Source organism: Oryzias latipes, chromosome 12, assembly GCF_002234675.1.
Source record: "Oryzias latipes chromosome 12, ASM223467v1".
In the NCBI taxonomy this organism is placed as follows: domain Eukaryota; kingdom Metazoa; phylum Chordata; class Actinopteri; order Beloniformes; family Adrianichthyidae; genus Oryzias; species Oryzias latipes.
In genome coordinates, this window is record NC_019870.2 from 14,128,540 (window position 1) to 14,200,247 (window position 71,708).

Below are 71,708 nucleotides of genomic sequence, written 5' to 3' on the forward strand. Positions count from 1 at the left end.
GGCACGAGTTCTGACAAGGACCAGGGGCCGGAAACACTTACACCCATTTTAAAATCCGAGTATGAAGGGTGGGTTGGGTTCGAGTTGTGCAAAGTATGAGAAGCGCTTTTTTTTAAAATAATGTTTGATTTAATTTGATATTCTTTGACTCCCCCATCAGTTGTTAAATGATTTACTCTTTTTCTTTTTTTACATCTAAACTACTTGTTTGCTGTTCTCACATTTGTAGATCACTTCATTCTTTCAATACCAAACCATTTTTATTAATTATCCTTTTTTTTTTTTGCTTTGGTGCAAAGTAAGTTGTATCTTCCTTTCCTGTTTCTAGGACAAACAAAATTTCTCCTCCTGGTTGTCGTTTCTGTTCATTTCTCCTCCTCCTTTCCCTTTTTTTTCGGTTTGAAGGATCTACAGGGGGACAGTGACACCTTCTGTTGCAGTTTGGACGCTACTTGAAGCAATCTGGGAATATACAGAAAATGTGCAGCTAGTGTTACTAGCAGCACAATATCTGTGGGATAATGTGCAGGGGGGAGTGACAATCACAATATCATTGATTAAATAAAACCAATTCTTTTACAAGATAATTGCGGCTGATAGTTGAAACAATGTGAACTGTGATTCTCTTGTGCGAATTCTCCAGAATCACGTGCAGTATGCTCTACTCCCTTCCGTTCAAACTTTCCCATTAGTCAATGTGCCTGTTTTTACCGTTTTACTGTGTCCGTGTATGATTTATTTATTTACGACCTAACGCTCATGGTGCTGTTAAAATGAGACGCAGTTCTTGTCTGTTTCACTTTCAATGTGTTTTTTTATCACAATTTTTATTTTTTATTTTATTTGTTTATTTATTAATTTTTTTCCTGATTTTTTTCTACTCTCATGCCTGGCTCTACTAACACCATTGATGATTTACATGATTGTTTGAAGAAAGCTGTGACAACAAAGGAAACATTGAGTCTGCCTCCAGCTCTCTCCTCCCCACAGACTCTGAATCCCGACCAGAGGGCCCCTGGCTGTGACTTGCAGCCCATTCAACGGACTGATTGGTCACACCCGAGGTGGACGGGACCCTTCAAGGTTCTCCTCACCATGCCACCTGCAGTATGAATCGCTAAACGACCCTCCTGGATTCACGTAAGCCACTGTAAATTGCTGAGAGCCTACGAGACTGACATTTTGAGACACATCCCTGGTTGAAGTCCAACTACGGAGCCGCCGCAGTGTGACACTACTCCTGGCGAGGGAGTGTTTCCTCTAGCACTCCTCTCTTCCAGCTACAGTGAGCTTCGAACCAGCTAACATGGGTCCAGCTGTTCCTCGTGGTTTCATCTTGTACTTTTATTCCCTCTTCCTCTGGAGATCTCACTCAAATCATCAGTGAGGTCAAGGCTCTTAAATCACAAATTTCTTCTCAGATGACTGACGCCTACTGGCCTGGGTCCCCACTTTATTGGTTTACTTCTGGTGGAGTGTACTGATAAAACTAGTCACTCCCGTCCTCTGTGTGTTGTTCTTCTTTTTCCTTTTCGTCACCTGTTTGATTCCATGTGTCAAATGAATGATCGCTGTCAGGCCTCTATCGACTCTATCAGCACTTTGCCAACAATTCACCTGATTCGCATCCGCTCGTAGTTGAAACTGGTCTTTACAGATTTATTTTATTGTTTTTCTTTTGTTTGATTTGATTTTTTTATTTTCTTTATTTCTTAATTTGTTTCTTGTTCTATGTAACTTTAATTAATGAAATTGTGCCGAGGTCTGGACTGGTGATGCATGCGTATCCTTACGGATGACTGCTGAGGGGCACAGAGCTGTTGATGGGTTTTGCCCTCCCTGACTGCTCAATGAATGTTTCACACAGATGGTATAAGTTTAGCCCTGGAGGTTTTCGCATCAACACACATGTATCACTTACCACCTCTGATATGCTCATTTATTCACGTTGATTTTATGTTTTCTTTTGTATTTACATGTACCTATACACTTTTGTTTTCGATGCAGAGCCAATATGCTGCCTATACTGAAAATCTTCGTGAAATGGTGTATGGTTGATGATGAAAAGTGTTCTGCTGACTTTCCATATATAATTTTGATATGACAAACAGGGAGGTATGTGAAGAATAGTTAGAAACTGCCTTTAATTTTTATTACACTAATGGTTTAAACTTAATTCACTGAGCATGTATTGTCATCTCAAAATTATATTACATTTGAAGACAGCACAGCCAAGCTATTGTTTTCACAGTTTATTCTCATCCTCCCTTTTTTCTGTGCATGTGTGATCTGCTGAGCAGGCCTCAGACTTATCTTCACTTTAGCCTTGGAGCTTCTCTCCAGCAGTAACCTGTGGGCGTGATTTTCACACGAGGTCCATCGGACGATCTTCTGAATATGCAAATGCAGGGTTTTTATACCGACCCCATCCCTGAGCTCGTTGGTTCAGACTTTGAATGTACCTTGTTCATCTGTCTGTAACCCTGCGTACAAATCTGTGGTCTTTGTGCGGAGTAAATCTATAAAAGATAAGTTTTGTCTCTGAGTCGTTATTCATTATTTCTGTGTGTAAGAAACTGACGGGGTTACGAACTAACACAAATACAGTCCTTTCTAGAAAATCCAGTTTCTTCACAGGTGCAAAGTAAGTTGTATCTTCCTTTCCTGTTTCTAGGACAAACAAAATTTCTCCTCCTGGTTGTCATTTCTGTTCATTTCTCCTCCTCCTTTCCCCTTTTTTTCGGTTTGAAGGATCTACAGGGGGACAGTGACACCTTCTGTTGCAGTTTGGACGCTACTTGAAGCAATCTGGGAATATACAGAAAATGTGCAGCTAGTGTTACTAGCAGCACAATATCTGTGGGATAATGTGCAGGGGGGAGTGACAATCACAATATCATTGATTAAATAAAACCAATTCTGTTACAAGATAATTTTTTTACCACAAGCAAATATATATCTTATTATTAAAATTCACTTTAGAGACTGAGTCATACGAATTGTGTTGAATTAGGCATAAAGATTCTCAGACTGTCATTAGTTATACCGCTTTGAATTTTTTATGCATATTTTATTAAATACATGCACTTTCCATATACTATTTTGTATTGGAAACATTTTTGGCATCATCTTTCCTACATCAGCACAACAGAAACAAAAATCTATATCCATGACTTTTTCATCAAATGTAACAAACATGTCAAAATGTAGTTTTTTTTCACATCTCTCCCCCTTTAGAAGGCTTTTCAAGCAAGTCTTAAAATTACATTTTGAAATGAGCCTCCAGAGAGTTTCCACTGCAATTGATGAGTGAGAGTACAGCTTTCTGGTACACCCCTGTCCAAGGTCTTTTAAAAGGATGTAACGTAAAAACTAAATTAAAAAAACTAATTAAATACCCCACTGACCCAAAAACTCTCACAAAAACGGAAAGGGAGCTGGGAGTTATTGACCTGTACAATATGTAAAAACCACCTGGCGGACAACACACCTGAAAGCAGCAAAAAAGAACCTCATTAACAATGTATCAGTCCATCATTACATTGTATTATTACACTGAATTATATTGTGGGCTCAGGCGGTAAACCAGGTCGTCCAACAACCGAATGGTTGGCAGATTGATCCCAGCTGTCGCCCCCGAGCGCGGCTAGTCTGCAGCTCACCGCTCCCCCCAGGGGGATGATGGGCCAAATGAATATGTTCTAATATTGTTCCGTTTGTATAATTTTGATGTGGGAAAAAAACAGCGGGCTGAACTTTATGAAACTAAATGTGAATGGATTTGACATAAATTCTTGTTCATTTGTTCACATATTTATTTTACACTTGAAATACAAGGAATCTGGAAACTTCACTTGCACTGTTTAGTAGCAGGTATTGATCTCTGAGTCACACTGGTTGAATTTTTTGGCTGAATATATTCTGGATCTATTTTAGGGCAGGGAATTGGATTTTTTAAAATGAACTAACATCAACTAGGAATGGAATCGTCAACTACAAATTAGGACAGGAATCGTGTATGCATCCGTTTTTAAAATTGTTGCCATCCTGTTCCCATTAAGACTGATGTTATTGCTTTGGTTCCATCAACGTTCCCTTAGAAGCACTGCAAATAAATGTGGGGGGAAGAATATTGTACTGTATGATAAAAACCTGTTCTGTTCCTGTATTTGTTAGATGTGTTTCCCTTCGTTCTCATAGTGGCAGAGATTGGCACCTCCAGCCTCTCACGTGCGTTTTGCGGTGCGCTCTGCGCCGCGTGTCACTCCACCGCAGCATGGAGACGTCGTGTTTGTAAAAATCACACCGCTGCTGTCAAGGAGCCCCCTTTTTGTCCTCTCTGCTGTCCTCCTCTCTTCCTTTCCAACAATTAGTAACGCTCACCGCTCCCCCTCCAGTTATTTGATCAGAAATAATGGACGCTGCTCCCGCACTCTTGTTCCTGCTGTGCGGACTTGGCGTTTCTCTGGAGGCTGACTGGGAGCTTCAGGGCTCTCCTGTTGCTCCAACCGAGGATGCTGTCGATTACAAGGATCCCTGCAAAGCTGGTACGGTTACACCTCTGAATCCACGGGTGAATGATCTATTTAGAAATGTTAAAAAAGCTATTTAAAAAAAGATTGAAGATAAACCCTTTAAATGTAGTTCAAAATGCTGGCTGTGCTTTTTTGGCTGAAAATCAGAGATATTTTTTTTTAAATTTAGGGCTTAAATGGCAAAATTACATTTGTTTAGATTATTAGCTAATAAGTATTTATAACATGTTAAAGATCTATTATTTTTGTTACCTAATCCTTTTTTCATAATTGTTGGTATTATTTTTATTTTATCTTGTGTTTAATTTGAGAACTTTTTATTTGATTGCAGAATTTTTCAAAATGAGAGGAATCTAGATTAATGATCTTCCTTTTAAGTTTGAAAGGGTCTTTTTTTTCTTGAATGTTCATCCATGCGTAACGGGGATCCTGGGGTCAGAAAATATAAGCTAATGAATAAAAAATACAAAAAACAGTTCAGTGGCACAATAAGTGTATTTGTAAACTAATATCATAGTATTTTATTAGTAATAACCATTTTTGGGAATTTATGTTTTCTCTTTTCAGCTTTAGCTTAAGTCAATTTTTAAAAGTTATTTTGTGTAAAATTATTTTGATCTGTCTGATTTTTATTTATTAGTACATTTACAAATTAATTTATTTATTCGTTTTTATGGTTCTTTTCTTATTTTTAAAAAATAGTTAGATTTTTTGCTTAGATAATGCAAAGTTTACAAAGTACTTTCAAATATAATTGTGAGACGTTATTTTTTTTGCACCGACATATTGCATTTTGAGGCTACAAGAGCCTGGATTCAAGATAAAATATGATTTCAGACCAGAAAGAGTCGTGATATATAAATAAAATGTTCCTTCCTTTTTTAAACATACCCCATCTAACTATATCTAATTGTGGCATCCAAAACTCCAACAGCTACTCCAACAAATACTCTAAACAGGTGAACTAAAAGGTTAATTCTCTTATTTTTGACCTAACCTTACATAAAAACAATTCCCTTCATTAATCAGCAGGTTGGTTTTCTTTTCCACTTGTGACTTCTGGAACAGTGGAAATCAGCTCCTCCACTTCAAGGCAGTTGCCTGGAGACTGGAGGTCAGAGAGGCCGTGCCAGTGCAGACTCCAGCGCAATCCCTGTGGCTGCAGGGCATGGAGTGCACACTGCAGGGGTGACAGTCATTTACAGTCACTCTTTGCATGAGTGAGTTTTCTTCAAAGGCTGACACAAGGCCCACCTCGTCCTCTCATTTGTACTTTCAGAGGTCGCTTCATCTCAGGGATGAAAAATGTGCTCAAAAAGAGTTACTTCCGGCTGATAGAGATGCATGATCAAACTGGAGGCAGTCTGTGTAGGATTTACGTTTATGTGGAAGGACTACTAATATTTACAATAATTTTATTAGGTTTATGTTGTAAAAAATCTGTTCAATTTATCCTGTTGGTGCAATGTTTTTATGACCAAATGTCTGTATTCTTAAAAGTTTGTCAGATGCTGTAATTTATTACACTTTCTTGTCATATTGTTGAAGTTACACTTCTTTAATATGTAAAAATATGCAGTCCAACAAGATTTTACAAGTTAGAATATCATCAGATATTTTAATTGTTGTAAAACTAAGACACTATCCTTGTTTTTTATGCTTTTGGAGGGAAATGTTACATTTATGTCTCCAAATCTGAAAACAATCTGTTGACATGTTCTTTGGGCTGCAGGTGAAATACCTTTTTAGCAAAATGACAGTCACTGGATGATCAAGAAACCAAAATACATGTTCTTTTTATAAAAAATTTGAGATGAGCAAATCTCAGTCTTTGTGCTGATTGTGATTCTTGTCACACATCTAGTTTTATCGTCCAATGCGCAACATAGAAAGATTCTCATGTTTTTGACTCAAAATGTAGCATATAGTATTTTTTCCCCCCATGATTTTATTTTTGAAGTTGGATTTCTGTAGATTTGTTTGATTTTATGCTCTATTTCTGTCGTAAAATCCTTTGTGTTTTCAACTGGCTGCACAGCTGCCTTTCTGGGAGACATCGCTTTGGATGAAGAAGATGTGAGGATATTTCAAGACGCCATCAGCAGTCATAAAGCACAACACACTGACACAAACTCAGGTGTCTAACAGTCTTAAGTAGTATCTTCTGGTCTGAGATTTAAGAGTAAGTTCTTGAAATGTATCCGATTGACCTTGAATGTCTTCACAGCCACGACAAGTGAAGACAGTCGAAGATTTCAACACAGTAAAAGCCGGCGTCGCCGCCGCAGAGCAGCTACTTCCAGGCCTGAGCGAGTTTGGCCTAATGGCATCATCCCTTATATGATCAGCGGCAATTTCAGTGGTCAGTTCTGCTGAAAGGGTTTTTTGCAGAGATGCAGCTCAAAAGATACAAAGTGTAATTCAGGATTTCTTCCCAGGTAGCCAACGAGCTATTTTCCGCCAAGCAATGCGACACTGGGAGAAACACACATGTGTGACATTTATAGAGAGGACAACTGAGGAGAGCTACATTGTTTTCACCTACAGACCATGTGGGTGAGTTTCAAACGCAATAAAACAAACTGAAAGGAAACTAGATTGGAATTCTGTGGAAAAATGAGAGTTATGAGGGGGGGAAACAGGAAAAGATTTGATGAATTAAAAAGAAATTTCAGAATGAAAGGTAGAAAAAGTAAAAATCCTGGTTTTAGTCTTAGATTTTCTCAGACAAAAAGTAAGAAATTCCTTTTTTTGTTTTGGTTTTGGGACCTCTTTTAAGATATAAAAGTTAAATCTACAAAATCCCTGAATATCTTTAAAAAGGAGAAAATTGGTCTTTGTGTTCTGAAGAGAAATCGTTAAAAAAAACTTAGGGTTGTCTTCAGTTTAAAAGCAGGTTTTTGTCTGGATCCGACAAAGATGTAATGTGGGGGATGTTTCGTCCTGCAGGTGTTGCTCCTATGTAGGGAGGAGAGGTGGAGGTCCTCAGGCCATCTCCATCGGGAAGAACTGCGATAAGTTTGGCATCGTGGTCCATGAACTCGGCCATGTGATCGGCTTCTGGCACGAGCACACTCGGCCAGACCGTGACGAGCATGTAAGCATCGTCAGAGACAACATCCAAGCAGGTACAGCTCCTGCACGCGGGCTTTTGTCAATGCCCACCTTTGCTCATTGATGCTCCAGATGTTTCTCCACGGATGTCTGTGTACCAAAAGGGCAGGAGTATAACTTTCTGAAGATGGAGCCAGATGAGGTGGACTCACTGGGAGAGGTGTACGACTTTGACAGCATCATGCATTATGCTAGAAACACGTTTTCCAGGTTGGCAAATGATTCCTCTTTTTTTCATCTCTCTTTAACCTCCCTAAACTTGATTTTAGGATTCCTGGACTATGAAAGGATTGCCTGTCTTGTTGCTGAGCTTAGTGTTCTTAAAGAGAGCTCTTCTTTCTGTCTCAGCTGTTTCTTGTTTACAATAAAATGCATGTCCAGGCATTTATTGGTTGATGGTAATAAAACTGTCCACTCCCTCTTACATTGAAAGCAACAGGATTTTATTTATTTTTTACTTAAAATAAAGTTTGCTATAAAGATTTAATTGATGATGGTCATGATTAGACCATTGAATGTCCTCCATGTCAGCACCATTTGACCTGATATTTGGTCTTTTATTGCTATGGAGACTATTTCACACCAGTCTCCTTTAAAAATGTTGTTTTCAACCATGTTGTTGCCCCCGTCTTTTACTTTTCACTTTGGTTTTTTGCCCCATGGCCACTTTGCGGGTCTGGGTCATGGAAACGAGCCAAGCTAAATAAAGGCCTAGCAGTTCAGGCTTTGTTGAGCAGTTTGGGCTGGAGTGGCCCTTTTATCTGGCATTCAGACGAGGGCTCCAGTGAGCCGGCTGGCACCGGCGGAAGGCCCCCATTCAGAGCGCTCTGTTTGCACATGCCTGTCATTCGTGGGTTCATCACCATGGGAACTGTGCGAAAGGGGGAGCTCCAAACAAGCCAGAGATTATTGCAATCAAAGCATAGAGGTGTTAAACAGAAGGAGCAGCGAACAATGTTCACAAAATTAGTAACTGTTAAAATTAACTTTTTTAAGGTGTTTTAGAACTTATGAACCGTGAATGAACAGATCACGTTTGTGGTTTCTCTGAAACAGGGGAATCTTCTTGGACACAATCTTACCCCGTTATGATGTCAACGGAGTCAGGCCAGCTATTGGACAGAGGACCAAGCTTAGCAAAGGGGACATTTCACAAGCCTGCAAACTCTATAAATGTGCAAGTAAGATGCATCGATGTCAGCCAGCCACACCTTGATTTTTTAAGTATTCAAAGTTCTCTACATTACAGCTTGAATCGAGTAAAAAAAAAGGCAAATCATGGTGCCTAATTATTGGATTTAAATGTTTGTGTCAGGTAGTGTTTTTCTACATAACAGGATGTGGGGAGAGCCTGCAGGAGAGCACTGGAAACTTCTCTTCTCCTGGTTTCCCCATTGGTTATTCAGCATACTCTCACTGTGTTTGGAGGATCTCTGTCACTCCTGGAGAAAAGGTGACAAAAAACATCAGAAAAGCATCTATAAAAGGAGTTACTGTTAATTTTACTTTTTATAAATCAATCATGATGTGAAGAATGAAAGCAGAAATGTAAAAAAAGTCTTTCTGAGTCTTTAAAGCTTATCAAAAGCATGAAGATGTGCGAATATTATAAATCAGAGTTTACTTTTCTGTCGTTATGTAATCAAACATAAAAATTTGAAGTGAAAAATCTACAGTTGAGATCAGATTGTTGAGGCCTCGAACCAGGAGGGTAGATTTCTTTGTGCACAATATGTTTAGATGAATGAACGATGAATGATGTGATCCATTGGTTTTCCAAATGGGGGGCCAGTAAAAACCCCAATGAAGCTGGTATTAAAGGTTTACACTCCCATTTGTCATCAACTTACAGTTAAATATAAAATATTGAAATCTGAAAAATTCATCTTAGGTACAATTTCATGAAGATGGAATAAATCTATTGTGTTTAATGGGGAAAAAAAAACTAGAATGTCGGTGTCTTTACCATTGTTTAATGTAGGATTTCACATTTTATCATGTGACACGCTCCTCGTGGTTACTTTGTAACTTGCACAAACTGGTTTCATTTTTTTATTTTAGAGGAGCTTCATTCCGGAAGTCAAGTATTTCTACGAGGCATGTGCACTCATAGGGTCCTGGGGGTGTTTGAGCACCTGTCCTTTTGCCTCATATTAAAAAGTGCCTTCTTTTTTTTTGTTTATTTAGTTTTGTTTTGTTTTTTTGTAATAACATTAATACATTTCTGTTGGAGACAAAAGAAAAAAATGTGGCTAAACGCCCCCGGATGTCTGAACGGCGCATCAATTCAACACAGAACAGATCATTCAGGGACATGAAGTTAGGTACTAAGTACAAAATAAAACACTGGGGACATTTTCAAATTGAATGAACAGTATTTATGGCTAGTTTATAGCTTCCTGACACTACATTTATGTTTTCAACTAAATATTTTCTGATTAGATTTACCTTCTGTATCATTCAGTTTCACCATCTTCTGTAAAATCCTACCAAACACAACAAAAGCCTGTGCTCAGAGGATAGTATAGTTTAGCTGGCTGTTAATCTCAGCATAAACCAGTAGTCTCATTGGATACAACTGTCATTAACTGGAGGTGTACAGTTGAAGCCAAAATTCAGGAAACTGGGCTTTAATTATTCAGTAAATAAACCTAAACAAGACAAAAACTGTGGATAAACTAAAAGCAGATGACCTGACAATGAAGAACTGAAAACACTTGTACTCCCTTACGACAAGTTAGATGAAAACAGCTGTGGATGATTAACATGAACCTGGAGTGACTGATAGGACAGAACATGACCAAAAATATTACCAAAAACTGAACTGACCCGCAGAATCATCACAGCAACAGTATGATAACATTAAATATTATTTGTAATTTCATCATTCTGGGGATGAAAGTTGTGGGAAACTGAGTTTTATATTAATGGTTCATATTAATTTTGCCTGCAGCACAATGTGCCAATATAAATAGCCGCTAGTGTTTTATTGCTTTGTATTCTTCCAAGTCTATGATAAAATTAATAAACTCATATAAAGATTAGGTTGTTTACATAAAAAACAAATGTATCACTTTCACCTTCACAGGTATCATAGATGAATTGTTATCTATTAGTTTATTTTAAAATTTTGCTTCATTTTCATGTTGTTTAAAGGGAAAAAAAAGAGTTTTTGCTGCCTTTTTCCAACTTTGAGCCCCTGTCTGTCTAAAATGCTGTGTACACCCCTGGTTTCTACCTCGGTAGGCCAGCCCAGGGTTAGGATGGTTTTAATTAAGCACACAGGTGATATGCAAGTTTTACTTTTTAACATTTTCCAAGTTTTTCTGTGGTGTTTGTGTCACGGTTTTAGTTTCTTTACTTTTTTTTTCTAGCTGTCTTTTGTTTCTTCATGTTTGGAGTTCTCTTCCTGTTTTATTTTGTAGGTTTTCCTGTGTTGTCGTGTTTTCGAGTTTTACTTTTGGTCCCCATCTGCCACAATTTTTTTCACCTGTGTGTCGTCAGTCCTGTATGTATTTAAGTCCTGTCACTCCATAGTTTGTTATTATGCTGATCCCCCTGTCTCTGTGTAGTTTTGATGTTTCCCCTTCTGAGTATTTCGAGTTTGAAGCTTTCTAGCCTGCCTACAGCAGTGGTTTTTGGTTTGTAGGTTTGTTTAGTTTTTTAAGCATTAAAGATCCTGTTCCCCTGGAATCCTCTGCCTCCTCCACCTCTCTGCGCCTGGGTGCTTCCCATATTCCCCTACGTAACAGTTTGTGGTTAAGGTTTATTGTTGACTGCATCTATTTAGAATGCTGTCAGTCAAAGGCCCACCCAGGCACACCAAATGTTTCAGGTCTTCACAAATTTTAGGAAAGAACTGTTTCCAGTTGACTCCCATGTTAAAATGTTAAAAATCTCTCCAAACATCAACTTATTTAAAGACTGGTTTCAAGATCTTGGGTTATGTTTAAAACTCTTTTGTTTAGGTTGGCGGGTTGGTGGACCCCGGGGATTTATCACTTTTTTCCTTTCCGACTTATTTCTCAAATGACTAACCGATTTAGCCGGAGTAAACTTCCTTATCAGGGTTAGTCATCTGTGCGTGAAAATGTGTAAAATGGAAGTCCACACCTATGAACTCCAAGCCCATTCAAAAAAATATCTCTTTAACTCAGACTACACTAAGGCTGCCAGTAAAAATGTGTTTAAATGTAGCCATTTCTATAAAATATGAGAATTTATGGGAACTATTTTGATAGATTTCAGATAATGATCATCTTTCTCATTCTCATTCATCTTTACTCTTTTTTTTTTTTTTTTTTTCCTTGTTCAGATTGTTCTGAACTTCACTTCCATGGACCTCTTCAGGAGTCATCTGTGCTGGTACGATTATGTGGAGGTCCGAGACGGGTTCTGGAGGAAAGCTCCACTGAGAGGTTTGTTTCGTACCTGTGTTACAGACAGAGCTTTGATGAACCGGCTGATAGAAAACACTTCTCTCTCTCCGTGTGGGTTTTCGCAGGTCGTTTTTGTGGAGACGCACTGCCAGATACAATCGTGTCCACTGACAGTCGTCTGTGGGTGGAGTTCAGAAGCAGCAGCAGTTGGGTGGGAAAAGGTTTCTCAGCTGTTTATGAGGGTATGTACAATGAGAATGTGTGGATTTGAATCATCTGTTTTTAACAGCATTCTGAGTTTCAACATTAGATATTTTCTCAACCTGTTTAGGATTTTTTTACGTGAGTTTGTCATTTGCAAAATCGGAATCTTTTAGCTTTTCCGATTGCTGCTTCTATCTATCCATATAACCTACATGATTTTTCCAGATGTATTTTTTCATCTGCTCCTGGTTCACAACGATTTGAATAAAGAAATACTCAGAAATGCGGTTTCATGCCTAATCTTAATGTCTTCCATCATGAGAAAATTGTGAGTTTACTCTCCTGTGCAGCCGTGTGTGGGGGAAAGGTGGAACGGGATCACGGCCAGATTCAGTCTCCCAACTATCCAGATGACTACCAGTCCAATAAAATGTGCGTGTGGAGGATTACTGTTCCAGAAAGTTTTAATGTTGGCCTCTCCTTTCAGTCCTTTGAGGTAAAAATTTATATTTTATTTTGTCAAGACACTAAGTATTTAAACAGTTACTGTTCATTGCCATAAAACCACTGTCTTCTTTGTCAACAACCATTCTGGGACTTCAGATTGAAAAACATGACAGCTGTGCCTACGACTATGTGGAGGTGAGGGATGGCGGTTCAGGGAGTGATCCGCTGCTGGGACGATTTTGCGGCTATGACAAGCCGGGAGACCTGAAAAGCAGCTCCAACAAGCTCTGGCTCAAGTTTGTGTCTGATGGATCAGTCAATAAAGCTGGGTTTGCTGCCAGCTTTTTTAAAGGTCAGAAAGCTGTGTGTGTAGTGACCTGCCACCTGTGAAAAGGGTCTGAATAATAAAAATAAAAAAAACTCTAATTGAGATTTTTCATGCAGAGATGGATGAGTGCTCCAGGCCTGACAGAGGCCACTGCGAGCAGCGCTGTCTGAACACTCTGGGCAGCTACAGATGCGCCTGTGACCCTGGATACGAGCTGGCGGCGGACAGACGAAGCTGTCAGAGTGAGTTTAATCTTAGCATCAATGTAATATGTCATGTGCCACAAGGGGGCAGCAGAGTGCTCTCCTGTTGGCACCCCCTAATCAGGAATCAGGAATCTTCATTTTCCTTTTAACACAGTGATAAAACGAAATTAAGGTCTCTAGTCCCGGGCCAGCCATTTACAGTGAGAAGACACAAATAAGTAAATATCAATATGATATAGTATGATTCCTATTGAGTATTGCACAGTGGAGTATATATTACAAAATTGAACAGTGGAGAGTATATTACAGTATTGCACAGTCCTATAATATTGCACTTGAGAATTAGCAAGTTGTCCATGAGGGTGGGGGGGTGGGGGTGGGGGTGTTACAGTGATCTTCTCGAGTTCAGCAGTCTGACTTGCATTTTCTGGAGTTGTTGCTTTTGGATCATTTCCAAAATGTTTGGTTTGTTAATATTTGGTTAGGATTAATCATTTTTTTCAATGTGTCTGTAATGGCAATCCAACATGGAAGGAAAAGCAAAAAATTGTCACATGTGGATGATTAAAAAGCTCCAATTTGGTGTTAGTCAACAAGATATAATTTTTTGCCCCAGTTTTTTCTTTTTGTTCTACCTCCAGCAGCTGCCTGCGGTGGCTTCATCACGAGTCTGAACGGCTCCCTTAACACCCCCGGTTGGCCTGGAGATTATCCACCCAACAAGAACTGTGTCTGGCAACTGGTGGCCCCCACTCAGTATCGCATCACTCTTCTCTTTGATGGTTTTGAAACTGAAGGCAATGACGTAGGTTTTTCAGTATTGCACATTTGTTTGTTTGCTCGTCTGTTTCAGTGGTGAATCCTCGTGTCTCACTTCAGGTTTGCAAGTACGACTTTGTGGAAGTGCGAAGCGGGATGAGTCCTGACTCGCAACTTCATGGGAGGTTCTGTGGTGCAGAGAGGCCCGACGCCATCACTTCCCTGCACAACAACCTGAGGATTGAGTTCAAGTCAGACAACACTGTGTCCAAGAAGGGCTTTAAGGCACACTTTTTTTCTGGTAAGTGTGGGACTGGAACCAATGCAGAAGAGAAAATACTCTATCGCCTCCAAAAAGAGTTCTAAGGGATTTCTTTTCCTAAATAACATCTTTTTTTGGTATCCATTAACATTTTCTTTGAAAAACATTTACAGTAACTTTTTTCACCTTTGTAAACAACTTTTCTTTTCTACGTTTTGATATGTATTGACAGACTAAGAAGATTAACAATCAGATTTGACAACAGACCTAACAATACTTCCTGAATGAATGAATGAATGAATGAATGAATGAATGAATGAATGAATGAATGAATGAATGAATGAATGTTTATTTATATATAAATATATATAAAATAATGTTTATTTATATAGTACTTTATAACTCGATTAGTGGTTCGCAGTAAAAGGGAAACACAAGGAGGAATAAACAATAGATAAATGAAGAACAAAAGTTCAAAACAGCACAAAATTACAAAACGCAATTAGCAATAAAATACAAAGACAAATAAGAATGCAATAAATCAAACAAAAAACATTAAAAATTCCACCAACTATTGAGTATTAAAAGCCATTCTTAACCCTTGTGCTATCCTAGGCACTTTACCATTGGGAGTTGGGTCATCTAGACCCACTAGACAGTGCTCTGAACCTTTTTTCTTCAATGATTTGTGATCTTCACTGGTGTCCATGGATTACATGAAATCTTTCCACCTTTATCCACCTTTGTCATGGTAGGGAGAACACGTCAACGGTCATCTTGACCCCATAGGATAGCACGAAGGGTTAAAAGGTAGAGTTTAGTTGTCATTTAAATCTGTTAGGGTCTGACATCATGCGCAGTTCTGCTGCAATGTTATTTCATAACTGAGGTCCGGCAATGGAAGCAACAAGGTCACCCCAGTGTTCCTGTCGTTGGCAGGACTTAAAACTTTAGAATGGATGCAGACAATTAAAAGCTCAGTTACAAAAACTGAGGCATGATCAGGAAAAGCTTTAAAAACAAACAATAAATGTTTGAACTGAATTCTTAAATGATCAGGGAGCCAGTGAAGAGAACTGAGTACTTGAATGATGTGTGCTCGTCTTGATCTTTCAGTTAACAGTCGTGCTGCTACATTCTGGACTAACTGAAGACAGTTCAGTGAACGCTTAGTGACACCAAAGTACAAAGAGCTATAATAATCTATCTGAGAGGTTATCACGGCGTGGATGGCTGTTTTAACCCTTGTGCTATCTTAGATGACCCCACCCTTACATTGACGTGTTCTCCCTACCATGACAAAGGTGGATAAAGGTGGAAAGATTTCATGTAATCCATGGACACCAGTGAAGATCACAAATCATTGAAGAAAAAAGGTTCAGTGCACTGTCTAGTGGGTCTAGATGACCCAACTCCCACTGTTAAAGAGTCTAGGATAGCACAAGGGTTACGATCACTGGGGCTCATGGAGGGTTTAGCTTTAGCTTAAAGGCACAAGTGATAAAAGCTCATTTTGACAACATTGTCAATCAAAATTAAAACTGCTCTTTTTTCCCAAACTGAGGGGTAGACATATATCTGCAGATGATGTGCGTAACAATGAAAAGAGACATCATGCCGTGCAATGACAGAACCAAATGGCAGTAGATATAAAGAAAAAAGAGCAGGGCCAAGGATGAATCCTAGAGGTACCCCACAGGACAAAGGAGCCACAGATGAGGATGCTTCACCAACCCTTACAGAAAAAGGTCTCCCTGTTAAATAAGACTTAAAGCCACAAATGCAGAATTAATGTCCTAGTCGAGAAAGGAGGACTGACGTGTCCACCAAGTTGAAGAATGCTGTCAGGTCCAGTACTACCAGAACAACAGGCTGGTTGGCATCAGAAGATGTCATTGGGCACCTTTCAAATGACTTCTAGATAAATTACATTTTAGTTTGGATTGTAAGCTTTAAATAACATCCAACATGGAACATTTCAACCTAAAACTGATCAAACCAACCTGAGGCTTAGATATTTGGTAAAATGTCCAACTTTAGGCCTTGTTTGTTTTTTAGGCCTTCACAAATGCTAAACCTAAGGTGTTAAATGCTAAAAATCTGTTCTAAGTGAATTTGCTGTGCAATATTTTTTTTTCATTGTAGCACGGAGTTGAATCTTGAAAAATGTATTATTAAGCTTTGACTGGCATATTTTTCCACACACCAGTCTGACCTAAGCCTCTGTGCTCCTCAGATATTGACGAATGCTCCAAAGCTAACGGAGGCTGCCAGCATGAATGTGTAAACACCTTTGGAAGCTACACGTGTCAGTGTCGCAGCGGCTTCATGCTTCATGATAACAAACAGGACTGCAAGGAAGGTACCTCTCAAAGACTTGAAAACCAACCGAAGACTTTTGGTTTCACTTTCATTTTCCTTAAACAATAACACACGGAAACACTTGTGCTAAAGGCGGAAGAATGATGTCATGACAGTTTCCTTCTCTGCTGTTTTTTCCAGCGGGATGTGATCACGTTGTAAGCAGCGTGTCTGGCACAATCAGCAGCCCGAACTGGCCTGACAGATATCCCAGTAAGAAGGCCTGTACGTGGTCACTGTCCACTACCCCGGGACATCGAATCAAAATTGTACGTTTCGAGCTAAAGCTGTAGAACTTAAAAAAATAAATACACTCCAGATCAAAACCTTAAGACCAGTCAAAAAATTACAGCTGGACCTTAAAGTTCTAAATAGCGCTTCTAAAAGCAAAAAGAAGATGGAGGAGCAAGAGAACAAATATTTTTTAGTTGCCAATTTTGCCAAACAGTTAAATTAAAAGTATTGTTCATCAATTGATCAAGAGTTTAAGACCACAGCCTTAAAAGGCCAGAATTTTCACCCAAATTTACATTCAGTTGTATTTTTAATTAAGTAATCGACCTGTCACTTGATTGCAAAAGCGAAAAGCTCCATTTTTTTGAACACGTCAGGATTGTTGAATATGGCCTCTAACAATGTGCCGTCGCTGCTGAGGTTGGACGCAGTAAAATGGTAGATTTGAATTTTTTTAAGAGAGGCTGAGGGTTCCGAAACAAAAAAGTCAAGTGCCAAACCAAAAAAACTTGCACCAGCACTCAGCCGGAGGATCCAAAAGATAGATACGGGACACTCCTTGACCCAAATTAAGACCATCACTGGTGCTGACTGTTGCTCAGTAACAATCAGATGGTGTCTGCAAGACAAGGACTTCAGAAAGCGTCTTCAAATGCCACATCTCCAGCAACGCCACGTCTCCAACAACGCCACAAAACTGGACTTTACAAGGGAACATCAAAAATGGAATATTAAAAGGGGAGAGAGTTCTCTTCTCTGAGAAAAAGTTTACCGGTAGCCTTGATGGTCATGATGATTTCCAACATTACTTGCATGACAGACATTCCACCTGAAATGTTTTCTATGCTGCACAGCAGAGAAACTATCATGGACTGGGGGGCTTTTTCCTTCAACGAAACAATGGTGCTTCAGGTTGTTCAAAGGCTTCAAAACGCTATGTGGAGGCGTTGCAGGGGGCCATTGCTCATTCCTGAGGGCTCTCGTCTGTGTTTTGATAACTGCGTTTGTCAACAGGACAATGATGCAGTTCACAACACCAAGAGAATAATTTCACCCCTTTGGACCAGCCTGCATGTTCTCCTGTTCTAAAGCCCATTGAGAACATTTGGAGATGGATGGTAAGGGAAGTTTACAAAATTGGACATCAATTCTAGACAGTGGATGCCCTTAATGAAGCCGTCTTCACCACTTCCCAGAAGACTTTTAGAAACACTCACATCAAGCATGCCAAAATTAATTTTTGAGAATGGTGGAGCTACTCATTACTAAGAGTTTTCTTTGGACCCTTTCATTTCTGTTTTGAGGTTTTTGTGCCAAACCTTTGATCAGCTGATGAACAGACTATTTCAGTTAAGTTGTTTTAATTAAAAAGTCGGCTCAAAATTTTACAAGCAAATTTCTCAACTGGCCTTAAGATTTTGATCAGGAGTGCAGATATAGCCTATATTTTAACTTTTCAAAATGAATTGCAGGTTTTTAATGAGGTTGACATGGAGACTCATCTGGAGTGTGCTTATGACCATCTGGAGATCTTTGATGGAAAAGATGATCGCACTCCAACCCTTGGCCGCTTCTGTGGCACAAAAAAACCTGCTGCAGTTGTATCCAGCAGCAACAAAATGTTCCTGCGCTTTTTATCTGACAACTCGGTTCAAAAGAGGGGATTTGAAACATCATATAGGGCAGGTGAGCAAAGTCTCCACAGGATCCTCCTTTCTTTAAAAAAAGCAGGTTAACTTGCTCCAATGGGAGACTGAAAGTCAAGAGTTGTGGAAAAAGAATATGTAAGGATGGAGGGAGGATAGTTGATTTGAGAGTGAAAAGGTGGGAGCACCAAGCATGGAAAGGGGCTGCTGAGACGCTTTTACAAACATGATGGCCCATGGCATGACTAAAAACAGAGTTACCGTAATTCATTTACAGGAGAAGACACAGAGAAAGGGTTGAAGGCAAACTATAGCAAACCCTCAAAGAAAGAAGTTTGCTGTCGTGTGTATAGTGTGTGATGTTTTTCCTCTTTTATGACCTTCTGTTTTTGACCCTCTAATTTTGTGGCTGTGAATTCCCAGAATGTGGAGGAAATTTAAAGGCTGCAGTCGAGACAAAAGATCTGTACTCTCATGCACAGTTTGGAGATAACAATTACCCCGGAGGCTCTGACTGCCTCTGGGTGATCACTGCTGAGAAGGGCTACGGAGTGGAAATGATCTTCCAAGTGTTCGAGATCGAGGAAGAGGTGGACTGTGGATACGATTACGTCGAGCTGTACGACGGCACAGATGTCAAGTGTCCACGGCTGGGAAGATATTGTGGATCAGGGGTAGGAGTGGAAAGACATAGACTGCAAATGTGCCTTACAAAAATACTGGAAGCCCCTTTCTGACTGCGTCTCCTTCCTCAGGCTCCAGAAGACGTTTACTCAGCTGGAGATGCCATTGTCTTAAAGTTTCACTCTGACGACAGCATCAGTAGGAAAGGCTTTCACGCACGATACACCAGCACAAAGTTCCAGGATACTTTACATGCAAGCAAGTGACGCTCTGATCCAAAATGGAGACTCAAAGCCTAGAATTAGGTGGAACACACCCTTTTCCAGGCACAGAGTATATGCATGGGTTGCTACCACAAATACCGACCTACATTCTTCACATTTGTTAGACTGAGGGAGAGGTTGCAGAAAAATCACATCTGTATTTCTCCATTTTGTAAATGTTTAGTTCAAGAGGAACATTTCTAGTGTTCTCTTAACTAGTAATGAGGTTAATGAATAAATTCACTGTCATGATATAAAATATATAATTTGATCTAGAGTTTGCTGTGGCTTCTATTCGATAAATCCCCGGTCTTACTTTTTACTCTTTGATAGTGTGGTCTATCTAAAAAAATACATTTGATGCGGTCTGTGATGCAAATGTGCAGTGATTAGAATCAAAATTGAGCTTTGCACAATTTTTTTCTTTTGTTTGTGGAATCATAAAAGGCTTATAACTCATTATTTCCCTGCAATTATACAATCTGTTTGCTTTTAAGCAAGTATTTTAAATAACTAATAAATTAAGGCCAATGACTGCTTAAAACTAACCAAAGATAAATCTAATAACCATGTCTCCAATTATTGAGTCTTTTCCTGAAAAAAGAGATATAAAATAAGCACAAAAAACATTTACCGGTACATTCATCTAATCAACCGTCTTATGCACAAATACACAAAAGGCAAAGGAGTAATCAGAATACTTTTATAGTTTAAGGACTTCCCATTGGATGGAAATTTGTGCAAATATCTTCATCTTCAGTTTTTATTTTTAAACTACATTAACTTTCAAAACTTTTAGGCGGTCTGGACAATAATAGAAGTCACTAAGCTCCACCCACTGTGTTAGATGCTTGCATGGCAGTTTTAGACATTTGAAATGCAATTTCATTCAGAAGAAAACCAGAGTATTAGTGTGAATCTTAATGTGCTAAGTGCATAACCTCTTAAGACCCAGGCCAATACACCCACAGGGCACAGTTAAGCGGAATTAACTACTGTGGTAATATAACCCAAAGTGGATATGGACGCCATGGTTAAATATGTAATACCACTTGACAAATGAGCTTTAAAAAATGACTCCATTCTTTTTTTCCCTGTCGGTCACATCACCAACATATATATTAAATAGAAGGGAAAAAAACAAAATAGATGGCAACTCTTAAACTTTTGTAGTTTTTCTTCTAGTCAAACCTATTGGTCTTTCATTTTTATACCCTAACTCTATTTTTTGTGTGTGAAATTCCCAATACCAGAAACAACTCAAAAAGCATGCTGGTGTGTTAAGTTGTGTTAGGGATTTGCTGAAAGTGCTCTGAAAACCATTTTTATGTAGATTTTTATTGTTTGGGTCAAGCTTTGCTCAGCCAAATATGTAGCAGACTAACTATTTCTGGGAATTTTCTTTAAAAATCAGTTTGAAAATATTCTTGGCCACCTAATTCCTTTCTTTTTTGATGCACTGTGTATTTGTTGTCTTGTGTTTCACCAATTATGCAAAAGAAAAATGGTGGCTTGGACTGACATGCTTTGGAAACTCTTCACTGTTGGGATACAAGAGGAGAAAACAGTTTTATTTTCCTTTTCCTTTTATTTACATAAAAACAACAAACACAAGGCTAAAACAGTATTGTGCAAACATGAATCTTCCATTCAAAATGCATCAGGCTTTTTATCCACGAGGGAAAACAAAAAAACCCATCATGTCATCTATCATAGGAAGTAAAAAGATCAAAACGTCACAGTTCCTTTCACAGAAAAAATACCACAATCCGTTTCTCTATTTTCTTTGGCTAGTGGTGATCATGCGTGATATGTATGTCAAACAGTTATTTACATCACTCAGTGGAAAATATTTCCTCATCCACAACATTGATTGCACATTTACTCTGCGTCTGCCAAGCAGCTGTTTTTGCTCTGCTCAGACCAACAATGAGCGGCTGCCCCACATTCCACAGTTTTTTCCAGCTGACCGGTCACTGGCAGAGTGCTGTTTTGGGAGGGAACTGAATACAGCAGAAAAAGCCAAAAAGAGCATTGGATAAAATGTGAACACCGGAACAAAACATGCTTTCTTCATTAAACATCTTTCCTTAATCACTGAAATTTGAACCAGCAAACAAACACGTCACAGATTCTTTAAGGTTGTCATATTGAGATGAGTGCTGCAAGGCTTTGGACACACACTCCTTCATCACTGTCTGTCTTTAGATCTTTGGCAGGAAAACTTTTAGAGGCTCATTTTCGTGCACTTTGTCCAGGAAGCCCAGGTTGAAGTAGGGGTACAGAGTCTCTGTGAACGTCTCCCTGAAGGTGTACAGGTGTGTCATGCTCTCTGCGTTGTAGAAAGACACCAGGCCTCTCTTGTAGTCCAGGTACACTCCGATCCGGGCTAGCGGCTCCTCCAGGGACAGGACGGTTGGTGGGGACGTACCTGCCATGTACTGAACCCCATAAGACAGGGAGAGCGTCCAAAAGCCGTTGGCCGGGAGAGCTTTGATGACCCCCTTCCGGGGCACTGACTCCCGGGCCACCCCGACCGTCCAGACAGTGCTGCTGTAAACTTCAATCTCCCAGTAGTGACGGCCGTGAGTGAAGCTCTGGCTTCCCAGCAGCGACAGGGCGGCATTGAAGCGGTTGGGGTTGTCCTGCACGGCGTGGTTGAAGGTCTGGTAGCGAACACAGGTGAGGGACGAGGTCAGGCTGAGCCAGGGGTTGGCTGTGCTGGAGTTAAACGTGATGGCAGCTGGAGCTAAAAAAACAGTCAAATGTTCATAATTACAGCATCACTTTTTCCCTCTGTGCATGTAAATGAATCAGGATTCAAGCTTGTGGGTCCATACCTGGATAAATGCTTCCCTTCATGGATTTCCACACTCTGTATTGCAGAGGCCCTGCAAAGCGACCCTCACACAGACTGGGTGGTATGAATACAGGTTTCTCAAACTTCAGGGAGGGTCTCCAGGGAAAAAAAAGCAACACCGGTCAATGAGAAATACAAAATATCCAAACAAACTTCCACGATACCGCAGTAAGGAGTTTCTCACGCTCACCTCTGGAGCACAGCTTTGATCCCCTAAATAGTCATAAACAGGAAAAAGGACACACGGAGGACAGTAATTAGGTTTTTTCTTTTATCTTCGAGAGAAAAAATCATTTTCCACATTACATCAGTGTTTGAGCTCACTCTATCCCACCCTGTGGGATTTCACTGCGGCTGGGGGAAAGTCCCACACTTGCAGCCAAAGAGAATATGGCCGTATGCCTGATCTAAATCCTTATTCTCCAGATGAGTGGCTGAGATTGTTGGGCCTGCATCCTGTCTGAGCTCACTGAAAGGAAGAGTCTTTTGTTTGGAGAGTCATTCTTTAGTAGGTTTGGCTGGACTCTTTGGCTTTTCTTGATTGACCTGATCAAGGCTTAAATGTAGAAGAGGATGCAGAACTGTTTAACATGAAGCTACGACGAAAAAGTTCCAATATTTTCAGAGTGAACTGTTTTGTATAACAAAACACAACAATCATCCTCCAATAGCTTATTTCTCCTTCACAGGAGTTGGACAGCATGAACGTTGTGTAGATCAGACTCACTCGGAGCAGGGTGAATGGGTCTTGCTCTTTCAGTTTGTCCTCAATCTCCTGGACGGCCCTTTGCAGACGGGAGATCTCCACGCACAGCAGGGCTTTGTGCTCGTCCAGACGGATCAGCTCCCTTCGCTCCTCGGTCTTCAGCTTCACCTGCAGCAGCTTCTCCTCTTGGTACAGAAACTGGTGAAGGTCACTGAACTGGGCTTCGATGCGCTGCTTCAGATCCGCTGTGTGATCCTGCGATGGGTTGGAAGGGGGAAACTAAAGGCAGCCATATTTTGAACGAAAATAAGTGATGTAGTGTGTGGAGTTGCGGTTGCGTGTCATTTTGGTTTTTCGTCTTACTTTGAGCTTTTTGACCTCCTCTTCAGCTTCTCTGTCACACTGCAAAGCTGTGTTGAGTTCTGCTTTCAAGGAATCCATGGAGCTGTTCAGAGACGCCTGTTGGGACAGAAACAGCAGTGCTAGACTTTTATGACAAAAAACGAAAACAGAATCAATGTTTGCAAATTCATTATTGACAGTTGAGTATTGCAAAATGGTTTGACTTCCAGCTGAAACAAAAATGCAGATAGGTGTGAGGCTGAACCTGAACTCACCCTGTACTTTTTGTCAGCATCCTGGACACACATCATGCTGTGATTTCGGTGCTCCTGGGATAGACCACACACCAGACACACCAGCTCCTGGTCTTCCTCACAGTACAGCTTCAGCTCCTCCCTGTGCCTGCTGCAGCGTGGGCGCACCGGTGCAGGAGCCCTCTCTGCCACCCCGACATCTGCCAAACAGGCTCCAGTGCCGCTCTCCTCCAGACCGTGACAGTAACTCTCCACTATGTTGGCAACAATGCGATTGGGTCTGTAGCTCTGCCCCGGGTACATCTTCCTGCACTGAGGACAGGAGCCTGAGCCTCCCTGACTGGGACTCCTCGGTCCTTCCCAGTAACCCTCAATGCATCCTCTGCAGAAGGTGTGATCGCAGGGCAAAGAGACGGGCTGCTTGAAAAGGTCCAGACAGATGGAGCAGGTCAGATCTCTGCTGATTCTGTTTGCCGAGCTTTTGGCAACTTGCGCAGCAGTTGGAGGCTGTCTGAGTTTTTCCATAGCTGTTGACACAGTTAAGTCTCCTTCATTAGGTTTCCAGCTCTTCTTGTCTGGCCGTTTCCCTTGATTTAGTTTCTCCAGGTTTTGCAGGTAAATGGACTGGATTTTCTTCACTTCGTTCTGATTCTTGCTCATTCCTTTGCCTTTTCTGTTTCCTTTAGTTCTTGACTGTACAGTAGGATCTCTGCGCCCTTCCTCTCCTGGAGAGTGCAGCCACTCACTGTGGCCTTCGGTCTTCCTGTTGACTGTGGGGAAATGAAGGGGTGGTGCAAACTCAAGCTCCAGATCAGATAGCGAGGGGGAATCTCGTGCCCCCCCCCCCCCCCCCCCCGACGTCACACTGTCAGGAAACGAAGGCGGATCATTATTATTCCTTACTCTGTACTTTGTGTTTGTGAGGAAAAACCCCTAAACTCTTAATCTGCTTTACAGTAACTGCAAAAAAGGCAAATCCATGTGAAGTGAGCGTGTGAGCATAGATGTGCGTGGGTGTGTTGGAGACAGAGCAGCAACAAATCTGCTTGTCGTAACTCCAAACAGCTTTAGCACTGCTGTTCATAGCTGCTCTGTCTGTTCACATTTAAGTAGAGGGCAAAGGAAATAATGAAAGGTTTGCGTGGTGATGTAATGCAGGAAGAATGACCACCAAAAGCAGTTAACCAGTAAGTGCTCTTATAGCCTTATCTGCACTGCAAAACATCTGTCTGATAAAATTATTTCTAATAAAATAATCTGAGTGTGTTAAGCAAAGTTTTATTAAAAGAGCTTAAGATAGAACACAATAGAGACAAATAATGTCACTCTGTAGTTTCTACTAATGTCAACAGCTAGAATGAATAACAACAGTGACATCTGCTGTCCAAAGTGTAAAAACAATCTAATTAAACAACAATGCGGTTTTAACCCTTGTGCTATCTTAAATGACCCCACCCTTACTTTGACGTGTTCTCCCTACCATGACAAAGGTGGATAAAGGTGGAAAGATTTCATGTAATCCATGGACACCAGTGAAGATCACAAATCATTGAAGAAAAAAGGTTCAGAGCACTGTCTAGTGGGTCTAGATGACCCAACTCCCAATGTTAAAGTGCCTAGGATAGCACAAGGGTTAAAGGTTTTTGGTGTTCAATCAGTATAAAAATGAGTTTTTTTGTAAAGCGGAACATTGCATCATCTAGTCAAAAATCTTTTATCCTTTTTTAAAATTGGAGGTAAAAGTTTCAGCTATTTTAAAATCGCCATTAACTTTCATCTAAGTTTGGGGATATAAATACATTTTACTTTGTTTAAATAAACCCTTTTGCTTGAATTTAAACACTAATATACATATTATACACTAATATACATATTATTCCCAAGGCGAGGAATAATTTTCCGTAGCCAAAAGCACATTAGAAGAGAGTAATTCTATTCTGTGATGACATCTTCTAAGCAACTTAACCTGTAAAATATTTCAAGAACTTTGTATTTTACTCCTCAGCCTAGCGATACAGCTCATATTTTCTTTGCTTGATGCTCACATAAAGTCCTTCATTGGTTTTTCCCAAGGCCATTTTGATAAGTATGTTCTTATGGGGAGAAAAGAAGACATCATCTGATTTATTGTAGGTACAAAAAGAGTCTTTGGACAGTTTGACTTGTGCCAAGATGCTATAAAAAGGTCTTTACTTGGAAGTTCACTACCAGAATTATTATGAGACATAAAAATATCCATACATGTCCTGACATATTTTTTAAAGAAGTTTCTCAGTACCTGCAGCCCACTCTCTCTTTAACATCAGACACTGATGGCTGGACAATGTCTTCCTGTATTGAAAACTCTTTAGTTAGCTGATCAAGATCTTCTGATGCCTCGGAAATCCTTTGCACAGTCTATTAAAAACAAACTAACATTGCTAAGCAAAGTTTGAAAGAAACAAGTCCCAGCATCATGGAAAAACACATCTAGTGCTGACCTTGATGCATCTTTTTGCCAGTGTCTGGTCAAGATTTTCCCCCTCCGCTTGTTCCAGCCACTGGCTTGGATGGTAGGGATATCTTTGTGAACTTAACCACAAACCGTATCATCCCTCCACCAACGCTGATAGGTTTTGAAGGACCATGCCGTCATGTACAGACAGATCACATGATGCATGATGCCCAGTGGTCCTGGCATGCAGTCACACTATAAGGTGGACTTTTAGGCCATAAAGAAGAGCTTGCCTTTGGGTTTTCTTGCCCAGGAACCTTTTGAAAGTAACCAGGTCACCGTAACTTTGGAATCGGGAAAATGCATAGCTTGAGCGGCTGGTGGCACACCTGATGGCGAGGCTGCGTGGCAAAACTGCTGGCACTTTGTCCCTCTGCATCTTGAATCTCACCTTAAAGAAAGAAGGAGATGAGTTAAGAGAATACATAAACGTTCATCATGTTTTGTGCCAGGGGTTTTCTTACCTCGTCATTGATTGTTGGGGATAGGGTTATGGTTATGGGTTTAGGGCTCAGGTTTATGGGTTAGGGTTAGGGGGTTAAAGTTACAGGTTAGGTTTAGGGGTTAAAGTTACGGGTTTGGGTTAGGGGTTAAAGTTACAGGTTTGGGTTAGGGGTTAAAGTTACGGGTTTGGGTTAGGGGTTAAAGTTACAGGTTTGGGTTAGGGGTTAAAAATACGGGTTTGGGTTAGGGGTTAAAGTTATGGGTTTGGGTTAGGGGTCTAAGTTACAGGTTTGGGTTAGGGGTTAAAATTACAGGTTTGGGTTAGGGCAGCAAATTACTGTATGGCACATGCAAGCTGTCCTCAGCAGCTCCAGCTCCAAATCCTCCTCCAATGCAAATGCCTGAAAACCAAACCACATCATTATTAAAATATATGTTTCTTTAAAAAGAAAAAACAGTAGCAATGAACCTGACAATTATTGTTGTTAATTTCATCTAATCCTCATGTAAAAGCTTGTAAGTACGGTAGTTAAAATTATTTCTAATAAAATAATCTGAGTGTGTTAAGCAAAATTTTATTAAAAGAGCTTAAGATGGAACATAGAAGAGAGAAAAATAATGTAACTTTTCTACTAATCTCAACAGCTTGAGTGAAAAAAACAACAGTGACATCTGCTGTCCAAAGTGTAAAAACTAAAGAATTTGACACAACAATGTCATTTTTAGGTGCTTTTGTGTTCAAATAAGTATAAAAATGAATTTTGTTGTAAATTGGAACCTCACATCATCTTATCGAAAAGCTTTTTTCCTCTTCAAAATTGGATTTAAAATTCAGCAGAGTTTGAGTTCTTTTAGAATCGCCATTAACTTTCAACAGAAATACGTGGATACCTGTTGATTTTCTTGCTCAGGAACTGTTTGGATGTAACCAGGTGTAACCAGTATGCACAGTTGAGAGGACAGGAAAATGCCCAGCCAGGTGTAAAATTGACTGAGGCAGTTTCTTGCTGTTCCTGAAAGAAAAAATAAAGATAGTTTGAAAAAGGGCGGGCTGTATACACTCATTACTAGTAATAATGTAACTTAAAACATATCATATTTTCTCTTCTTGCGTTTACAAATACGTGGAAAAGAAACATAAAAATGTAAACCTTATGGAAATCATTTAAAGATGCTAGATGATGTGTGTGATAATTTTTGTTTTAAACTTTTAGTGGTTCCAGGCATTTTTAAGCTTGTTTGCTTGATTTCCATCTTTTTAGTACTACCCCAGCTTCTTTTTTTCCATATATTTTTTATCATAGTTCACAATGACTATAATAAACTTTAAACTGTCCCAAAAAATTAAATGACGAGTGGCAAATGTTGTCATTTTTTAATGGAAAATTCATTTATTAAATAAGCCCCTCATCGTAAAATCCACAAAAACAAGTAAAAGAGAAATTACTTAAGTACAAAAAAGCTAAGGAAGAGAGAACCGGCCCTTTCCTCCTGTTGGGGGGGGTGTCAGCATAAACACAAACACCCCAGCCAAGGCTGACAAAACAATCATAAACAGTCTAAAATGTAAAAAATTAATAGAAAACTTAAAATATAAAAACAGCTAAAATATGAAGGTGAGAATAAGTTACTGCATTAAAAAGTGAATAAAAAATTCTAAAATACCTGAAATATAAATAAGAATTAGTTAAGACATTATGACAACTGAATAACATAGACGCGTCTTTAATTCCTTTTTGAAAACCTCAACCGTGGATGAGGCCCTGACTTCCACACAGACGAGGCCTGTAGTTTCTAAAAGAGGCCTCGCTGTGGTTTTTGTCCTGACCTTCAGCAGGGCCGTGCCTGAGGACCTACGGGCTCTGGGAGGTTCATGAGCTAAAAGCAAATCTGATATAAAAAATGGACCAAGAACGTGAGTTTTTGCTAAATATGATTGTTACGACCCCGGGGTGTGGGAGGGAAAAGGGAATCAGCAATACAACAAATCCGTATTAACTGATTTATTCGGAGCAATAAACTACAACTGGTTCTGTCACACAGATATCCTCCCACATGGGATCACAACGTGATGTAGACACTGTTAACAATAATCAAAGAACATGTGCCCGTAAAAGAAGCATTTAAACATGGCGAGGATAATTAGAAATCATTCTAATGTGCCAAGAACCGAAACGAAACACAAATAAGTGCACAGAACACAAATGGCGAGCTGAAGAGTCAGCCGCCCTGGTGCTTGGGCCACGTTAGCTTATGTGTCCGTGCCTCCAGCGCAGAGGGGCGGGGCCGACGCTGTAGATGGAGTGACAGGCCAACCAGGACGACGAGGCAATGACGTCCAACCTAGAAGAAAGGAGATGGGCCGATCGCCTCCCAGATACCACCGCGTTCAATTAATATAACTAATAATCCAAAGCAAGAAGAAAGCTCATCCAACCCCGAAAGACTCGGCACGTAACAATGATAAAATATTTGCACATGTGCTGTAGTATTTTTTGCAATAATCTTTTTGATTAATGCTCCGTACCTGCGCAGAGAAGCCGCAAAAGGACGCATGCCACAGGTGCACAAAGGTAAGTGAGGTTCTTAGGAAAAAATATCTTAGTGACTTACACATTCGAAGGTAAGATCATCTGCCGTGCACCAGCAGGAGGTAACTGAACTGGGCAATGGAGTAGTCACTGGAGAGAACTGCCAGCATCCCCTCCTGACCACTGATGCCCACACCAATGTGAACAGCTAGAAGACAAAAAAGAAAAATATGCAGAACATTTCAGATTAGGTTGTACCTCTAGAGCAAAGCAGATATTAGTTTGTACATCAGTGATTTCATTAAACTTAATTTTGATCATGCGCACATCTCTAATAGCCAGAGTGACAGCATGCTTATATTTTTTAATCAATTTAATCACTTGGCCTTTTTGTAGAGAAGTGACCCTGCAGCAAATTACTGTATGGCACATGCAAGCTGTCCTCAGCAGCTCCAGCTCCAACTCCTCCTTCAATGCAAATACCTGAAGACCACATAGTTACTAAAAATATTTTTTTAGAACAGCAGGCAATGAGCCTGACAATTATTGTTGTTAATTTCATATCATCATCATGGAATAGCTTCTAAGTAGTACTAAGTTAAAAAGGGCTTGTACCAAGCTGGATCCATTGATTACCAAACCATATTCCCCATCCACTTTGTCGTCCTGCAAATATTGTGTCTTGGTGAGTCAGAAGAAGCTTCCATGAGAGTTCTTTATAGACGGCTCTGTTTCAGATTTTGGACACATCGTCTTTCTCGCTTCTCTGAAACCAAAGTAGGGGAACGTATTTCAGTATGTGTTTTATGAAATATGTAACATATTCAGACTTAATATAATATAACTAAGTTGGTGTCAAGATCACATCCTCATAAAAAAATACTTTGAATATAATCAGTGTGCTATTGCTGTAAAAAAAAAGCATTTTAAGGGGATGTACAGTAAGGAACTGAAAAAAAAGACTTCCTTTGCAGTTTTGCCTTCAACAACAAAAATGCTCATATCTGCCCGTAGCATTTTGCAGGCATAGGCGATATATTTTTAGCCGTTTCTATTAGAAGACAAGATATGGTTGAAAGAATCGCTTAGATTTAAAAACAAAAAACACTTTTAAAAAGGGATTTTTGTAAAAACCACATACCTGTTATTTTCTGACACATACATTGAGGCAAATAAATATTTTAACACCGGTGATTTTGCAAGTTTTCACACTAAGAAATCAGGGATCCATCGGAAATTTTCATCTTAGATGCATGTCCGCTGTGAGAGACATCATTAAAGAAAATAAATCTGTTTTTCAATCAACGAGAATTGCAGAAGACTTCCATTATTATTTGTCTCGTCTTTTTGCCCCGCCCCTGTAACTCCTGGTTAATGACTACACAAATCTTCAGTCACGTGGTTTTGATTACAAGCTTTGGTTCGAAACAGAAATGTCCAGTGGAAAGCAGTTTGAATACAGACCAAAAGTAAAGTTCAGGACTCAATCCAGATGAAACTTGGTCTGGACCAACAGACGTTTCTAGTCTGAACACACCCAAAGTGTCTGGTTTCAGTCCTCCTCGGCCAGGTCATCTGCTTTGTCACCTTTTTGTTACTCAATGGGTTGTTGTCATGTTTGGGTTTATTTATTGAATGTTTAAGTTTCCGCCATTAAGTCAAGTCTCCTGAGTATCGGGTCCTACAATTCCAGTTCCTGAAAACAAACACTTATTTCAATTACAAAGTGTTAAAAACGTAATTACAAAAAAAAATTCCCTGTAATTTTTACAAATGAATTTACATTTAAAAATATTTAACTTAAACTCTCATTATGGGACCAAATGCTTTCATGCTTCACATGCAGCATCAGTGGTTGGAGGGTTAAATGACGAAAAGATTCTCGAGCACCACTGCCAGTGTGTCTTTAAGATTTGTTTGGAATTAGTTTTTGCTTAATTGACCATTATTTAAAGTTTTAAATGTCTCACAATGTTTCATTCAGCTCCAAATGGCAAACAGAAGGGCACCAACCTTTTTGGTCTCCAGTTAACATCCAGATTTTAATGTCTGCTTCAACAAGTTGCTCAATAGTGTGGGGAACTCCGTCTTGCAACTCGTCTTCCACAGCTGTCGCACCCAACAGCTGGAAACCAAATATGGAAATTAAATATTTATTAACCCTTATTTACATGAAAGTATGTAATAGTGTAATAAATGAAAGTTTAGCCTTTTTGTTAAGAAAAAGAGAGAAAAGATAGTGAATAAGTGAAGGGTCAAAGGAAGGGACTGAAAGTAGGGGATATGAGAGTAGCTAATGGCATTTAAATAGAGGAGCATTTGAGGTGTGTTCAATGGCCCTAAAGTGAAAATCGCATCAGCAAATCACGCAACACAAAAACATTTGAAAGACCACGATTATTAAAACAAAACAAATGTTAAAAAGACATTTTAGAGTCAACGTAACTATACTTTTTTATTTGTTTTTATATTTATTATGTTCCTTTAACATTCTAACATTTATGATTGTTTCTTTTTCACATTTATTAAAATATGTGAAATGACTAAATGACTGTGCACATCATCAGACGTGTCCAGATGTGTCACTGATCTATATATTTTTAATTGTCAGTAAGTCTTTAAAATGATTTTGTGTCAAGTGATTTGTCGATGTGATTTGTGCTTCAGGGCCACTGTGGGTGTGAGTTCATTAGCAAACTTTTTGATTTAGAGACACATTTAGCTGGTGCACTAACAGTCATCTCTTTTTCCATCTCCTCGAAGAGTTCGTTTAGTCGCTCCTCCCTTCCCTCCATAGCAATGCTGGCCTCATGATGTTTCTTTCTCCACTCTTCCAAGTAGCTCTCTTCTAGATGCTTAAAACCAACAACAAGTGTACGTAAGCCGTCCTGTGTGTATTTCTGTTTTGATCGGAGTAAAAATATTATTTTTAGTGTTACACAACATGTCTACATTGCATGAATAAACACAATCTAGTTGTACGTCTGACATTGAGATGTTCTTGGGTAGCTTCTTCAAGTTTGTTGAAGGAGTGCAGTCTCTCAAAGACAACTCTGTCTGCTCCTTTGCAGAAGAGGGTGGTCTTTCCTTCAGGTGTAAAAAAGCATATTAGTCACTATGCATGCACAAAAGTAGATTCATGATGTTTCAACCTCTTGCATTTAGAGGCTGATAAACCTGCTATTGAGGATTTTAAAGTAAAGAAAAGATTTACAGGTTAGTTGTACTTCATCTCAATAAAACACAAAACTCAAAGTAATGAGGATCAGTTTTGATGCAAAAATGCATACACTTAGTAGGATGTAATACCACGCGTGTAAAGTTTATCCATTATCTTGCAATCAAAAAATGATATTAAAAAAATGATTATTAACGGTTTTGTTCGTAAAAGCTGTTTTTTCCCCTCTATCAATAGGTGGTTTTATTTTCAGGTATTAGTTTTTACCCACCTATGACTGACGTCCTCTTCCGCCTATTGCGGACAGCTGCAAGCTCATATATGACTTTTTTGCCCATCTCCATGACTGGGATGGTTTCTGGTGTGCGAGAATGGAACACAAAGCCAAAGTTCCTAACTGCGGTTACCACAGCGCTCTCATCAGGTGACTGAGCCTGGTAGTTGAGCTCCCCTGTGAAGTGAAAGAAAAAGCACTATTTGTTTTACTTCACTAAGTAAACTTCTTATTCTACATTCACACTAGTCTCTGCAACATGTGTTCAAGTGGCCACTTCCAGACAAAAGTCCATGGAAATGCACGTTTCGCGCTGCCGCATTCAAAATGGTCACATTAATGTGTCACTATGGAAGATTTTAAGTCTGTTTTTCTATGTACAAAACGTGCGGCCATTGAACTAAAAGTGAATGGATTTGACAATAATTCTTCTTTACTTGTTTTTACACATATTTAATTTTCACTTGATTATCTGGCAAGAAATACTGGAAAACTTCACCTGTTTAGTACTCGAGTATTTATCTCTGCCTTAATTTTACTTAATTTTAGGTCAGTGAATCGGATCAAATCAGATTGTTCAAAATGAACCATTATCAACTATGAATCACATTGTCAACCACTAATTATGAAATGAAATGTTAAAATGAATATTACACACCTAGAAAAGAGTTTACCTGCAAAGATGAGCAGGCCAAAGCACCATTCTGTGTTTTTCAGGGTACATCCCCTCAGCAGGACCTTGTTGTTGTCCAGGCCAATACGTTTGCCATTCCAAATCAGGGTTCCTGTGAACGTATCTAAGTTGTTGTTGGGGGTTCACACCGCTCTTCACCTGAAAGGCAGCAGTGTTGTGAGTAGTGATGAAAACCAAAGTATTACAGTCATCAATGTCAATGACCTGTTAGCCCAGTTTCTTATGAAGAATACACAACACATATTTAGAGAAACCTTTAAAAGTCATACAGCTCATGTTTAACTATTGTGTCTGGTACTAAGACTTTGAGAGAGCAGTGTCAATATATATATACTTTCAATATGCTAAAACAGCAAATATGCTGCAAATAAGATTTTTTTTAGATCTATTGGATTTCTGTTTTAGCTCATCATCTTTAAAGCTCACCACTCAATTTCTTTTTTGGAAGTTTGAGTTGACTTTTCTCCATTGCATATACTTATGTAGCTCTTTCCTAACATCTTAGAAGGCCCAAAGCGCTTTCCAGTAACAGTCCCATTAGTCCATGTACACACAAATTCACACACCGATTAGGGCTGTCACGATTTTCCAAATCCTCGATTCGATTGCATTTTTGATTCTAAGGTCACGGTTCGATTCGATTCTCGATTTTTACATTTATTCTTTTTAAAGCACAGATTGTCATTTTTGAAACTGGACTTTTATGCAATATAATATCTGACCTTTGTTTGGGATATACCACACTACATTGTCAAATTTAAAATTTTTATTAACAACACAATGTTACAATAACTTATATCTTTAGTCAATTAAATTTTTTTTAAATAGACTGCCATCCAGTTTGTCTTTTGTAAGTGCAGTCTTCTTCACAAAAGATGACATTCAAGTTCACAACAAAACAAACAAAAACAATAAAACAGACATGACCACAGTCTTTGAACAATTAAGTGTCTTAAACTATTTCTGAACAGATGAACATGTACCACACTGATAACTACTTTTATCCCCTGAGAACCATGACTGTATTTTTACAAGGTCTGCTCAGACCTTCAATAACCTTTTCTTTTACATTATTGTACATGGAGGGAATCACCGTAGCTGTGAGATGCGTTCTACTTGGGATTTCGTAGCGTGGCTCTTGCACGCTCATTAAATGCCTAAAACCGGAGTTTTCCACCACCGAATAAGGTCGCATGTCCGCCGCTACGAATACTCCTACCGCACCAATCTATGTTTTTGTGGTGCCTGCGGAGATGCCCTGCCATGTTAGTCGTGCTGCCCGTGAGAGAATACGGTACACGCCATGCTATCTTTTGAGTGGCTGTTAGAGGAGATTGACTCACAGCACTTCTTTTTTGTTTTAACTTTATTAAAAAATACTCGCAGCACTTTTTCCGCTTGGCAAGAAACCAGATGCAACACGGGGCGTGGCAGCATCGACGATTCCATTTTTTCATTCGAAGTTCGAGACTGTGACCTAATTTCGATTGATTTCGATTTAAAGTCGAATGACCTCATGCAAATACACAATCAACCAATAAATTTCTCATAAATATATAAAAAGATCATGAAATTGTGAAAAACCTGCACACTGATTTTAAATTAGCCATTATATTATTCAATATATTTCATTTTGCTTTAAAAACCTGTTCATTATTTTAAAACAGCATTTTAAAATATTCATTTTTAATCATGTTGAATATTATTATAATTCTGTCTTTTTTTAGAACCTTGAATTTCAAAATCAATATTTTCCAAAGTAGCTTTGTTTTTATTTCATGTTGCTGTTTTTCACAATGGCTTATTTATTTCATGAAGAGCTTTTTCAGGACAATGGGTCTGTCTGTCAATCAAATTAGACAAGGTGGAGACACTTTTGTGATTGGCTACTCCTTTACTCAGACATGAGCAGCAGCACCCTAACTACATCGATCGAAGATGCTTCACCAAACGTGACGGCGCAATGCCCACTCCTCAACGCTAGGGGGAGTATGCACCTCAACACATCCACAGTGTTACACGAAATTGTGCAGTTTTTGTTCTAAATTTGCGGATAAAAGTGGCTTTGGGCAAGTGTGCATAATTCAGTTGGTTTTGTGGTCGGTTCGGCAATTTTCATCTTCTCATTAACATCTAGTAGTGGCCTAAGTTAGGCTGAGTGGTTGTTGGAGTTCCACTAAGCTTCAATGAACTGGAGTTTCCATGAATGCACCATGCCGCGTGTGGGAGGACCTATCAGCTAATGTTTTTAGCCTGATAGCCACATGGAGCGGTTGCTTGTGCTTATCTCAGTAACAATGCATGGATGCACAATGCACATGGAGAGTGTTAAGATGTCAGAAACATCATCGCAGGAAAGGTTCAACATTTTCCCTGAGAGGGAAAAATAAAATCAGAGGACCTGATTATAATCAATGTCTCATTGAAAATAGAAAAATACCATAAGGTTCAGGAGGCACGAGCAGGCTTGTCCCGCTTTGCGCAACTGCCTGGTCTGACTGTCGGTCCGCCAGCTCACCTCCTGCGAGCCGACATCAGGCACGATGTGAGCTATGAGTGAATGGCGTAAGAATGAGGAGTGTTTCAACGGGGGACTTCAAGATGTGGACAACTGGAGCTCCTCTGTGGTTTGGTCCACACAAACCCTCAAACTACAAAAACAGAGTCGTCCATGTTTGCATCTTCTGCAGCAGACAGATTGTTTGACTCTATTTGATCTCTAATGTCAGCAAAGCCGCGCGGATATCGCTGAAACATGTAATCTCTCTGACTGCCACACCCAGTGGCGGTTTTTGATATGGGCGATGTGGGCAGTCGCCCAGGGCGGCACGTCATTGGGGGCGGCATTTGCCGTGCCTGATGCGTTACACATAATGTGCTACATACTGAATTCAAAGAGGAAGCTTGGAGCTTTTAATTTGAAATTGCTTCAGCAGCCGACACTTAATGCTTTTATTTTGACACATCAGACTATTAAGAATGTCTTCCTCCTATTTCCTCTTCACACTTATGGTGAAAAAAAAAAAAAAAAAAAGAATACCTCAGAGTGAAACAACGTAAAACAGGCACATGAAAAGGAATTAGGCAGAACAAACATCCGTGCTCAACCCAATTTCGAAAAAAGCAGGCAATGGAGATTATTTCCCACAATTCTTTGCTCCGACACAGCAGACCCGATGCGCACGTGACCACCGCCCTCTGCTACAAGACGCTTGCGGCCACACCTCTTTGCTGTAGTCTTTGGAACATAAGTCAAAAAACTCGAGAGGGGGGCGCAACTCGCCGGTGGCTGGCTGAATCACACTAACAGGTGATTGGGAGTCTTTTTCTATCTGACAATCAACTCTGGGCCGCAGCTGCGCCTCCCGTCATAGAGACGGAGCCGCGTGTGTCAGAGGGAAGGGGAGGGGGAGTGGGGATGAGCGCAGACCATTTTCTATGTATTGAGTTTTTTTGGAGGATTTCTACTGTTGGTGTTGCACAAATTTAGGGAAATGCCAAATATTTTTGGAGTAATCCCACTGATCAGTTCTAAGATTTAGTCTTTAATGTTTTATAAGACCTAAACATATTAATCACAATAAGTTTTATTTTTTAGATCTAATCCCTCTGATATGTTTCACAAAGACACACACAGGACGTCACACATTAAGAAATTATTGCTAAAAAGGAAGCAGGAGTCCAGCTCTAAAAAAAAATGCTCTAAAAAATGATGAAAGAGCAAAAAAATGTAATTATTTGATATGTAATTTCTTATTAATATTTCCAGGCTTTCTTTGTTTTTTGTCCTGCAGCATGTTCATATTTGTATAATTTTGACAGAATATATTTAAATGGAGAACAAAATATTACATTTATTTTATTTATTTAAGGTTTAACTTGAGTTATTCTGGATTAATGTTCCTGTTTTTATTCATATTTATGTTCAAAAAGTTCATAGTAAAAGGTTTAAAAGTTTAGCTTTAGTGTGTAGTTCAGTAAATCTTTATCTTCTTCGGCTCAAAACCTTAAGCGTGTTTTTAACTTAGGCCCCTGTGTGACTGAGTTTGACCCCCCTGTAATACGAGTCTAGAAAATTCATGCATTTGTTGAGTAAAATGGCTAAATAGAAGATAGGGAACACAACAGGATGTTGTCAAATTTTGTATGTGTGCGCGGGGGGCGCTGGTGGGGTTACTCGCCCAGGGAGTAAGTTAGTGTAGAACCGCCACTGGGCACACCGCTGAGCGGGTATCGAGGAATATGAGTCGATTTCCATGGATGAGCCAATGAGCGTTTAGATCCCGCCCACTATCACTGATTGACAGACAGACTAGGGTTGGGCGATGTCCCCTAAATTGGCCGTTGACGACGATGGACGGGATGGACGATGACATCGTCAGGGGGGGGGGGGGGGGGGGGTTACATTTTTCGTTCTTATATAACTGCTATTCGTTATTTTGCTTTTTTCATTTTATTTCCCAACTAATGAGTCATCCGCGATGATCCAGTATAAACTGAGGGAAGTGACTTTAACAAAAAAAGTAACAAACAAAATAGAAAAGAAGTAGTCCGCTCCCGCACTTAACTAGCGAAGTGGACCGGCGGAGCGCGGATTTACAGCTTTGTGTTTGATGGGAAGGGGGGGGGGGGTACATGAGCGGTATGTGTGGGAGATTTAAGACTGCGATCCGTCACGCAGCTCTAAGGGTACAAGCAACCGAACTCAGAACCGGGTCTAAGTGCGTGTCTGAGCACAGCTCGGATCGTCAGCAAACACACAGCGGTTTGAGCTTTAAAGCAGAAATGTCGCTCAGTCCTTAGAAAACATTCAAACAATCACGTGGATTTGTGTTTCCAGTCGTGTCCCGACTAAATAAAGGCTGATGTTATTCACAGCATGCAGCGCCACCCAAAGCTAATGTTGTTAGCCCGTGTTAGCATACTGCTAATCCTGGCTTCGTTCAGATAAAGAACTGACCACACGGATTAAAATTCAAATGATGAGCGAACAGGTGTTTCATAATAACCGTAACATTATTAAAAGCACGTTTAGAAGATCGTCTCGTATATTACCGAGCTGACATGTCAATGTATATAGCCGCTCTGTGCTGTTTCATTGTTTTGTATTGAATTGTTGTTACATTCAATAAAGTTTGGAAAAAAAGCCGCTCGGCGGATGTTGTATCCCCTCCTGGTTTTCAAACCCTACTGCGCATGTGCGAATGATTTATTCCGACCGAAATTGTGACCTTAGTGAACGTTTTTATATTCTGAAAACATTTTTCTGGGCCCATGAACACGGTTGGATTCTAATCCGACCATTGATCCCATCAAGATATTTTGTACATGTAACCGCGGCTTATGGTGTTGACTCGCAACGTGGCGGGGGCGTGGCATCACGATGGTGGTCTCTCCATCGGGACGTCAGTCACCCATCACGATGGACGATGATATCGTCCATCGGCACAACCCTAAGACAGACCCATTCTCCTGAAAAAGCTCTTCATTAAATAAATAAGCCATTGTGAAAAACAGCAACATGAAATAAAAACTAAGCTACTTTGGAAAATATTGATTTTGAAATACGAGCTCCTGAAAATAGACAGAATTATAATAATATTCCACATGATTAAAAACTGAAAATTTTAAAATGCTGTTTTAAAATAATGAACAGGTTTTTAAAGCCAAAAGGAAATATATTGAATAATATATAATGTCTCTAATTTAAAATCAGTGAGCAGGTTTTTCACAATTTCATGATCTTTTTATATATTTATGAGAAATTTATTGGTTTATTGTGTATTTGCATGAGGTCATATTTATTTATTTAATTAAATATTTATTTATTTAATTATGAACAGTATAGGACTCCATAGCCGCTGACTATGAAATTGCGCAAATTGGATTTAAGATGTCGATTTCGGAAAAAAAAATACCGCATTTTACCGAAACGTTAAATCCAAAAATGACACTGCTGTCCTCCTAGGTTTCCCTCCATTTTTTCTCCCCTCAGTAACGGCTGCAACAATCTAAGCGCGCGCGACGCCTGAGCCTCCTCCCACAGCACATAAAATAAAACAAGAAAACAGCACCGAAAATTGGTAAACAGAAAACCAAAATAACAAAGCTATGTATATCATAAACATTTAAGAAAGAAATCAATCAGTTTTTTTGGCGCGAACTTTATTTTTGGTTCCCGAAACCACGCACATTAGATTAGGCTAGCCCATTAGAGTTGCTAATACAAAAACAAAACAACACAAACCATGGAAAATTGACACTACACAATTCCTAATGTTCTTAGTTCTAATTGTAACAAATTAACAACCAATTTAACGAAAAATATCATTACAAAGGACAGACACTAGGAGGAGCACGTCTTACCTCAGTCATGGCCGGCAGCAGTCTGAGCGCGCATGCTCATTAGGTCCTGCCTGCGTGACCGGGGTGAGTTCAAGTACCCTTGGACAGAGTAAAACTCAAGTACAAATGTCTGTAAAACAACTATTTGCCACGAATTTGGTGGACTTAAACTACCAGAAACCAAACACTTGTTACAGTTGCACCAGGGGACTGAATGATTTTATGTTTTGAACCCAGACATGATTATCAATGCTTTTGTAGAACTTTTTAAAAGAAAGGCGATCTCCAAACATCTAACGTTGCTCCATCCATGTATATTGAAATGAGATATATACAAAATTTTTATGCATCTGCTGTAAATAAAAGATTGTTCACATCTGTGTTTTTGAAGGACTTATTGTATGAGTTGGTTTGTTGTTATTCGCACAATTATGATTAAATGGAAACAGTGTTATTGCAAAAATGTGTTTTTTGACATTTCCTGAATCTTGATAAAGTTTTGTGCATTGGACTAGTGAAACACAGACTGTATTCAGCTTTCCCTTTATACAGTCAATAACACAGCCTCGGGAGAATTGTACAAGCCATTGAGAAAGAACCATTCGAACATCTGAAACTGTGAACTGTAATTTATTCTTATTTTTATAGTTTGTCCCTCCTGGTTCACCCACGTTGAGCCCGAAACACACAGGATAATCTTTGTTGTTGTTTTTTGAACGCTTTAAATAGAATTGAAGAAAAAGGCCTTCTCAAACGGTATGGATGAAATCTGCTGCCATTGGCTATCCAAAATCTGTCAATCAAACACCTCAGATGTTCGACGTCAGACCTACATGCTTTTACTGAGGCATCTGATTGGTCCATTTATAACTTGAATAACTTGCATCAAGAAAAAATATATTTAAAAAAATAGTATTAGAATGGAGGTGTTAAGAAGAAGGTATCAGAGCAATAATGGGTATTTTGACAAGTAAAATGTTTAATAACTGTCTATTTCTCAATAGAAGTTTTTTTAAACCAGCCAAGCTTCCCATTTGGGAACACGAGAAGGGAGAGCTTGAGCTGTCCATTGTTTTTGTTTATGCGACACACAGTGTATCTTCTAATAACAGTGTTTATTCCAAAATGTTTGGTTGCCAGTCCGGCGTTTATTAAAGACGTGGTCCTGCTCATCATCCACCACAAATACGTCAGGTGAAGATTCCATGTCTGCATGCCTGTGTGACTTCAAACCACATGGGTCAAACTCAAGGCCCGGGGGCCAAATGTGGCCCGTCATGTCATTTTATGTGGCACGGGAGAGCATAAAAGATTTTAATTTCTAAAAATAAAAATTTTCTTTAGTTGATTACATATTATTTATGTGTAGTTGCTGTAATTATTCAATGTTTTTCAGGTCAGGCAGACAAAATTTTACTTATGTGATACATGTTCTTAGCAGCTCAGTTTTATGTTATTTTTCTTTATTCGCTTGGACAGTTTGATCCTTCATTAATGGAGTTATATGGGTTTTAATAAGCGGACAAAATTTAAAAGGATTTCTGCTAGAGTAACAAGCATGTTTTCTATGCAACTGTAATTGTCCCTTTAAAAAGTTATAATGCATAAATAATGAGTTATTTAACATTAAGGAATAGTTACATATAATTTCCATTACATTCAGTTACATGTATAAGTTATATTTGGCCCTTTGAGGACAGTCACTTTGCTAATGTGGTCCTCCGTGAAAATGAGTTTGACACTCCTGCCTTAAACAAACTGTTCTGGATTGTAGTTTCTTTTAGCTTGGATATACTGTGAATGTGTGACCAGGAGAAGAGGGAATTGTGTCATCATAGCTGTGTGTCCACATGTAAAAAACATACTTCAATCTGTCAGAACATCCAGCTGTTTGCTTTAACAAGAATGAAGTACTAAAAACTGATTGAATATTTATTTATTTTCCAAGAGACCATGGTAAGCGGGATAATGGCCTTCAAAGTGTGCATGTTCAGAAATTAATGCACTCTGGGGAAGGAACCTCAGGCTTCCACGTAGTGCGTTAATTTCTGTCAACGCACACTTTGTTGACCTTTATTCCTAACATAATCCCATTTTATTCAGCAGTGCATTGTGAATGGCTTCACTGAAGAATGTCTATAGCCTACGTGCACGATAGAACTTCCGGTTAACTTCCGTGTTTCGAGTGTAAGGCCGACAACTTCCTGTTGGTCGTGTTATTGTTGTGGGGAGTTTTGTTGAGTTGCTAGTTTTGAGTAAATAGGAGCGGATTTCGGGTAAAAGACAGGCGTTTGGTGTTTCAACGCGTGACAAAGACATCACAACATTGTTGTGTACCCGTGTGCGAATTTGTCAAAGTACAACAGTACTATAAGCTTTCATAGCTTTCCAGTATATGTGTCGGTGAGAGCAGAATGGATGGTGAACAAGGCGGGAGGACTTCACCCCAAGCAAGACAAGTCGTGTTTCGTATTTGCAGCAATCGGAAAGAAAATGCGTCATGTAAACACGCCGTTCGGAATACTCTGCCCCGGTCAGACTCGTTCGGATCAAAATTTCTTTCCGATCGAGATAGCTGGCTTATACCGATCGTTGTTCATGTAAACGGTCATTCCGATCGTGTGTCACTACTGCTCTGGTTTACGTCATGCATAGACGGTGTTTCGCTGAGAGAAAGCTTTGGAGCGCATACGGGACCGACCAGCTGCTCTGCGGACGCCCCGCGTAAAGCGCCACTCCGCTCTCGCCCCGCTGGCTCTCCCCTCTCTTTCACCCCTCATGAGGGAGATGCGGGGGGTATGCATGTCCACTGACGTCTAGACCCGGCATCCGAGCTCTGCGTTCGGGCTCCGGTGCCGAATGAACCTCTCTGAGCAGAGCAGCTGGATTTATTAATGTGTTTGAGGGGAGGGTGCTTTGTTACGTGTGCGTTTTGTTGTTTTGTTATGTGTGAGAATTCGGACTGCGAGCCGAACCGCCGCTCTGGGTTAGCGGCTGCCGGACTCGCGAGGACAGAGCAGAGCACACAGTGTGCGTGAGCTTTTCAGAGCAGAAATGCCGCTCAGTCCTTAGAAACTGTTCAAAAAATCACATGGAATTGTGTTTCTAGTTGTGCCCCGACAAAATAAAAGCTGATGTTATTCCCAGACATTTACGTGCAGCCAGGATGCAGATTGCAGCGTTTCCCGCATGGTTAGTCCTGTATTTTGTGTCCATCAAAACAAAAGGCTAATGTTGTTAATCTGTTTTGTTAGCCTATCATAACACTGGGTTCTTCTTCCAGCTCTGTACTTCTTCCACAAAAAAAGCACTGACCACAAGGATTAAATATAAAATGATGAGTGAACAGGCACTTCATAATATTCATAACATTAATAAAAGCATGTTTGGAAGATCACCTCATATATTACCGAGCTGCTGCATAAATATATGTGACAGCAAAGGTTTGTTTACAACGGGACACATTTCCCTTCCGGTATTTTTGACACTATATTTTTTCGACACGATATTTTGCCCATGTAACCACGCACTGGTCGACAATCCTGTAGATGTCGTTCACATCGATTTTCGGGAGACCTTGTAGACAACGGGTGAAATATGCCATCTTTCGCAATCAAAATCTGCCGTGTTGCTGCTATCGAAGTCGCAAACCGGAAATGGTCAGCCTCACAGTCAAGGCGGCGGAAGTAGAACTCCTTAGTTACGTGCACGGAGCCTATTGCCCAGTGTTAATGGAAACGCCATGCTGATGATTGTAAATATCCTGTTATAGTTGCTGATATGATTCTGGGCAAAGATTGCAAAAACTCATTTCTGTGTCCTTTATTTTGGAAGACATTGTTCTGACCAAGGAATTTCACTTAGAGAAGAAGAGAAATTCAGAAGAATAATTTCATCTTTACACTGGGCAAGTTGTTACGTGTTGCTTGCTTACAGACAGGAAATAAACTTAGTTTTTGTTTTTTTTACATTAATTTTCTTTCTAAATGGTCTTTGCTGCAGCTCCATGATGTTAAAGAAACAATTACAAAAATCTGAATATTTTAATAAGTCTAGTCTTTGTAAAACTGTCAATGTTGACCTAATAATGAATGCACTCTGAAAATGTCAGAGTTGCATGTTTTTCCCACTATCTTTTCCTCCATCACTGCAGTATGTTCCTTTTTAAATCTTTTGGGTTTCATGGGATTTTTAGGGTCCAAATAAAGAACTCTCCTTTGCCAATGCAAAAAGGCACTTCCATTCGCCAGTGGACAGAAAAATATACAGCAGGCAGAAAGAACAGCCGTGAATGATCATTGAGGATCAGGAGGAAAGATTTAAATTGAACAAATGAATGAAAAAAATATATAAAGGTTTGTGATATCAAGATGAATGTTAACTATATTAATATGGAGTCTGGTTTTATGATACAATGGTTGGATTAAAAGGAAAAGCAGGAATACATTTGAGATGAGGATGTAATGTCACTGTGCTTGTTACTTTATGGCTGTACTTGTGTGATAGTCAGAACATCAAAATAGTGACATTTTATTCATTTTTATTAAAAAAAATTTTTAACTTCAATCTCCAAAATTTCTCTAAATTCTCACTTACCACAACTCTCCTCCAAACACAAAGGAGCCTCAGGAATTCATGATTGATAAAGCCGGTCAGCGAAGCTTCGGAGTCGGACGCCATCATTTTCACCTCCTCCCCCACAGTTAGCCAGCCTCTATAATGCTCATTGAGGAAACGCCCACTTGGCACGCACTACAAAGCTTCAATACAGAATGTTACATCACCATTAAACAGCCTATTTCATTAAAACATTGGAAAGCTGATCTAAAGCAATTAACAACACAAATCCTGCTGCTGAATTTTTTAAAGCAGATTCAAATTTAGTGTCGATCCTCCCCATTTTGTAATTCGATTGATAAAACTCCAGAACAGCTTTTTTTCTCGTGTCAGTATTCCTAGGATTAGGTATTAGGAGTTGGATTAAGTTTAAATGTTGCATTCCCTCATTTAGATGTGTAAACAATTAAGGACAATTTAGATGAATGATTCCCAAAAATACATAATTCTGACAGAATGGTGGAAGTGGCTGTGCTTAAAGTGACCAGTTGGGGTCTTGGTTTGTTTGGAGTCCAACATGTTCTCATTATCAAACTCCATCCACCTCTCTTCTCCACTGAGCCAACACTTCTGGTTATATATCCTCGCCCCAATTGGTTCAAACCATTGCAGAAGGAAGGCAGGGGCTAACAATGAAACAAGCCTTTCAAAAGTGGTTTCAACTGAACATTCAAAATGGCTGCCAAGCACCTTAACTATGTTTTTTGTTGGCACGTAATCCTAACCATTTCTCTGTATCCAGCCAGTCAAGCTCTGGCAACAATAAAAGCATGTTTAGAAGATCATCTCGCTCCATGGCGAAGCTTTGTTTGTTTACAACAGAACTCACTATTACTATGGCCGTTTCCAGTAGTTTAGACAGTCCTTCGCATGTCAATGATTTTTTCCGATCGAAGGTGTGGCATATAGACACGTTTGTTATAATCGGATAACATTTTTCTGGGAACATGTACACAGTTCAATTCTAATCTGATCTTTGATCCGATTAAAGATACATGTAACAGCAGCTAATGATCATTCATGGCTGTTCTTTTATCACTCTCCCCCTGTTGTACATTTTTTGTCCACTACATGGCGCAAAAAAGCAAAGAAGTGCCTTCATAGGATTAGGTAAAGAGCAATTAAACTTACTTTTTTCCCACTGCTAAGAGTTCCTTGTTTGAACCCTAAAAATCTCATGAAACCCAAAAGATTTAAACTTACTTTTTCAATTCTCATGTAAAGCTGAATACACATTACTTAAATGTGCAAAACTTGTTAAAAATTCTAGAAATGTTGAAAAAACTCAATTTCGTATTTAGAAATTTGCATTAAATCTTAATTGTGCAAATAAACACAAACCAACTTATGCGATAAGTCATTCAAAAAACACATGTGAAAAATCTGATTTACAGTCATTGAAATTTCTGTTTGTACATGTATCATTACAGTGCATGGAAGACAGTGAGGATGTTTAGAGATCGAATTTCTTTAAAAAAAAAAAGTTCTACAAAAGCGTTGATAATCCTGTGTCCATGTCTGGGTTCATACAATCATTCAGTCCCCTGGTGCAACTGTAACAAGTGTTTGGTTTCTGTTAGTTTAATTCCACCAAATTCGTGGCAAATAGTTGTTTTACAGACATTTGTACTTGAGTATTAGTCTGTCCAAGGTACTTGAACTCACCCCGGTCACGGAGGCAGGACCTAATGAGCATGCGCGCGCAGACTGCTGCCGGCCATGACTGAGGTAAGACGTGCTCCTCCTAGTGTCTGTCCTTCGTAATGATATTTTTCTTTAAATTGGTTGTTAATTTGTTGCAATTAGAACTAAGAAAAATTGAGTTGTGTAGTGTCAATTTTCCATGGTTTGTGTTGTTTTGTTTTTGTATTAGCTACTCTAATGGGTGTTATATTCTGGTTTTCCTCCAAGAAACGTAACACAGAATATTTCAATTCTACCCAACAGGGCAGTACTTTTAATTAGCTCAGGCAGGGTAAACTCTTACAGTGCAGCTCAGGTGCATGCTCTCATTCATTCAGACTGTGCAACGTCCGACTAGCAACCAATAACACACAACAATAGTTCCTATTGTTACATCCTTTCTCTTTTTTTTTTTTTTTAACAAAAAATGTCAACTTAGACTCTGCCTACTAAGTGCTCTACTGTGGAAAAATTAAACATATTCTTTACTATGTCAATAACATTTTTCCGTAACAAGTCCTGGTAAATTATAGGTCTGAATACTTTTACTTAAAGGAAAACAATCCTTACCAGGTAGTACTTTGAATTACCTGAACAGAACACCTCAAACTATCTTGACGCTTTAACACATGTCTAAATTAACACATTTCTAAATTATTGTCTTCTTTCTTTTCCTTTATACATGACAAAGTCCTTGTAACGCTGTGGCAGCGTCACTGTTCGGCCCGACCTAGTTGTGAGTTGCGTGCTACAGTTTCCTGTGTGCGAAAGTGTGTCCGTGCATGTCTGTGTGTCCACCTCTGAGCTTGTGGAGCGAACAGTCTCTGGGTGAGTGGTCTCACTGTGACCTAGTCCATGTGCACTTCTCAGATGTATCCGGTTTCTCCTCAGAACGCCTCCAGAGTCCATTTGCACCTCATATGAGCGTTCGTCAATTTGTTTCCCCACTGTGCCAGGTCTCCAGACAGTGTGAGGTTCAAATGGTTGTACCCTGACACGGTCTCCAGTTTTCAGAGTGTGCAGGTCTCTGGCAAATCTGTTGTAATATGAGCACTGGCGTTGCTGATTGGACTTCAAATCCAGCTGTGCTTGTAGAATTGTCGGTTGGAGAAGACTTGTCCTTGTGGGAAGTAGAGTCCTTGTGCGGCGACTGAGTAGTCTCTGCGCTGGACTGGAGTTCAGACCTTGAGATGGTGTGTTGCGATGATCCAGCATAGCTAGATAAGGATCTTGTCCTGCTGTTTTGGCCTTTAACAAGAGCTTTTTTGCCGTTTTCACTGCTGATTCAGCTTTGCCGTTGCTTTGGGCGTGTCCTGGTGATGATGTCCTATGATGGAATTCCCACTGTCTGCTAAATCTTTTGAACTCTTGTGAAGTGAATTGGGGACCATTGTCTGATATGACTGTATCTGGGATGCCTTGACGAGCAAAATGAGCTTTCAGTTTCTTTATCACTGTAGTGGATTTTGTATCTGGTAGATAGTCTATTTCCCAAAAATTTGAGTAATAGTCCACTGTGATCAAATAGTCTCTGTTGTCAAAACAAAACAAATCTGTGCCCACCTTTGCCCAAGGTCTATTTGGCATCTCATGTGGGAGAAGTGTCTCTCTCTGCTGTTTTACATCCAGTGATCTGCAAATTTCACATTTAGCAACATGTGTCTTGATTTGCTCTGTCATTCCTGGCCAGTAGACACATTCTCGAGCTCGTCTGAGACATCCTTCCACTCCTAAGTGTGAAGAGTGTATGCGCTGAATTATTTCCTTTCTCAAAGAGTCAGGAACTATGGCACGTTCACCTCTGAAAATGATTCCATCCTGAAAACTCAGCTCTTCTTTGAATGAGAAATACAACCTGATCTGACTTGGAACTTTGCATTTCTCATTAGGCCAACCTTTGCTTATCGTCTGTTGGAGTGTTTGTAGTGTAGCATCGTGTTCTGTCGCCACACGAATTGCATTTAGGCTTTGTTCAGATATTGGTAAGTGGAGCACCATGTTTACTGTTTCTATTTCTGCTTCCACCGAGCCACAGGAAGAATGTTCTGGAAGATATGCTCTGCTCAAAGTGTCAGCTAATAGCATATCTTTTCCTGGTACATACACCACATCCACATCATACTTCTGGATCCTTAACATCATCCTTTGAAGTCTTTTGGGTGCACTGAGAAGAGGTTTCTTGACAATATTCTCAAGTGGCTTATGATCACTCTGGACCGTAACTTTTCGACCATATGTAAATTGGTGAAATTTCTCCATGCTGAACACAAGAGCTAAAAACTCTTTTTCTAGGACAGGACAGCCGTTTTATTTTGAAATAAACAACAACTTTCCATTGCAGTTTTGCCAAAATATCCTCAACAACTACCTCCTTCAAGCTCAAACTTTTTCTTTTCGATCACAGACGGAATGTCAAATAATGGCTAATTGCTTGTGGTGAAGTTTAATGAGAAAGTTGAGCAAACGGTTTTTCTGACTCCAAAAGCACATCCACCTGCACATCTTCTCTACGACTGCAGCCGACGAGCGCAGAGGAAGAGGAGGAGCCCCCATCGGTAGAATTGGGTAAGACACCCTAGAAAAGGCTGGAAAGTCTTGTTGACGGCAGAAATCATGAGGAGCGAAATCCCCGCAGTGAGTAATACGTTTTTAAGTTAAGTCACTAAAATCAAAATATTTTGAAACATACAAACTGTGACAAATATTTGAACCAGCACACATTTATTCCATGGTCTGAGTGAATACTCGATGCCAGTGTGGAATAAAAAGTGATAATCCACAGTAATGCACACCTAAAAATGAAGTTCCGGTCACATACCGGTAGCTTAAATGTTCTATATCACTATGCTGGTTTCTTTAAACCAAACTTTTCAGGTTTTCTAGGTTTTTTATAGAAGTAATCTATTTTCATTTTAAGATCTACAGAAAAATAATGGATTAAAAGACATTTATGTCCATTTGCTGCTCAAATTTTAGACATCATCTAAAAACCTGTCATTTTCTAGGATATTTCTGCATAGGGGCAGGGGTTAATTATATTTTTGCCGCTGAGTTATGGATGGGACCATTGGTAAACAGTAAGCCTGCACCTATTCATGGCCATTCATCTGTTAACACGTCCTCCTACTAGCATGCAGCCCCTCACAACCCTGAAAACAAAAATGGTGAACCATATTGGAGGTATCCCAGCCAAGCAGTTTTGAGCCAGATGCCGGCTTGGACGAGGAAAGTGTTTGTTTTTTCTTATCCTGAAAAATATTTTGTTGTGGAAATCAGACAATGTTGACTGTTCCCTTTCTATATTTTTATTCACCAAAATAACAGCACTATTAATTTGTTTGGGTAAAAGCAACTTATATATGAGATACAGTTGCAGTGCTTAACATTGTGATCATTAAATAAACTGAATTTTACCATTTTATTACAATGGAAGACATATTGAAATTCAGGTAGGTTCAGTTTTTTTCAATGTCATATTTAAAAAGTAAAAGAAATTGTTTTGGTAAAATATCGTGATATGTATCGTATTGCCAGGCTCTTGCCAATGCACACCCCTAGATTGTAGCTTTTACGTCACTTTTTCAGATGTCATTTTTTTCTTTTGCTCTTGATTCACAATAATGTGACGGAGGAAATATCCAGAAATGCATATTTAATCTAAATTTTATATAAATATTTCCTCCAGCATGAATAAAATACTACAAGAATGAGCATGAATAAAATACTACAAGAATGTGTTAAACTCTAAAAACATGATTTTGATTGGAGTGGGTCTTAATATCCTAATTATTAGTGATAATACTACTTAAAAATATTTTTACGGCATTTTTCTTTTAGCTTTTTTGCTGGGTATCCATCTTTTCAGTCGTACCCCAGCTTCTTTTTCCCCCATTTTTTTTAAATCATAGTTGACTCTAGAATGAAGTTGAAACTGTCCCAAAAAACTCAATTCGGAGTACCAAATTCACAAGAATAGAATCTTTTAGAGACAAAATAAAAATGTATAAATCAAAAAACAAGTCAAAACAAGGTGAAAAACGTCTACAAAAAACAGGCAAACCTCAAATAAACTGCATACAAAGTTACAAGGATTTATTTTGATTTTTGATTTGAATAAGTTTATTTCAAGCAATCAAATAAGAATACACAAAAGCAATACAATCATCAGTTATACATTCATACAACGATGAATCAAACTTAGGATAATTAGACATATTAATAAATATTGCTTGAAAGGGAGTGGAATGAACCAAACTTATATAATCCCACCTCTGTTCTACCATAACCATTTTATTACATGATTTATCATTATCCTGTTCCTATTTTTTATCAGACAGAATTAAGAATCATAAAGTATCAATGATGAATCAAGTATCACATGATGAATTACTTAATTATTATGTAAAAATAACTATTTCAGAAATTAAACATGGCAAATGCAGATCAGTTATCCAAAATATATGCAGATTATGTTACTTATAAAAGTAATTGATTTGATTAAAAAAAATACTATATCAGTAAAATAGACAAAACACTGTTTCAGAGATTTTCGTAGCAAAATTGCATCAATTATCAAAAGTTAAAAATATGTGCAAAATTGTTACATTAGGAAAAAATTATGAGTCAATTTATCAATTTTTGGAGCAAGTGAAGTAGTATCATTAAAAGTCAATCAATTGAACCATTTTCAATAATTGATTAATCATTTGTTTTTCTGTATTTTTATTTATTTATTTTATATTAAAGTAATGCTGTGAGGGAAAATAAAAAGGGTCCATAATCTGTCTATTGTCCAAGGTTGGCATTTCTTCTTCTGCTGATTAACAGCCGCTCTTCTGGGTATAAACAGAGTTTATAGTTCTCTTCGATGTTATGTCTGCAGACATTAGATTGAGGTCCATAGCCTTCTTCAGCTGATATCAGCGGCGGTGAAAGTTGAGGTCAAGTTGTCTGCGGGTCAGAGCTTAGCTGAGAATCAGGTTACGTCAGACTTTTGGAAAAAGCGATGAATCCAGGCGTCATAATTCTTCAAATGATTTGGCTCTTTGATTTATTACTGCATGTGGGTTCAGACGTCCTTGATCAAACACTTCTCAAAGTCCTTCATGGTGTTAATAACCAGAACCTTGGACCGGTCTGGTGGACCGAGTGGTTTGACATAAATCCTGCAGCTTTTAACCCAAGTGTTCTCAATCTGCTTAAGCTTCCTGAGAAGCCTGCCATGTTTGGCGATTTCAGCATTCCTTCTGGTCAGATGGTCGTTCAGATAAGCAGCAGATCCCTTCAGATTTTTCCTTTCATTCATCAGAGCTAGCTTGTGTTTTTGATTCACAAACCTGATGAGGATCGCTGGTTTATCCGTCTCCTTTCTCCTGGGGAGCAGGTGGCAGGTCTCGATGGTGATGAGATCCAGGGAAATCCCTTTAGACGTGATAAATGATTTCACTTGGTGTTCCAGAGACTCTCCACTGCTCTCCGTTTCAGGACTGCTAGCGCTATTAGCATTAGCAATGCTAACTCCAGCTGCGTTTAGCTTTGCCCGAGGTTTGATCGGTACTCCAGTGAGAATGACATTATTCATCCTTACTTGTTGTTCTATATCGTCCAGTCTTTTCTCCAGAATGTTGACCCGGTTTTCATTTATTCCAAGGGTTATTATGTTTCTACATAGGTCTCCATCTCTACAGCTTTTCTAATTATTAATGTAGAGGTTACTATTTGGTTACTCTTTTCTTCGATTACAAATTAAGATAGAAATTATTACTGTTTTCTTTCTGTGGACATTATAAATGCACCAGACAGTCCAAAAGCCTTTTTTAAAAATGTATTACTAGAGCTGTGATGGTGTGGGTTTTTTGATCACTGCAGTGATGAAGCAGCAGTTGTTGCGGTTAACCAACACCGCAAGTCCATCAAATTATTGTATGGCACATGCAAGCTTTCCCCAGGAGCCTCAGCTCCAACTCCTCCTTCAATGCAAATGCCTGAAGACCACATAGTTATTAAAATATGTTTTCCTTTTTTTTTTAAACAGCAGGCAATGAGCCTGACAATTATTGTTGTTAATTCATATCATCGTCATGTAATAGCTTCTAAGTAGTACTAAGTTAAAAAGGGCTTGTACAAAGCTGGATCCATTGATTACCAAACCATATTCCCCATCCACTTTGTCGTCCTGCAAATATTGTCTTGGTGAGTCAGAAGAAGCCTCCACGAGAGTTCTTTATAGACGGCTTTTTCGTTTCTCTGAAACCAAAGTAGGGGAACATATTTCAGTACGTGTTTTATGAAATATGTAACATATTCAGACTAAATATAATATAAATAAGTTGGTGTCAAGATCACATTCTCATCAAAAAAATACCTTGAATATAATCATTTTGCTATTGCTGTGAAAAAAAGCATTTTAGGGTTATGTACAGTAAGGTACTGAAAAAAAAATTCACAGCCTGACTGTGTCATTGTAGAAACAGTTTTGTGAAAGCAAATAATCTGGCAGTAGTTACATGATAAAACAGCAATAAAATCCCAAGTACATCATCAATAGTCTGTGCAATCACTATTTTTGTGACTGACTTACTGTAGCTCATTTCTGACTTCCTTTGCAGTTTTGCCATCAACAAAAGTGGTCATATCTGCCCTTAGTATTTTGCAGGCATAGGCGATACTTTCAGCTGTTTCTATTTGAAGACGAGATATGGTTGAAAGAATCACTTAGATTTAAAAACAAAAAAAACTTTTAAAAAGGGATATTTGTAAAAACCACATACACTCGTTATTTTCTGACACATACAGTGAGGTAAATAAATATTTGAACACCCGGGTTAAATGATGAAAAGATTCTCGAGCACCACTGCCACTGTGTCTTTAGGCCTTGTTTGGAATTAGTTTTTGCTTAATTGACCATTATTAAAAGCTTTAAATGTGTCACAATGTTTCATTCAGCTCCAAATGGCAAACAGAAGGGCACCAACCTTTTTGGTCTCCAGTTAACATCCAGATTTTAATGTCTGCTTCAACAAGTTGCTCAATAGTGTGGGGAACTCCGTCTTGCAACTCGTCTTCCACAGCTGTCGCACCCAACAGCTGGAAACCAAATATGGAAATTAAATATTTATTAAACCTCATTTACATGAAAGTATGTAATAGTGTAATAAATGAAAGTTTAGCCTTTTGGTTAAGAAATAGGAACTGTTTGGATGTTACCAGGTCACCGTAGCCATGAAAATGGGAAAAGGCATAGCTGGAACGTCTCCTGGCACTGGTGACTGGGCAACATGGCAAAACTAGTGGCTCTCCATCCCTATGCATCAAGTGAAGGGTCAAGGAAAGGGACTGAAAGTAGGGGATATGAGAGTAGCTAATGGCATTTAAATAGAGGATTTTAAAGTCAATGTAACTATACTTTTTTATTTGTTTTTATATTTATTATGTGCCTTTAACATTCTAACATTTATGATTGTTTCTTTTTCAGATTTATTAAAATATGTGAAATGACTAAATGACTGTGCACATCATCAGACGTGTCCAGATGTGTCACTGATGTATATCTTTTTAATTGTCAGTAAGTCTTTAAAATGATTTTGTGTCAAATGATTTGTCGATGTGATTTGTGCTTCAGGGCCACTGTGGGTGTGAGTTCATTAGCAAACTTTTTGATTTAGAGACACATTTAGCTGGTGCACTAACAGTCATCTCTTTTTCCATCTCCTCGAAGAGTTCGTTTAGTCGCTCCTCCCTTCCCTCCATAGCAATGCTGGCCTCATGATGTTTCTTTCTCCACTCTTCCAAGTAGCTCTCTTCTAGATGCTTATAACCAAGAACTAGTGTACGTAAGCCATCCCGTGTGTATTTCTGTTTTGATTGGAGTAAAAATATTATTTTTAGTGTTACACAACATGTCTACATTGCATGAATAAACACAATCTAGTTGTACGTCTCACACTGAGATGTTCTTGAGTAGCTTCTTTAAGTTTGTTGAAGGAGTGCAGTCTCTCAAAGACAACTCTGTCTGCTCCTTTGCAGAAGAGGGTGGTCTTTCCTTCAGGTGTAAAAAAGCATATTAGTCACTATGCATGCACAAAAGTAGATTCATGATGTTTCAACCTCTTGCATTTAGAGGCTGATAAACCTGCTATTGAGGATTTTAAAGTAAAGAAAAGATTTACAGGTTAGTTGTACTTCATCTCAATAAAACACAAAACTCAAAGCACGCTTGTAAAGTTATCCATTATCTTGCAATCAAAAAATGATATTAAAAAAATGATTATTAAGTTTTGTTCGTAAAAGCTGTTTTTTCCCCTCTATCAATAGGTGGTTTTATTTTCAGGTATTAATTTTTACCCACTTATGACTGACATACAGTCGGAATTATGTGTTACCAAGTCATTCACACCTGAAAAGAGCTGTAAAAGGAAAAGCATGTGACAGGATTCTTTAGAGTTAAACCGCTTCGACATTTCGCTCCAAGCCCATTACAGCTGTAGCTGTGTGTACTTTTGCAAAATCTATTTAATCTGTTCAAAGATTGGATTAGAACTGAACTGTGAACATGGACTCTGGAAAAAATGTTTCCAGGTATAACAAATGTCTACATCCGTCACACGTTCGATTGGAATACAAAATTTTGACATTCGCAGAACTATCTTAAATGCTGGAAACTGACATAGAAGAAAATACGGTGGCCGAAAGGTGCAAAACCCGTTTACATTTAAGATACAACAACAACAACTCCCAGTGCAAATGAACAAATACGGAAACACAGCAGCAAATCACGGAACAAATTACAAATTAAGATAGAAAATATAACCTTTTTCTTTCTGTGGACATTATAAATACACAAGACAGTCCAAAAGCTTTTTTAAAAATGTATTCAGGGCTCCAGACTAACTTTTTTCACTAGGAACACTGTGGCCCCTAACTGAAAATTTTAGGGGCGCAACCAGAAAATTTAGGGGCGCATACCGTAAATCAACATGCTAACCAAATCTACTCATTTCCACTGTATTACTAATAAATACTTTAATAATAGATGCAGAAATTACAATGTGCTGTTTCAAATTCAGTGTGACATTTTATTCTGCACTTTTGAAGATGCAACAACAAGGTAAACTGACAGCACCATCGCTGTCATGACAGTACAAATACTAAACAAAATGGATGGAAATTTATCTTGGTGAGACCAAACAAGTGCAGCCAAGATGCACAATAAGTGTGTTTGAGATCACCCAGTTACTCTACAATTAAGTTGAAACTGTCCCAAAAAACTCAATTCCGAGTGACAAATTCACAAGAATAGAGATCAAACAGTATCTATTCTTAATAACAATATAATAAACAAGTAGAGACAAACTAAAAATGTGTTAATCCAAAAACAAATCAAAACCATGTGAATAAAGTCTAAAAGGCCAGGCAAACTTCAAATATCCGGCAAACTTCCTTATTCCAATGTTTATACAGAGGTCTCCACCCCAGTGTCAGACCCCCCTGCCGTCTGCCCTGACTCTCGCTTGGATGATGACTACCCCGTCTCTCCTCTGATGCTTTATTGCCTGTTATTGACCCCTGCCTGCCTGACCTTGATTTAACTTTGTGGACTTTTAGCTGAGCTAAATAAGCTGCTGCATTTGGATCCAGCCGTATGTTTTTTGTTTGCTAAACCTACCGAAATAACTGATGTTTCTTACATAGAATGCAAGACTAAAATGTTACAAAACAAAGAAATTCAAAAGAGTAGCAGACTCCCGTGTTGCATTGCAGGAGAACAAACTGATTCAAGTAATAAATAATGCACTGGTAACAATAATTAAGCTTAAGAACGGGTTTCATCCTAAAGGCTGTTATCACGTACTACTGACCACACCAACAGTGGTAAAAATAGCTAATTGACCTAGCTGGATCCACCTGTCTCATTGTAAACTCTGTAAGTTTCCTGAAGGGTCACCCACCGCTGTAGACAAATCCCAAGTCTGGCTACAAAGGGGGACGGGACGTATAGTGTCCCTGACGTCTCAAACCGGTGAAGCTCTTTATAAGGTCTCTGCAGCACTTAGGGAGAGACCTGGAAGGACTTACAGACTTGAACTGAGCAGAGATGACATGAAACGCATTTAAAAACAAAGAAATTCCAAAGGTGCCAAGCCGCAAAGGTCCTAAGAGGGGCAACGCATGACCCGTAATCCGAACTAGATGTCAAGCGGTGAAGGATGAAGAAGTGGAACCAGACTAGAAAACTGATAATGATGATGGCCCAGCAGCAGAACTGAAGAACTGAAGAAACCGAGGACAGTTCTCCAATCCCAAAGACAACCTCCAACAGATGTGAGACTCTCCACACTCAGCTAGGAGTGAGGCCTCCATGTTGCCACTCGCAACACCAGCGCCCCCACATTGTTGATATGATAATGATGAAGTTGACATGGACATGGCTGCTGTACCCTCCATGGTGCAACCACCACCCTTCCATTGGACATGCAAGATCATGGTGGACAGTGGTGCAGCGGCTTTTCATGCTCCCGGCACCAACACCGTTTCCACTACTATTTTAGCTGACTATCATTTGTAAGCAGACTCTTTGGTCAGGTTCGTAGAGACTGCCAGTGTTAAGAAGCATATATAATGTAGCCGGTCAGAAATGATGACCATAACGAGCACAACACCAAGAATAGCGGGCCCTGGACTACTGGGCCCCTACTGGGCAGGCTGCATCTCTTAAGGGCTCAGAGGTGGCGGAATGATGTACGCTAAACAGAGAGCAAGAGGAAGCGGTGTGCGCAGAAACAAAGGAGGGGTAAATGGGATGGAATGCTAGCCTGGCTAAAGGCTAATGCAGGAAGACCACAGATTTAGTCTTTTTTCCAGGCCAATGTCCACTCCCTGGACAATAAGATGGACATGCTTCCACTGAGGCCAGGGGCTTCCAGTGAGATTAGGAACTCTGCAGTGAGTTGTCGCACAAAAACGTGGCTGAATGACAACATGCCGGACACAGCCTTCCAGTTCGATGGGTGGCTTCCGTTCTGGGCGGACCTTAACGTTTGGCTGGAAAACTTGTGGGGGTGGATTGTGCATCTATATCAACATGGGTTGGTGTACAAACTGCACACTGGTGAACAGCCACTGCTTCATGGCGATAGAGCATATGAATGTTAAATGCCGGCCTCACTATCTGCCTCGTGAGTTTTACGGCGGTGATTGTCATGGCTGTTTACATCCCACCAGGTGCTAATGCTAATAAAGCACTAACGGAGCTCCGCAACAACATCAGCTCGCTCCAGCATAAGCACCTGGAGGCATTTTACGTGGTTGCAGGAGACTAACCATTTAAACCTGACAGTCGTTTTGCCCGAGTTCCACCAGCATATCATCGTTCCAACACGGGGAATTAACACTCTGGAAAGTGTCTACACCAACAAAAACAAAACGCATACTGAGTTGTCCCCCATTCCCATTTGGACTTCTCTGATCACATCTCAATCCTCTCTCCTCACACGCCAGGCACCAACACAGAGACCACCACAGTGTGGCCCAGTGAGGCTGCCCTAGTTCTTCGAGACTTTCCATTACACAGAATGGCAGATCTTCAGGGAGGAAGCTTTGCATGAGGGGGAGGTGGACCAGGAGAAAATAAATCAGGCTACCTCGGCTACATCAGGAAGTGCACAGAGGACGTCACCAGTGCCAGGCCTGTAATGGATTGCCCCAACCAAAAACCCTGGATGAACACAGAGGTGTGGTCTTTACTGAAGACAGGAATGCTGCATTCCGGTCTGGTGACAAGGTGGCATTCAACAGCGAGAAGGGAGCTGTACTCTGGGGTGAAGAGGGCCATGGCTGCATACATTCAGAAAATCCAGGGACATTTTACGTCCAATAATCCCTGGAGTATGTGGAAAGAATCAGAAGTACTTTAATGATCCCACATGTGGGAAATTTGTGCGTTACCACAGCAGTAAACATAAGAGAAAATAAAATAGTATAAAAACAATACTATAAAAAACAAAAATGTAGCAGAAATGTAAACAAATAAGGCGATATAATTTAAAGACTATTTACAAACCGGTAAAAATGTGCAAAAGTCATCTGCTACACTGAGTTATTGTAGAGTTGAATTGTGTTGGGTAGAAAGGATTTCCGGTACCTGGAAGTTTTTGAGCGGAGCTTTTCTGAGCCTCCTAGAGAAGGAGCTCCACTGTTTGCCCAGAACAAGGTGGAGAGGATTCGTCTGGGTTGTCCATTATGGATAAGATCTTGTTCAGTGACCCCCTCTCCATCAGCAGGCATTAGAAAGCCTGCTGATGGAGGCATGCCGCCCCGGAAAATTTTAATATGGTGCTATCTGGTGCATTCTGGTGACATCTAGCACTTATTTATACACTTTTTCAATGACTGAAAATAGACCATATCAAACTTAAATCTGCTCTAGTCTGTTTCAGATGTTTTGAAGAGAGCACTGCAGTGTAGTAGGTAACACTAGTTAATAAGTTTTCATGCTGCTTTTAATCACTGCTATTTGACATTTGTTCGTAATCAATAGTTAAGAAATTTTATTTACTTTTTTGTTCTGACTGCCTTGAGGTTCTGCTTTTTGTTACTGTTGCAAAGTTACATTTACTTTTTAGTTACTTTTAGTTACTTAATTAAATTAAATAATTGAAAAATTCAATAAAATTAAATTACTGAGATCATTCAGCTAACTAGAAATACTTTACTGCTTACAGTGTTGTAAAGAAAAACAAAATTAAGTACTTTGACATTATACTGCATTTGAGTCTGAGATTCAGGTATTTGGAGTTGCCTTTGATTCTTTGAAATTCAGCTTAAAGCTTAGTGCATACAGTTTCATCATCAATGCATTCATGAAATATCTTGCTGTCCATACTACTAATTCCACCCATTACTCCATCTAACATATTCCTATCTATTCCTGCCATGTCTTCCACATCTCTGACATGCTTCAGTCTCTCTTCAGTGACGGTGTCGGATTTATGATCATCGCGGTGAAAAACCACCAGGGGGCGCGCTGATCTGTGTGTCAGTTTAAATATATCTGCGTAAAATGTAATAATAACCCACTGGCTTGTTCCTTTGTTGTTGCTGTTTAACATTGTTTTGTATTGAATTGTTACATTCTATAATGTTTGGGGAAAAAAAGTAGAGTGAGCTTAGATTAGATGCAAAACAAACACATGTAGTAGCTCACTTTGTAAAATCATCACACACACACACCCCACACACTCACACACAAATATTTATCTTTGCATAATAAGGAAACATGTATCTACCTGAAGTATAGGAAGCAACAGAAAGTACACTTTAGAAAGCCTGGTGAACTGCATGAACAGATTAAGAGGCAGGAAGGTAATGACATTGTATTTGGATGTCTTGATGGCCTTTCTCTAAGGAAGCGGAGAGAAAAAAAAGGATTGGCATCAAAGTAAAAGAGGAAACAACATGTCAGTATAATGAAATAACAGGCTGAAATGTCTGTCATTTGCCCATAGGAGACGCTCCTTCTCTGAGAGATACAAAAATTCTGCAACAAAAGTGAAAACATGTTTATAAACAGCATGGCAATTAAATCATTGCTGCAACATTTTATGTAGGTTTTGTTGTTTGTACAATTATTAACTTACAATTGATGACACATTATTAGCTACTAAAGTCTCAATTTGAGGTTTGGATCCAGCAAAAATGAGATTTGGATCCAGCAAAACTCACCTTGTATTTTCTCTCCACATGTTACACTTGAAAAGCACATTTGTTTAATAGAGATAATGAGGAAATTACATTTTCCCCGTACTTATTGTAAAGAAAACTGTTATATTCAATTGTTTCTTACTGTAGACATTTGTGTTCTAATGAAAATTGTGTTTTTGGTGTTTTTAACATGTTTTTGTAGCGTTTCTCCAATGATGGAGGACTTATTTGAAGAAATTTAAGCTTAAAATTGCATTTCTGAGCTTTTTTAATTTATTTAAAAAGCTGTGAATCAGGATCAGGCAAAAAAATACAGTTTGAAAAATAACTTATTTGTAAGTAGAAAATACTCTGGACGTGCCAAAACAGAGGAAGAGGAGACAGGGTAGCGCCACACCAACACTCCGACCCACAACTCAAAGGCAAATTGTGATTAAACCACTGCTGCTCTGCAGAAACTATGTCCTAGAAAACAACACAGGATTGATTATTTTTAGCTGAAAACAGCATAATCATAGACTAGTCTATGCTTGATTGAATCTACATTCAAATTCCTTCTCTGCTAAAACATCTTGAGATACATCAATGTCTATTGGTGCTGTAACATCACATGTCTCATTTGGTGTTGCTGGTAGATCATGAATGAACTCCGCTCTTAAATCTTTCAATACGCAACCACTACACCGCGCTGATGCAGCTCAGACGAAAAAACCCGCAATTTTCACATTTTCAAGAGTTCACCGCACGGACAGCAGAGTGCAATATGAAAGCACCTTTAGGGCTCCAGACTAACTTTTTTCACTAGGAGCACTGTGGCCCCCAACTGAAAATTTTAGGGGCACAACCAGAAAATTTAGGGGCGCATAACGTAAATCAACATACAAACCAAACCTACTCATTTCCACTGTATTACTAATAATGTTTGAAATTCAGTGTCACATTTTATACTGCACTTTTGAAGATGCAACAACAAGGTAAACTGACAGCACCATCGCTGTCATGACAGTACAAATAGTAAAGAAAAGAGATGGAAATTTATCTTGGTGACACCAAACAAGTGCAGCCAAGATGCACAATAAGCGTGTTTGAGATCACCCAGGTGGACAAAACGCTGTGCAGATCACCTGGTGTGAGACATATATTTTTGTTTTTGCTCCAACATCACCTGTCCATCATCACAAAAATATCGCGAGAAAGGGGTGGGAGCAAGGGCCAAACCTACCCGAACACAGCTGGAAATTTAGTACTGTACTGACTGAAAGCTGCCCTACAGACTACAAAACAATGCATTATGGGACATGTGTCCTGATGGTTTTTGTACTTGAGTGATTAATTAAAATAATTTAAAATACCAGTTGATTAAAAAAAGGCTACATACATTAGAAAACATTAAAATCAATATAAAATATATAATAACAGATCATACTGAGGGAGAGAGGCAGATTAAAACTACATTGAATGTGAAGTACAACTCCAATTTCCTGTTGTCCTTCAGTGTTGCTGCAGATTCGCCTTCATCTCACGGACCTCCCCGGATCGCCGCCCTCCAGGCGAGGTCATCCGGTTCATCTCAAACACGTCTATCATTGCATTTTCCCCACATATTTTCAGTGCGTCTAAGGCTAATCTTGTTGTTGCTCGCACGTGTTTAATGTTCAAGCCACGTTAGCTGTCAGGCATGTAGGTGTGGTGTCATGATCAGAACACGAAGCGGACCCAAGTGCTGGAACCCAGAAGGAAAAAACAGGTGAATGGTTGGTAAGTAGGATTTATTTTACTGATCCAGACAGGGCAGTGAGCAGACGTGATAGTAGATGTGGAGGGTAGCTGGCGTAACTGACGAGGAGCGTGGCATAGGCTCTTGAGGGAGGCGAGGCTGGAGCTCTTGACGAGTGGCGTGGCTGGAGTTCTTGAGGAGGCTGAGACTGTGGATCTTGAGACAGGAAGGCGTCAGCCTGGAGATAGAGACAGCCGCTGCTCTAGGTGGTGTTGATTCAGGACTCTCGTGGCTTGAGATTAACCTGAGGCAGAGGAGACAAGGTTCAATTAGCAAGGTACAAGATTAGGGGAGCCAGACGTGAATCACAACGTGACTAAGCACCATCAGGTTTAACGGACTGGCGATGAATGCTGGAGCTGGGTCTCCTTATGAAGAGCAGAGGCTTGATGAGAAGATAGGTTGCAGCTGAGAGTCAGGAGCAGAGCAGAGCTGGGAAGGGGAGGAGTCAGGCCGAGGCACCATGACAGTACCCCCCCCTCAACGACCGCCTCCAGGCGGTCCCGGACGCCGATCAGGGTGGGCACGATAGAAGTCCGTGATGAGGGAAGGGTCGAGGATGAGGGAACGGGAGACCCAGGAGCGTTCCTCGGGACCGTACCCTTCCCAATCCACCACATACTGGTGACCACGGCCACGACGACGAACATCCAAGATGCGAGACACATCGAACGCCGGAGCACCACCGATGATACGGGCGGGCGGAGGGGAGACGGATGGCGGGCACAACGGGCTGTCCAGAACAGGCTTAAGATGAGAAACATGGAACGTGGGGTGTACCTTGAGGGCCGGAGGGAGGCGAAGACGGACGCAGGAAGGATTGATGATGCGGTCGATGACGTAAGGACCGATAAATCTGGGAGCCAGCTTGCGAGAAGTAGCCTGTAGAGGAATGTTTTTAGAGGAAAGCCACACCTTCTGTCCAACCTGATACGTGGGCCCCACAACCCTGTGGCGATTGGCAGCACGGCAGTTGCTCTCCTTAGTTCGAAGTAGAGCAGCCCTGGTCTGGGTCCACACGCGTTGGCAGCGCTGGAGATGGTGTTGCACCGAGGGCACTGCCAAATCCAGCTCTTGAGAAGGGAATAGAGGCGGAGAGTAACCAAGAGAGGCTTCAAAAGGGGAGATCCCCGTGGCAGATGAAGTGTGGGAGTTATGTGCATATTCAATCCAAACTAGATACTTGGCCCAGTCAGCAGGGTTCTGAGCTGCCAGGCAGCGAAGAGCCGCCACAAGCTCCTGATTTACCCGTTCTGCTTGGCCATTAGATTGGGGGTGGTAACCGGAGGAAAGGCTGGCAGTGGCGCCCAGAGCTGAACAGAAAGCCTTCCATACTTGGGATACGAACTGAGGGCCCCTGTCGGAGACGATGTCGGCGGGTATCCCATGGTGACGAAAAACATGGTGGACTAGGATGTCAGCGGTCTCGGTGGCAGTAGGTAGCTGGGGAAGTGGCACAAACTGAGCCGCTTTTGAGAACCGATCGATGATAGTAAAAATAACTGTATTGCCTAGAGAGGGGGGTAAACCGGTAACAAAATCCACAGCAATGTGGGACCAGGGTCTGTGAGGAGTGGGCAATGGGTGAAGTAGGCCTGAAGGAGGAGAGTTAGATGATTTGGACCTAGCACAAGTGGTGCAAGCGGCAACGTACTCACGCACATCCCTCTCCATGGTGGGCCAGCAGAATCTTTTCCGGATTATATTGAGTGTGCGGAAAACCCCTCCATGGCAGGCGATACGAGAGTTGTGACCCCATGAGAGAACGTCGGATCTGAGAGAGGTGGGAACGTAGAGGACACCGTCAGGACAGGGATCATGGTTAGGCTCCTCACCTTGGGCATTCTTGACGCGGTTCTCAATGTCCCAAATGAGATTCCCCACGATGCAGGTAGGAGGGATGATCATGGTAGCAGCAGAGGCGTTGTCAGGGCTGAATTTCCGGGAAAGTGCGTCAGGTTTGGTGTTTCGGCTGCCTGGTCTGTAAGTAAGCTTGACGAGAATTTAACCTCTTGGCAGATCTTAAGTAGGCCAGGTTTTTGTGATCGGTCCACACAATGAAAGGTTGGCTAGCTCCCTCCAGCCAATGACGCCACTCCTCCAGCGCCAACTTTATTGCCAGCAGCTCGCGGTTTCCTACGTCATGGTTACGTTCTGCTGGAGAAAGTTTCCGGAAGAAGTAGGCGCAGGGTTTGAGTTTTCCTGAAGTGTTTTCTCTTTGTGAGAGAACCGCACCAACACCAGTGTCCGAAGCATCAACCTCAACAATAAATTGTCTTGAGGGGTCAGGTTGGATGAGAATAGGAGCTGTGACAAACAGAGACTTGAGAGAGTCAAAAGCGGTCTGGGCCTCAGAACTCCATTTATAGGGCTTGGAGATGGAGGTTAATTGAGTGAGGGGTGCCGCAATGCTGCTGTAGTTTCTTATGAATCTGCGATAAAAGTTGGCAAAACCCAGAAATTGTTGTAACTTTTTGCGGGTTTCAGGAGGTTCCCACTGAGAGACCGCTTCGAGTTTAGCTGGGTCTGGACGGATACTGCCTGACTCAAGAATATACCCGAGGAACTGGATAGAGGAGGCATGGAACTGACATTTCTCAGCCTTAACAAAAAGCTGGTTTTCAAGGAGTCGGGAAAGGACTTTGCGAACGTGGTTTTCATGCTGAATGGGGTCCTGAGAGAAAATCAAAATATCGTCGAGATAAACGAAGACGAACCGGTTAATGAAATCCCGGAGGACGTCGTTGACGAGCCTCTGGAAAACCGCGGGGGCGTTAGTGAGGCCGAAGGGCATGACCAGGTATTCGTAGTGGCCCAGGGGAGTATTAAATGCGGTTTTCCACTCATCGCCCTCCTTCACGCGGACTAGGTGGTAGGCGTTGCGAAGGTCGAGTTTGGAGAAGATGTGAGCGCCTTGAACGGAGTCGAATACAGAACTAATAAGAGGGAGGGAGTATTTATCTTTGATAGTAATTTGGTTGAGCTCACGATAATCGATACAAGGTCGTAAGGTTTTGTCCTTTTTCTCAACGAAGAAAAAACCTGCACCAACCGGAGAGGAAGACGGGCGAATATGACCGAACGAAAGTGCCTCATGGATGTAAAACTCCATGGCAGCTTTCTCTGGACCTGATAGGTTGAACAAGTGACCTTTGGGCAAGGTCGCCCCCTGGAGGAGTTCTATGGCGCAATCATAAGGCCTATGAGGTGGCAGGGAATTAGCCTTAGACTTGCTAAAGACCGCTTTGAAATCATGATAACAGGCGGGTACTGACTTGAGGTCAATGTTTTCCGAAATTATGGTGGCAGCGGGCGGCATAGCAGGTATAGCGGACTGGAGGCAGTTAGCAAGACAGAAAGCACTCCAAGTTATAACGCGCTGGTGCACCCAGTCAAACTGGGGATTGTGGGTTTTAAGCCAGGAGTAGCCTAATACTACAGGATTTTGCGGAGCGTGAGTAACAAAAAATTGGATGTATTCGTGGTGATTACCAGACGAAATGAGTTGAAGGGGCTTAGTACGATGGGTGATAAACGAGAGGTGTTGACCCCCCAAACCGGCAGCTTTTATGGGGGTGTCTAAGGGTTCCGTGGGCAACGAGAGGGATTTAACCAGATCAAGATCAATAAGGCTTTGTTCGGCCCCCGAATCAACCAGAGCATGAGTTTCAGTAACAACGGTTCCAAAACATAACTTGACAGGGATGTAAAAAAAATCCTTAGAAGTGGGAGCGACAAACTTACCCGCCCGCGGCCTGTCATCTAGCGGGGGGTTCGGGAGTTTAAACGGAGCGGACACTGGGAAACCTGATGGCCGTGATTACCGCAGTAGAAACACAACCCCTCATCTCTACGTTTCTGCCGCTCTTCTGCAGACAGCTTGGAATGGCCGACCTGCATAGGCTCCACTGGGGGTTCGCGTGGTCTGAGTGGAGAAAAATCAGCAAGGTGGACTGGGAACTGAGACAGATTAGCGGATGGCTGTTTACGAGGTAACGAGTTACGTTCATGATTACGTTCTCTGAGACGGGTGTCGGAACGTAAAGCGGCGGAAACTAGGTCTTCAAATGATGAAGCTTTAGGCTGTGAGCACAAATGATCTTTTATGTTTTCATTTAAGGACTGATAAAAAATACCTCTAAGCGCCGGGTCAGACCATCCAGCCTCCACTGCTAGGATCCGGAAATCAATCACATGGTCGCTGACAGATCGATTGCGTTGCTTGAGGCTCAGCAAACGTCTGGTGGCTTCTTCCTGCTTTCTAGGCTGATCAAAAACGAGTCGAAACTCACCAATGAATCTTTCGAAGGGGAGGTGGGAGATGGGATTGGCCGCCAGGAAGGCTTGGGCCCACTGCAGCGCTTTACTCCTGAGGGCATTGACAATGAGCGTAATTTTGCAGTGGTCCGAGTGGTAGAAACGGGGGGCCTGCTGGAAGAGGAGTTGACACTGCAATAAGAAACCCCCGCATGCCTCTACATCACCATGAAATGGCTCAGGCTGTAATCTGTAGTTTTCCGGGGCCGAGGCGGAAACAGAAGCAGTCAGGTCGGTGGGAGACGGAAGTGGGGCTGGAGCTGCGGAGCTGGATTGTTGTCTAGTTAATTCTAACAGGGTCTGTGTCATGCTATCCAGACGCCGAAATAAATCCTGCTGGGCGGAGGCCATTTGGGTCAATGTGTCGGCTTGACGTCCTAGCATGATGCCCTGCTGGTGAACTGCCAGACGGAGTCCTTCTGGGTCAGCTGGGTCGGGGTGATGGCCAGTCCGTTCTGTCATGATCAGAACACGAAGCGGACCCAAGTGCTGGAACCCAGAAGGAAAAAACAGGTGAATGGTTGGTAAGTAGGATTTATTTTACTGATCCAGACAGGGCAGTGAGCAGACGTGATAGTAGATGTGGAGGGTAGCTGGCGTAACTGACGAGGAGCGTGGCATAGGCTCTTGAGGGAGGCGAGGCTGGAGCTCTTGACGAGTGGCGTGGCTGGAGTTCTTGAGGAGGCTGAGACTGTGGATCTTGAGACAGGAAGGCGTCAGCCTGGAGATAGAGACAGCCGCTGCTCTAGGTGGTGTTGATTCAGGACTCTCGTGGCTTGAGATTAACCTGAGGCAGAGGAGACAAGGTTCAATTAGCAAGGTACAAGATTAGGGGAGCCAGACGTGAATCACAACGTGACTAAGCACCATCAGGTTTAACGGACTGGCGATGAATGCTGGAGCTGGGTCTCCTTATGAAGAGCAGAGGCTTGATGAGAAGATAGGTTGCAGCTGAGAGTCAGGAGCAGAGCAGAGCTGGGAGGGGGAGGAGTCAGGCCGAGGCACCATGACATGTGGGACATTTATTCTCCTCAGCTGATCCGACTCCCGCGGGAGCGGTGTGCTGCCGTAACAGCCGTGCATAAACCGTTTGATGCGCCGCCGCGCCCTTAACCGTAACCAAAACCTAAACCTTCCTCTGGGTCTGTGCGGCCATGAGTCATTTACCGCACTGTGATTGGTTGGTTGGTTGGTTAGCTCCGCGTACAACATTGTAAAATTGTCATTCATACAGACTGGCTGGACGCATTAACAATAAACTTTCATATTAAGGCGGGGGCCGCATAATATCATCTTGGGGGCTGCAAATAGCCCGCGGGCCGTGAGTTTGAGACCCCTGCTTTAGACTCTGGCACTGGTACACTAGCCGCAGGTCGGCAAACGAATCAATAGTTCGCTTGCTCATAGCTCAGACGCACATATCAGGTTGTGATGATATTTGTCTCCGTTTTACTCCCACAGATGTTGACGCGAGCTTGATTATCTCTAGGCCCCTCCCCCTCCATGCATTTTAGCCACTTACAGTGGCTTTCCCTGTTCTTCTCACACGCATTGGCCGCCTCACAGACTGGCATCACTCAATGAAACGCGAGTGTGTGCTCGTGTTTCATGAGTATGTGCGCGAGTTTGTGTGTCTGCTTTCGTGCGTGTGCGCTCACGTCTCATTGATTATTTCATTGATTATTGACGTGCCCTTTCCATATTTAATGTATAAAAAATACGGAGGGTGGGGGAGGCAGATTTACTGGTAGCACATGTGCGACTGGATGTAAAATTCAGTCGCACACTCTCAAATTTTGGTCGCAAAATGCGACCATTTGGTCGCAGTCTGGAGCCCTGACCTTAAAATGTACCAAAAAGACAGACAAGGAGGCTTTTGACTGGAAATATGAAATTTCTGATAGCTAGGTCACTAGCAAGTCTGCATTGCAGGCAGAGGGAAGATAGCCACCCTCTTTAAATTTGACATTCATATGTTAAAAATAAAATTGTGAACTTGCCTTTTAACTCCTTGAAGTCCTTTTTATGAGTTTAAATCTCATACAGAAAAGTATAGTGCTATGGCACACTTCCAACGTGAAGAAAATGGACGTTTTGTGATTTCATATCATGCGGTTGTGCAGGCACGGGTTGACAGTTTGGCAAAAATGAAACTTTAAAGTCCCCCCCCCAATTTATTGAAATATCTTCACAAAAAATGTTTATGTATAAAATATAAAAATCTTTCAGCATAAATTTAATTTGCAGGCAATTAACAATCTGGACTTTAGATTAGTAACCATTCTGTAACAGACATAGAAATGTTATCCATAAAAGGATTTGAGTTTGAGTAAATTTCAATGAGTAATACAGTTTGACTTCCTTTTTAAAGCACAGAAAATTTGGCCAATTCTTTTTCCATTTAAAAGAAAATATATATTTTCCCAAACTCAGGAGGATGTTTACTAATTTTGTTGTCTCTTCTGACAAATTACTGTTATATAGCAAAATATCTCATGTGAATTGTATGAGATTCATTTTCAGACGAAGCTAGTTATGAAAATCATGCTGGAAACTTTAAGTCACTGGCTATGAAAAAATAGGCGTTGGATTGTTTCTGGAGCTGTATGACAGAAATCACATGGATTAACCTGTAAGCCAAATCTACTCCTAAACGTCTCTGCTGCTGGGTAATAATTGTTTATAATTTTAAAACTGCATTTCTTTATTCTTAAGGACTAGGGGCTATTTTATGACTTTCCATTGTTGAGCACCCAATGTGACAGGTCAGTTATTTTATATTTAACTTTTCTATTAAATTCATGATATAATTCATCTTTAAAGGATTTGTTTAGATATTTATGGCCCGCAGCAGTCATAGACTGCAAGGACCATTTTGTAACTGCTACAAGGGTCGAACACTCAAAAAGGTCCAAAACGTCAAAAAACCGCGTCAAAACACCCAAACCCCAAAAATGGGGTCAAAAGTCGCCCAAAGCACACAACGACACAACAATTGTGTAACGCACCAAAAATACACGCACAACACCAACGCAAAAACGTAAAAATTGTAATCGCAAAAATGACGACAAAAACACAAAAAAGCTCAAAAAAGCCCTCAAAGGACGGGTTTCAAGCCAAAAAGAAATGCCCAGCCTGTAGTAAACGACAGGCCGCATTTAAATACATAGGCCACCTGACTGCAAAAACTTCTATATTGTTTCTGCTTTGTTTCATTTTTATTTATTTTTTATTCTTCTTCTTTCTTTCTTCCACTTTGAGTGAAAATATACGCCACATACCCGAAAACTCACCAAAATTGGCACACACCTAGGATAAATTGAAAATTAATTTTCAGCAAAGGGAACGTCCGTCCGTCCCCCTCCGTCGCCACCCCCCCACGACGATGACATCACGGCGAGTGTTCCCACAAAAAAAATGAATGGGCCGAAAATCGCTTATGGGGCCAAAAAAAATATTTTGAAATATAGTTACGAAAACAAAACACGTGTGTTGGAGATATCCCAAAGAAGTTATGAAATCATTATGGGATGGCCACACGACCTAGGGCTTGGGGGCCATTTTGTTGTGAACTCAGAGAAATGGCGATTTTCGTGTTTTTTTGACAATATGGGAAAACGACACTTTTGTTTGAGCGATTTTCACGAAATCGCACACACATGCCAAGACCTTGACTCTACAATAACCAAAGAAGTTTTGTTGACCTTTGACCTTGGCAAGGGGCGGCCATCTTGAATTTTCATAAAAAAGCACCTTCAGTGATTCATCCAGTCCTGACTTGGCTTCTTCTGCTGGTCAGCTACTGACGCATAGAGCACCGAGCGCCCTCTGCTGGCAAAATTAGGTATTGGCCAAAACCGTTTTTAAACACAAACTGACATTTTAAGTAGTTCTAACAGTGATGTGACTGATTATTTCAGAGATCAAAATGAAATTAAATGGGGGGCATCTGTTTTAATGAATTTTTAAATCACACAGTGCCACACAAGGGGCCATTCCTCATTCCTGAGGGCTCTCGTCTGTGTGCTGGTAACTGCGTTTGTCAACAGGACAATGCTGCAGTTCACAACACCAAGAGAATAGTTTCACCCCTTTGGACCAGCCTGCATGTTCTCCTGTTCTAAAGCCCATTGAGATCATTTGGGGATGGATGGTAAGGGAAGTTTACAAAATAAGACATCAATTCTAGACAGTGGATGCCCTTAATGAAGCCATCTTCACCACTTCCCAGAAGCCTTTTAGAAATACTCACATCAAGCATGCCAAAATTAATTTTTGAGAATGGTGGAGCTACTCATTACTAAGAGTTTTCTTTGGACCCTTTCATTTCTGTTTTGAGTTTTTTGTGCCAAACCTTTGATCAGCTGATGAACAGACTATTTCAGTTAAGCTGTTTTAATTAGTTTAGTCGGCTCAAAACTTTACAAGCAAATTTCTCATCTGGCCTTAAGATTTTGATCAGGAGTGCAGATACAGCCTATATTTCTTTAACTTTTCAAAATGAATTGCAGGTTTTTAATGAGCTTGACATGGAGACTCATCTGGAGTGTGCTTATGACCATCTGGAGATCTTTGATGGAAAAGATGATCGCACTACAACCCTTGGCCGCTTCTGTGGCACAAAAAAAACTGCTGCAGTTGTATCCAGCAGCAACAAAATGTTCCTGCACTTTTTATCTGACAACTCTGTTCAAAAGAGGGGATTTGAAACATCATATAGGGCAGGTGTCTCCTTCCTCAGGCTCCAGAAGACGTTTACTCAGCTGGAGATGCCATTGTCTTAAAGTTTCACTCTGACGACAGCATCAGTAGGAAAGGCTTTCACGCACGATACACCAGCACAAAGTTCCAGGATACTTTACATGCAAGCAAGTGACGCTCTGATCCAAAATGGAGACTTAAAGCCTAGAATTAGGGGGAACACACCCTTTTCCAGGCACAGAGTATATGCATGGGTTGCTACCACAAATACCGACCTACATTCTTCACATTCGTTAGACTGAGGGAGAGGTTGCAGAAAAATGACATCTGTATTTCTCTTCACTTTGTAAATGTTTTTTTGTATTACTTTATTTTTATTAATTTTTGTTACATGTAAACAAAATACAAACCACAACCACAATCAAAAACAAGAGTCAAATCTAGGTGCTTCTTGTGTCTATTTGTTGTAAAGTGTCCATTTTTCCCATTTTCGGTGCAACTGTGCCTCTTGCAGTCTCAGCCTGTATGTTATTTTTTCCGTTGAATAGATGTTGTTAATTGTTGAAGTCCATTGTTCCTTTGATGGGATCGACGTAGTGCCCCAGTTCCTGGTCAATGATTTTTTAGCGGCTAGTGACATAACTTTAAATAAGTATTTGTCACTTTGGTGGACAGAATTTCCTGAGAACATATACAAATAGAACAGTTCTGGTTGCAGAGGAATTGTATATCCCAGCACTTTGCTTGTTGTATCACACACCATCTTCCAAAAACCTGTTACATTCGAACATTTCCAAAATACATGAGAATGGCCAACATTCACTTTTCCACATCCACGCCAACAGCTCTGATTTGTTTTTAACTGTTTGTTCTTCAGTTTCGGTGTTATAAAAAATCTTATAAGGTTCTTCCAGGCAAACTCTCTCCATGTTCGTGATCCAGTGGTGGTATGGTGGTGTCTCCACATGTCCAACCAATCATGCTCAGTTATCTGTATGTTAAATTCTTTTTCCCAGTTACATTTAACTTTTACAGTTGTGTTTTTGTCATACTCCATTAGAGATTTATATAGCATACTAATCACTTTAGAATTGCTGTCTTTATATGCCTTTATTATTGTCTGAATGATCCCACCCTCATCCCCAGAAGAGCCACTTTGTATATCAATCTTATGGTAATTTCTTATTTGCAAGTATCTAAAAAAATCCAGATTTACAAGGTGAAATTGTTTAGCCAAATTCTCAAAACTCTCCAGCTGTCCAACCTTCTTTTCTAATAAGCACCATGCTGTTATTCCTTTTGTAGTCCAATATTTAAAAGTAGGGTCATATTCTGCTGGTTTAAATTGCCTGTCATATGCTACCCATTTTAGTTTTTTTTGCACTATTTAGGATTTTTGCAGTAGTTTGAACCATACAGTTATGGGATCTA

At 40.3% G+C, this 71,708-nt stretch overlaps 2 protein-coding genes and 1 long non-coding RNA gene across 12 annotated transcripts; 1 reads left to right on the forward strand and 2 right to left on the reverse strand.

Annotated features, from left to right (window-relative positions):
• The first annotated feature begins 4,244 nt into the window (after positions 1-4,244).
• On the forward strand, positions 4,245-19,915 carry LOC100125512 (bone morphogenetic protein 1). 2 transcript variants are annotated; one of them, XM_004074939.3, is made up of 20 exons: positions 4,245-4,547; positions 6,574-6,672; positions 6,763-6,897; positions 6,974-7,091; positions 7,485-7,663; positions 7,754-7,859; positions 8,706-8,830; positions 8,987-9,102; positions 11,965-12,067; positions 12,154-12,270; positions 12,583-12,728; positions 12,836-13,031; positions 13,124-13,249; positions 13,855-14,018; positions 14,093-14,273; positions 16,471-16,596; positions 16,737-16,864; positions 18,302-18,515; positions 18,899-19,149; positions 19,231-19,915. In XM_004074939.3, the coding sequence occupies exons 1-20, from the start codon at positions 4,415-4,417 to the stop codon at positions 19,363-19,365; spliced, it is 2,898 nt and encodes a 965-aa protein (XP_004074987.1). In that variant the 5' UTR covers positions 4,245-4,414; the 3' UTR covers positions 19,366-19,915. The 2 variants fall into 2 exon arrangements, with proteins under 2 accessions (XP_004074987.1, XP_020563357.1); XM_020707698.1 differs by having other exon boundaries at positions 13,858-14,018.
• A 997-nt stretch (positions 19,916-20,912) lies between these two features.
• On the reverse strand, positions 20,913-26,588 carry LOC101165576 (zinc-binding protein A33). 4 transcript variants are annotated; one of them, XM_011481840.2, is made up of 8 exons: positions 26,483-26,588; positions 26,348-26,409; positions 23,546-24,294; positions 23,292-23,387; positions 22,950-23,183; positions 22,413-22,435; positions 22,203-22,318; positions 20,913-22,111 (listed from the first exon to the last, which is right to left on the reverse strand). In XM_011481840.2, the coding sequence occupies exons 3-8, from the start codon at positions 24,182-24,184 to the stop codon at positions 21,567-21,569; spliced, it is 1,653 nt and encodes a 550-aa protein (XP_011480142.1). In that variant the 5' UTR covers positions 24,185-24,294; positions 26,348-26,409; positions 26,483-26,588; the 3' UTR covers positions 20,913-21,566. The 4 variants fall into 4 exon arrangements, with proteins under 4 accessions (XP_011480142.1, XP_020563358.1, XP_023816927.1 ...); XM_020707699.1 differs by having other exon boundaries at positions 26,252-26,409; XM_023961159.1 differs by lacking the exon at positions 26,483-26,588 and adding an exon at positions 25,803-25,921 and having other exon boundaries at positions 26,005-26,356.
• A 5,020-nt stretch (positions 26,589-31,608) lies between these two features.
• LOC110016068 lies at positions 31,609-53,627 on the reverse strand. 6 transcript variants are annotated; one of them, XR_002874368.1, is made up of 7 exons: positions 53,474-53,627; positions 52,759-52,870; positions 51,930-52,030; positions 33,120-33,230; positions 32,443-32,622; positions 31,983-32,080; positions 31,609-31,848 (listed from the first exon to the last, which is right to left on the reverse strand). It is a non-coding gene; the product is annotated as an uncharacterized LOC110016068 (long non-coding RNA). The 6 variants fall into 6 exon arrangements; XR_002874367.1 differs by having other exon boundaries at positions 31,976-32,080; XR_002874363.1 differs by lacking the exon at positions 31,609-31,848 and having other exon boundaries at positions 31,905-32,080.
• Between the last annotated feature and the right edge of the window lie 18,081 nt (positions 53,628-71,708).

Excerpts from the sequence above, each read along its gene's own strand:
- LOC101165576 (XM_020707699.1), bottom strand. The coding sequence starts at position 26,324 with ATGCATTTTCCCGATTCCAAAGTTACGGTGACCTGGTTACTTTCAAAA. Across the intron at positions 23,184-23,291 it reads AGGAGGTCAAAAAGCTCAAA|GATCACACAGCGGATCTGAA; the intron begins GTAAGACGAAAA and ends AACCCATCGCAG. Across the intron at positions 22,112-22,202 it reads GAAGGGAAGCATTTATCCAG|CTCCAGCTGCCATCACGTTT; the intron begins GTATGGACCCAC and ends CTGTTTTTTTAG.
- LOC100125512 (XM_004074939.3), top strand. The coding sequence starts at position 4,415 with ATGGACGCTGCTCCCGCACTCTTGTTCCTGCTGTGCGGACTTGGCGTT. Across the intron at positions 6,898-6,973 it reads GATCAGCGGCAATTTCAGTG|GTAGCCAACGAGCTATTTTC; the intron begins GTCAGTTCTGCT and ends ATTTCTTCCCAG. Across the intron at positions 14,019-14,092 it reads TTGAAACTGAAGGCAATGAC|GTTTGCAAGTACGACTTTGT; the intron begins GTAGGTTTTTCA and ends GTCTCACTTCAG.